General features: G+C 36.4%; 6 protein-coding genes across 7 annotated transcripts; 4 read left to right on the top strand and 2 right to left on the bottom strand.

The window, feature by feature from the left end:
- The first annotated feature begins 15,029 nt into the window (after positions 1–15,029).
- On the top strand, positions 15,030–20,900 carry LOC115982180 (CTD small phosphatase-like protein 2). The gene is made up of 8 exons (XM_031104711.1): positions 15,030–15,169; positions 15,262–15,331; positions 16,441–16,722; positions 18,136–18,272; positions 18,424–18,520; positions 18,698–19,243; positions 19,641–19,978; positions 20,263–20,900. The coding sequence occupies exons 3-8, from the start codon at positions 16,566–16,568 to the stop codon at positions 20,476–20,478; spliced, it is 1,491 nt and encodes a 496-aa protein (XP_030960571.1). The 5' UTR covers positions 15,030–15,169; positions 15,262–15,331; positions 16,441–16,565; the 3' UTR covers positions 20,479–20,900.
- A 1,401-nt stretch (positions 20,901–22,301) lies between these two features.
- LOC115982179 (meiosis-specific protein ASY1) lies at positions 22,302–27,772 on the top strand. 2 transcript variants are annotated; one of them, XR_004089529.1, is made up of 22 exons: positions 22,302–22,518; positions 22,647–22,703; positions 23,010–23,106; positions 23,193–23,261; positions 23,367–23,459; positions 23,702–23,828; positions 23,910–23,979; positions 24,114–24,155; positions 24,378–24,506; positions 24,600–24,713; positions 24,858–24,900; positions 24,984–25,028; positions 25,232–25,356; positions 25,521–25,533; positions 25,667–25,743; positions 25,832–25,933; positions 26,373–26,523; positions 26,620–26,696; positions 26,788–26,845; positions 26,951–27,117; positions 27,256–27,362; positions 27,463–27,772. XR_004089529.1 is itself a non-coding variant. In XM_031104710.1 (22 exons), the coding sequence occupies exons 1-22, from the start codon at positions 22,516–22,518 to the stop codon at positions 27,514–27,516; spliced, it is 1,851 nt and encodes a 616-aa protein (XP_030960570.1). In that variant the 5' UTR covers positions 22,305–22,515; the 3' UTR covers positions 27,517–27,772. The 2 variants fall into 2 exon arrangements, 1 of the variants encoding a protein (XP_030960570.1); XM_031104710.1 differs by having other exon boundaries at positions 22,305–22,518; positions 27,225–27,362.
- A 7,175-nt stretch (positions 27,773–34,947) lies between these two features.
- LOC115981048 lies at positions 34,948–36,047 on the top strand. Its single transcript, XM_031103238.1, has 3 exons — positions 34,948–35,091; positions 35,205–35,330; positions 35,448–36,047. The coding sequence occupies exons 1-3, from the start codon at positions 34,948–34,950 to the stop codon at positions 36,045–36,047; spliced, it is 870 nt and encodes a 289-aa protein (XP_030959098.1).
- A 13,368-nt stretch (positions 36,048–49,415) lies between these two features.
- Positions 49,416–50,477, bottom strand: LOC115981047. The gene is made up of 4 exons (XM_031103237.1): positions 50,380–50,477; positions 49,992–50,269; positions 49,769–49,887; positions 49,416–49,643 (listed from the first exon to the last, which is right to left on the bottom strand). Exons 1-4 carry the CDS (start codon positions 50,475–50,477, stop codon positions 49,416–49,418), a joined length of 723 nt encoding a protein of 240 aa, XP_030959097.1.
- A 51-nt stretch (positions 50,478–50,528) lies between these two features.
- Positions 50,529–51,392, bottom strand: LOC115981046. Its single transcript, XM_031103236.1, has one exon. The coding sequence runs from the start codon at positions 51,390–51,392 to the stop codon at positions 50,529–50,531; it is 864 nt and encodes a 287-aa protein (XP_030959096.1).
- Positions 51,393–57,840: 6,448 nt separating this feature from the next.
- Positions 57,841–59,525, top strand: LOC115982181 (REF/SRPP-like protein At1g67360). Its single transcript, XM_031104712.1, has 3 exons — positions 57,841–57,950; positions 58,119–58,358; positions 58,893–59,525. Exons 1-3 carry the CDS (start codon positions 57,933–57,935, stop codon positions 59,346–59,348), a joined length of 714 nt encoding a protein of 237 aa, XP_030960572.1. The 5' UTR covers positions 57,841–57,932; the 3' UTR covers positions 59,349–59,525.
- The last annotated feature ends 1,423 nt before the right edge of the window (positions 59,526–60,948 follow it).

Here is a 60,948-nt window from a genome sequence, read left to right as displayed (position 1 = left end):
AGTGCTTATTGCTTAAGCTTCTATAGTATTTTCATACAAATTAAGCAGCTTCTACTGGAATCCTTGTTGACATCATACCGCAATTAGAATGGAGCTGAAAGGTGCTTTGTTTTGTTTAATCTTTTAGTAGCAATCAATTCTTTATATCATCCAAAAAGAAACCGAAAGTCATGGTTGTCAAGGAATTAGATTGGAGTTCAAATGTTCTTTGTTTTGTTAATTCTTTCGGGAATAATCTTTTTTTACCAACTAACAAAGGCTATTGGTGTATAGTTTTTTGCTGCTAGATCCCATCAAGGGATGGACTTTATCCACTGACTCCACATTTAACAGGTGAGGACTGAGGAGGTATCACTTACATACATCAATAATTTTCCTTTTTGGAAAAAAAAAAAACAATAAATTAAGGAATCCAAACTTACAAAATCTATTCACTAATTGATAGTCAATGAGTTTTACATTTTTCACCTCCACCTAAACTAATAATTGATTACTCCATGAAAAATCAAAAGAGTTAATTTTGTATTGAAGACCATTTCGGTTTGGACAAAAGAATAAAATATTTCAATACCGGTGTACCCAGGGATAGACCTAAGTGGGGGCCCGGGCCCCCCTAGGTCCAAATTTATTTATTTATTTATTTTTTTATAGTTATTATATATTTTATTTTTGTAGTTGGGCCCCCTTCCAAAACCATAGGCCCCCTTTTTCCCAATTAGCCTAGCTAGTCTAACCCAAAAACTTAACAAAAACAAATAAAACATTCACAATAGTGATTGTATTTTAACAAAAAAATTATTTTACCACCAAAAAACCAAAAAATCATGTGTTATAGGAGAAGTTAAAGCTAAATTTTTTGCAACTACAATAAACAAGTATAAATACTAGTTAACTATAACAAGTTGTTAAAAATAAAATGCAATATTTTATTAAGATTATATCACTTCCTTCAATTAAAAAACTCAAATTTTCTCTCTTCTTTTATTATTTTAATAAGTTTTTTATATTATTTTAAATGAAGTGATAAAAAAAATATTTGATATTGGGTGTATTGTAAAGCGAGGTGGTAAAATAAATAAAATAGCTTTTTAAGGTACTAAAAGCTAAAATGTTTAGCACCACTACTATGAATGCTCTAACTTCAAAAAAAAAAAAAAAAAATCCTAGCCAGTCTAGTATTAAAAAAAAAAACATATTTTTTTGTTTTTGTTAGTAGATGATTACATTTTAATGTATTTAGAAATAACGATCTTGTGTAATTATAATTTTTTAACACTATATGAATGCCTTTGGAGTTTTTTTTTTTTTTTTTTTTTTTACTCTGGCCCCCCGCTAGCTTAAAATCCTAGATCCGTCCCTGTGTACCTTTTTGGGATTACCGTTCTTTATATATTCCTATGCATAAATATATGATTGTATTCATTTATTAATTTTTATGTTTATCAACAAAAAATTTAAAATCCACATATTTTATAAGCCTAAATATTAGTCTAAGAACATTAACCAACATATTAATTTAAATAACATGTTTTTTTTTAATCAACTTTGAAATTTTTTTAATTATAACAGCTGAAACAACCAAAATATGTTTGATATAGGTCAGTACAACCCAATATTTTTTCTGGTATATTTTAAAGAAGCACCAATATCAATTTAATGGTCAGTACAATATACTTCTTCAGTTCAATCGATAACAATATGGTACTGACAGCTTAGTGGAAAATGAATGATGATGAAGACTCTTTTTACCATTTGGACAAGTATTACTGTAGTAGTACTTTTATAATTGCATTTTTAGATAACTTCTGTCTATTTGCAAATTAAATCAGGGGATTACATCAAAATCGTTTTCCGAAATGATATGGTAAGAATAAAGTTAGCCTTTAGGAGCAAACAAAAGTAGCACCCGGTAATGATTTTTGCCAGCTAAGTCCCACTACTAACCCAGTGTTTTATGCTTTAATAAACATAACAAGAGGTGCTGTTTTTTATGTCATTATTACGGCTTGGAATTGAAAGTAAACTCCAAGTAAACCTGCCTTTATTTGTTCCTAATTCAACTTTTGCAATGATATTTCAAGCTATATATAGCCCCCATTAAAAACATGTAACCTCATGTCTTTTTCTTTTGCTTTTCTTTTCATAAAGTTGTCTATGCGATTGCTAATTCCTGTAACCAAAAGATGATCTATTTTTTTCTCGGCTAATCAAAGTGTTTCTTGAAGTTACTTTTCGTACAGATGACAAGAGAGGATTAAAAATCATTTGTTGTCACAACAGATCAACATAGACGCAACACATTTTTTTACTTTCTCTCTTTTATTTTTCAATGGGTACATTAAGAAGCCCCACAAGGACTTAATTACAAATCACTAGATTCTAAGTACAAGAAATTAAAAAAATATATACATATGACATGGTTGAGATATAAACTCTTTTGAACTAGCCTTGTTCCTTAAACTTGTATATAATGGTAAAGACATGTAACGCATGCCCCAAAAGTTTTGGCTTTTTTAGATCCAAATCTCTCAAACTTTTTTTTTTTGGGTGTTGTTCTTTCTTTCTTTCCTTTCAGCATCGAAGGCAAAGCATTTAGCCTTTAGTATTTGCACATAGACACACACTTCCAATAACATGTTAATGCTCCACAAATCTAAACCCTGATTGAGTTGGGACCCGCCAGCATCTCCCAAAGCTAGATGTCCTTTCAACGTGTCGCCATGTAGTTGTTGATAAAACAATCCACAAATGCGACGTAAAATGAGAATGTTGGCTTTCATTTATTGCTTTTTGTAAATTATTTTCTCTTTTTAAATGTTGTACTATCAACAGGACCGGCTCAATGAATTTGGGACCTAGGCGAAATCTTTAAATGGACATTTTATTATATTTAATTATAAATTTATATATATTTTTTAATTAAAATTTATTTTTCTTGCTTTTTGAGAGGCAAAATTACTAATTAAATTTTTACATTCAAATTCCGTTAACATTTTCTTTTCAATTGGTAATATGGCTAATCCACTTAATCTTTCTTGTGACATAGTTGATCTTAAATAGGATTTTATTAATTTTAATTTTGAAAAACTTATTTATGTGGAAGCAATTGTAACAGGTATAGTTAGTAATATTCTGAAAGCAATACATGCATTTGGAAAAGATTCTAGCCTCTTTATATAATTTAGTACATTAATTGGAGAGTTTTCATTTATTTGCAAAACTTCTTTTAAAACTTTTAGTTTTGAAAATAAATTTAAGCTATCAATATCGGAATAAGTTTCATGTGTGAACAAATATTCAAGATTAAGACAATTTTTTTTCAAACTATACAATTTTTTGATGAGATATTATATAATATATTATTACTATTTGGGGGCCTCTTTATTAGTGAGGGCTTTAGGCTACTGCCTAAGTGGTCTATAGTTTCAGCCGCCTTGACTATCAAATATCAAATATGTTATGTACTGGATTTTTTTTTTTTTGGGTTGCTTTTTTGTTAAAAGAATATGCTGGATTTCGAATGTTCAAAGTGTTAAACTCATTTTTTGGAGATCCAAATGCATGGGGAATATTGTATTCACAAATAACTCTGCGAAAAGAATTGCCCCCACCTGTTTACCTACTCGCAGCCCCTCACTGAGTGCTTGACCATGACCTAGCTCATGGGCTGCTCCGAGTCATCATTGATGGGTTTGGATTTTAAACAAATAAAAATTTTCATATTTGGGAATCAATTTTGAGGCTCATTCATTTAGGTTGGGCCAAGCTTCTCACAAGAAGACTAACCACCAACTTAACCTAACTCAATCCAGTTTGAAATATAACCTTGCTTGATTAAAAAAAAAAAAAAATCTTCACACACACATATATTCCAAGCCAATAATTTACCAAAGTGTAGAATTTGGTGGGCCCCCTGAGCTTATAATAATTTACTTTATTAAAATTGGTCAACTAACCTTTACGACTACTTTTTTATCAACCTTAACTTAAATTTTATTATAAAATGATAACAATATCGCTCGTGAAAGTTATTGAATATAAAATAGTTGAATTTGAGTGTCTCTCTTTTTGTGTAAGTGGTGTTAGACAGCTTGATAAAGTCTATACAATCTTCCATATATTTAGCCATATCACTTTTGTAAGATTTTGTAAATAAGATTTTGCTTTTTTGTTAAAAGAATATGCTGGATTTAGAATGTTCAAAGTGTTAAACTCATTTATTTGGAGATCCAAATGCACGGGGAATATTGTATGGCTCACAAATAACTTTGCAAAAAGAATTGCCCCCACCAGCTTACTCGCAGCCCTTCACTGAGTGCTTGACCATGACATGCTCATGGGCTGGTCCGAGTCATCTTTGAAGGGTTTGGAGTTTAAACAAATAAAAATTGTCATATTTGGGAATAAATTTTGAGGCTCATTCATTTAGGTTGGGCCAAGCTTCTCACAATGAGACTTCAACGGTTCAACCACCAGCTTAACCTAACTCAATCCAGTTCGAAATATAGTCTGGCTTGATGAAAAATCTCCACACACGTATATATTCATAGCCAAATAATTTACCAAAGTGTTAACTATTTGGATTGGTGGCCTTTTTTTTTCTTCCCAAAAGGTAAAGTGAGCGTGAGCTCACAACAATAAAGTTACTTTATTAAAGCTGATTAACTAGCTAATTGTTACTTTTTTTATTAACCTACCTTAAAATTTGTTATAAAATGATAACTATATCTTTAATGGAAGTCATTGAATATTAAATAGTAGTTTAATTATGCTTATGGTTTGAATTTGAGTCTCTCTTTTTATTTAAGTGGTATTAGACAGCTCAATAAAGCATATAGAATCTTCCATATATCTACATTACTTTTGTAATATTTTATAAACATGTTTTGAAGGATGTTGCTATTAGTCTTGTAAGTAGGAACAAAATTTTTCCATATATCTACCATATCACTTTTGTAAGATTTTGTAAATAAGTTTTGAAGGATGTACCTATTAGCCTTGTAAAAGTAGGAGCAAAATTATAGTTAAACCAAGGGGTCATGGTCCTTGGAATTTTAAACTTCATATATAATTGAAAATTGATATCTTAATTTGGAAGTAGACTCAGAGAACAATGCTAGCTCATAATTATAAAGCTATTTAGCCTATTTTATTAAAGTTGGCTAGTCAGCAATTTGTACTTCTTATTGTCAATTTTATCTTCAATTTCATAATAAAATGGTAAGGTTTCTTCCAAATCAATTTGAAAGAATCTTCTCCAATCCACTATGTGGCAAGTTGTGTATTATTTAAATAAATCACATAACTCATTTAAAAAGTCACATAACTAAAATTATATGTGTATGGTCTTTTTAACCTCCATGTGGTGGATTGAAGAAAGTTTACTCCAAATTGATTTGGATGTAAACTTTTTCTATCATACTTTTGTAGAGATCATCAAATGCAAAACAATTCAAGTCTGCATACAATTTGAGTTTGAGTGTCTATTTCTTTGTGTAAATGGTATCAAAGAGCAAGCGGGCCTATAAAGCCTTCCATGTATCTATCCATTTCATTTTTGTAAAAATTTGTAAATAAGTTTGGTAGAATCTAACAGCTATCTTTGCTAGTAGGAAAAAATCTACAAGTAGACAAAGGGGCCATGGTCCCCTAGAATTTTAAACTTTTTGATATATATCAAAAAGTAAGTTCAAATAACCCAGAGTTTAAAATGATCATAACCCAGATGTGTGGTCAGTGAATTAGTGGCAATCTCCCAAAATAAAAACGAAAGCAACAATGCTATTTTATGGACGACCACACACCCAAAAAAAAAAAAAAAAAACTCTTTTATATATTTTTTAAATACCTCAATTGAATTAATTATAATTTAATCTAAAAACTCCTATGTTATAATTCGTTAAAAATTGATTTAACGAATTTAATATCCACTATCTATTAACATCAATACAACAATTTCGAATCTTAAAAAAGACATGAAAACAATTCAAGTATGATAATACTACAACACCCAATGTTATTCGTTGAATAATGTATTTCTTGATGTATTTCATTTTTATATTACCAAAATAAATTAAAACATTTATATAGTCATATTTGAGAATTACACTAGAAAGAAACAAAACCTTGGATTTGCGAACCAATGACAGAGATTGAGTGAGCGTTTGGAAACTGAGTTTGCGTCCAGCGTTTCTGCGTTTCACGTTTTCCACTCTTTTTTTTTTTTTTTTTCCCTGCGCGTGAACAGTAACCTCACATGGTTCACTGTGTAGGAGACAAAAATCACTGTTCATACACTGTTTATTATTGTTCACAGCACTGTTTATGTACTAAAAAAATATTAAAAATGGGTCCCACAGTACTATTCACACATTTAAAAATTATTTTGTTACAGTGTTTTCAGTTTTCAGTTTTCAGTTTTAGTAACAATAAGTTCAATTCAAACGAATCCTGAGAGAGTATTTGAAAAAAGATATGGTCGCCTTCTAGGTCTTATCATAGGATGAGTTGAGTTGCCCCCACCTGCTTACCTACCCGCAGCCCCTCACCGATATTTGAGCGCTTTACCTAGAATTGCTCATGGGCTGGTCCAAGTCATCTTTGATGGGTTTGGATAAATAAAATAAAATTGTGATATATATAGTGAAATTGGGAATAAATTTTGAGGCTCATTCATTTAGGCTGGGCTCCTTACACAAGGATACTCCAGTCTGAAACATAGTTGGGCTTGATGAAAAACCTTTTGGGAAATATCAATACACCAAAAAATTTATTTAAAAAAAAAAAAAAAACCGAAAGAAAAAGATTCCTAACCAATAAAGCTATCAAAGTATCAATAATCAATTACTAGGACTGGTAGCACCTTTTTAAAAAAAAAATTACCAAAGAGGTTAAAGTGACTTAGTGGTCATATCAACTCGAAACAATAAAGTTACTTTATTAAAGTTTTTTTGTGTGTAGTTAAAATGGATAATCTGCATAAATTAACTAGACATAAAAGGTGAAGTACTGGTTGAAAGCCTTAAGGAATACAAACTAGAAGCATCAGAGTTTAAGATAATACATAATTCTTCCTAAATAGGATAATACATAAACTTTATTAAAGTTTATTTGGTAACACCTACTTTTCTTTATTAATTTATTGAATTTCATTATTAAAGGATAATTGTATCTTTGACGGAATCATTGAATGTAAAAATAATTCAAGCATGCTTATTGTTTACAATTGAGTATCTTCTTTTTTCTTTTCTTTTTTGTGTAAGTGGGTTTTAGGCATACCCATTAAACCTATGGAGCCTTGCATAATCCATATACCTAGCCATATCATTTTTGTAAGAATATGTAAACAAATATTAAAGGATCTAGCTTCTATCCTTCTAAGTAGGAACAAAATTATAGTTATACCAAAGGGTCATGCCCCTAGAATATATATATATATATATATATATATATATAAATTGTACCTAGGCCCCAAAATTAAAAATCGATATCTTAAATTGAAACTGTAGCCAAAGAACAATGTCAGCTCACAACAATAAAGCCATTTTATTAAAATTGGTTAATTAGAAATAAGTACTTTTTGTCAACTTTATCTTAAATTTCATTATAAAATTATACCTATACTTTTGGTGGAGATCATCGAATGTAAATTAATTCAAGTATGCATATAGTTTGAGTTTGATTTTGAGTGTCTACTTCTTTTGTGTAAGTGGTATGAAAGAGCGAGTGGAACCTATAGAGACTTCCATATATCTAACCACATTGTAAGAATTAATAAATAAGTTTAGAAGAATCTAGCTATTATCCTTGTGAGTAAGGATATAATTACAGATAAACCAATGGGGCCGTGGCTCCCTAAAATTTTAAACTTTTTTAGAATAACCATAATCCGGACATGTGGTTAGTGAGTCAGTGGGCTCTCTCAAAATAAAAACGAAAGCAACAATGTTTTTTTTTTTACTAACAAAACAAAACAAATCTCTTATATATATATATATATATATATATATACACATACCTCAATTGAATTTGATCTAAAAACTCTTATTTTCATAATTTTTTAAAATTCGAAAATCCATTTTACATTTGATTCACAACAATACAACGTTTTCAAGTAGTACGAAAGTCATGAAAACAATTCAAGCATGCAAACACAACAATCAATTTTATTCATCCATTAATGTATTTCTTGGTGTATTTAATTTTTTCCATACCTTTTATATATATATATATATATATAGAGTACGACACTGTGCTAATACACTCCAATACTACGGCGACCCATTTTTCACAGAATCCCAATTTCTCCATAATCCTCACCACATACTCCCATTCCACCCGATCATATGCCTTGCTCATATCCAGCTTCATGGCCATGAACCCCATCTTCTTAGATTTTTGAGCCTTCATGTGGTGTAAGGTCTCGAAAGCAACTAAGATATTATTTGTAATAGCTTTAGAAGACTGAAAAGCACTTTGAGATTCAGATATCACATAATGTAAAATTTTCCTAAGTCTATTTGCTAGAACTTTAGAAATAAGCTTGTAGAGAATATTACAAAGTGCAATAGGACGATAGTCTGAAACTCTCACCGGGCTCTTTACCTAAGGAATGAGAGTGATAAAAGTCCGGTTAATGGAGGGTGGGATTGAACCTGTGTTGAGACAGAACAGCACTGCCTCTGCCACTTCATCCCCAATAGTTGGCCAAAATTTCTGAAAAAACAATGGGGGCATTCCATCAGGCCCTGGTGCTTTCAAAGGGTCCATTTGACGTAAAGCCGTATCAACTTCATCCCTCCTAAAAGGTGCAATCAACTCCTGATTCATCTCATGTGTGACAGCCACGTTGGTAGCTTCAAGTGCTGCCTCAATTGAGTTTGGCGAGGAAGAGGTGAACAAAGATTGGTAGTGCTCCACCAATATGTTGGCAACCTCACTCTCATCCACAAACTTTTCGCCCACAGAGTTTTCCAATGCATTTATTTTGTTTCGTCGAAACCTGTGTGTAGCTCTGCTATGGAAGTATCGGGTGTTACTGTCCCCTGCATGCAGCCACAATGCCCGAGATCGTTGCTTCCACATTTTTTCCTCCTTAGATAATAAGTCATTGATCTCCCTTTTCAGCCTCAAAACCCAATTCATAGGCCCTCCTGTTGTGGCCGCATCTTCAGCCTTTCGCAAAAGAAGTTTCTTGCCTAAGGGAGATATCAAGCCTTCTAGAGGGATTAGACAGGGTGATCCGTTGTCACCCTACCTTTTTCTTTTATGCTCGGAAGGCCTAAATAGGATGTTACAGCAGGCAGCAGCTAATGATCAAATAAGGGGCTTTTCCTTTATGTAAACGGGGTCCAAGGATCTCTCACCTATTTTTTGCGGACGATAGCTTGCTATTTTGTAGAGCGTTCAGGTCTGATCTGCAGGTGATTCAGAACATTTTAGTGTTGTATGAACAAGCTTCGGGTCAAAAACTTAATCGGGAAAAGACCTCAATTTTTTTCAGCAAGGCTGTAAGCGAAGAGACAAAAGCTAATCTTTTGGCTTTCCTAGGGGTGCAAGAAGTTAAAGAATATGAGAAGTACCTTGGCTTACCAGCGGTTGTGGGGAAGAGAAAGAAAGCAAGCTTCAACTACATCAAGGAGAGGGTTTGGAGTAAACTTCAGGGGTGGAAGGAGAAGCTATTGTCCCAAGCAGGTAGGGAGATTTTACTTAAGGCCGTAGTACAAGCAATTCCCACTTTTGCTATGAGTTGCTTCAAGCTACCAGTGGGATTGTGTGATGAGATTGAGGCGTTGATTCGAAAATTTTACTGGGGGCAGAAGGGTGAACAAAGGAAAGTCCATTGGAAGAGATGGGATGTTCTGTGTAAACCCAAAGCAGAAGGTGGGATGGGCTTCAAGGAGTTGGCAAAATTCAATGATGCAATGCTAGCAAGGCAGGTATGGAGGCTTTTGAAGGACCAAAACTCTCTGTTTTACCGAGTTTTCAAAGTGAAATATTTTCCTAGAGGGTCAATTTTTGAAGCGTCGGCAACTACTGGGTCTTTTGCATGGCAGAGCATCTTAAAGGCTAGAAAGGTGGTTTCCTTGGGAATGAGGTGGAGGTTGGGGGATGGAAGGAGTATAAAAATTTATGATGATAGTTGGTTGCCAGGTAAGGAGTCAGCCAAGGTGTTATCTCCGCGTATATCTGCCTTAGAAGGAGCCACTGTGGACTGTTTGATTAGGCCTAACACAAGAGCATGGGACCACGGTTTACTTGACCAACATTTCCTTTGGTTTGAAGCACAAAGAATAAAAGCTATCCCTCTTTGTTGGTCAAGTCAGGTAGATAGTATAATCTGGCCACACTGTCGAAGTGGTGAGTACTCAGTTAAAACTGGGTACATATTGCTGTGTGAGGATGAAAGATGTTTGGATGCAGCGAGTTCAGACAATTCGAATCAAAAGACCTTCTGGAATCGTATATGGAAACTGCGGGTACCTAATAAAATCAAAACTTTTCTTTGGAGGGCTTGTTCTGAAGCACTACCTACCAAGGAGAATTTGAAGAAAAGGAAAATTATAGATAATGCAGAGTGCAACCTTTGCCAAGTGGAGCAGGAGTCAACCTTTCATGCCATTTGGGGATGTGACACGTTGCGGCATATTTGGGCACCTGTATTTAGCTGGATCAGTTCTGACTTTCCAAGAATTCGTGATGTCTGTGAGTTAATTCAGCTCGTGGGGCAGCAACCAAGAAGTTTGGAAGTATTTGCTACTGTGGCTTGGTTTATATGGCACCGTAGGAACAAGATTAGATTAAAGGAAGAGTGTTTGCCTACTGTGAAGGTATTCGATGCAGCCAGCAACTATCTTTCTGAGTATCAGAGGAAATTTCCGATGATCAAGCCAAAAACCATACCTGGAAGAACCATATGGAGACCTCCGATGGGGGAGATGTACAAGACAAACTTTGATGGGGCTGTCTTTGCTGAGTCTAGAGAGGCGGGAATTGGAGTTGTGATTCGGAATTCAAATGGCGAGGTGGTAGCAGCGCTGTCTGAAAAAATTCCCTACCCGGATTCTGTGGAGGTCTTGGAGGCCTTGGCTGCAAGAAGGGCAGCTTTATTTGCAGTGGAGGTGGGTATATTTCAATCTGTGTTTGGAGGTGACTCGGAGATGGTGTGCAACGCGTTGAAGGCAGCTGATGGTGGCCACCCATCTATTGGTCAGTTTGTTAAAGACTTTTTGTCTATTGTTAGTTCGCTTAGAACTTTCTCTTTTTCTCATACAAGGCGGCAGGGCAACAATGTAGCTCATGCCTTAGCTAAGAGAGCAAGAGGGTCATTACCTTTGTTAGTCTGGATGGAGCATGTTCCTCCGGATGTTTTTGAGTTTGTTGTTTCTGATTTTGTTTCAGTTTAATATAATTGTCTCGTTTTGATTCTAAAAAAAAAAAATATATATATATATATATATATAGACACACACATATATATAGCTTCATATTTGAGATTTACACTAGAAACAAACATTACCTTGAATTTGCAAAGTTGATGATGGAGTTTTGAGTATTGGGAAAAAATTATGGTCAACCCAATAAAGAGAGGTTCATGTCTACTCGATAGCAACCTCAATCTGTCAAACTACCTCGATAGAAACTATGATTTATCAAGATTGCAGGAACTTGATTTTTTTTAATAATAAGTTGTTAAAGTTGGTGAAACACATGTATTTCGAGCCCTACTTGTTAGAGTATAAAAGGAACATAATAAGTTGACCTAAATTAGTTTTTTTTTTTAGAAGAGAGAAAGTTGCATTTGTGCCCCTAGGTGTTTTGAAACAAAGTTTCTCTCTAATTCATCATTTTTGAGTACAAACCATTTTTCAATCCACTCAAAGTGATTAAACACTCCTCAAAGTAGGAAAGTCACTTTGCACAAAGAGGATGGGTTCGGTGCAACCTAACTTAATAGGATTTTTTTTAAGCACAAGTTAATAATGAAAATAAGGAAATTAAAGATACTTTACTCGTAATAAGAGTCACACAATTAAAATGCCGAAATTAAGAAAGCCTAAATTACAAGCCCGATTCATGCGAGCTAATGACACACTTACAAGTATGAAGTGATAACCTCCATAGGCTTGGAATGAGAGAATCAATATCTCTAATTTGATAGATGAGTGTGTGTGACTTGTGTGAGGAAGCATTTTCCTACTTATACATGGATTTTGGCAATTCCATGTGTTGCATTACAATTGCCTACCTTTCCATGATCCTTCCATTTTCCTACTTATACATGGATTATGAAATTTTCATGTGTCGTATTGCAATTGCCTACCTTTCCATGATTCATGTGCAAGGAAGCATTTTCCTATTTATACATTGATTTTGGCATTTCTATGTGTTGTATTGCAATTGCCTACCTTTCCATGATCCTTGGCTGAAAGTAACTGCTTCTATATAACTGTTGCTACTCACATGCTTTTCACATGCGAACTCTTTTTGGCATAAGTTAACAGCTATGAGTTAAGAGCTTCATTTTATTGTTGTTAACCCACCCTGAATATATTTATATACTCGTTAAAAGCCCACTTCCCCAACTCGTGTACACTGAACCCTTAAACCTTTTGCAAGACAAATACCTGTAGGAAGCTCAACTTAGTTTAATGGGCCGGTCTCAAAGCTATATAGAGTGATCTGAATCAGAATTCCTACAGAATGGTCCAGCTCGAACCCATGTCTAAACTTGGTGTGTGGGCTTTTAACCCAAACATGGAACACGTGGTAGACACATTGGATGGATTTTAGGCAACTCGAGTCCCACAACCACAACCCAAAAAAAACAAAAATAATTGAGCAAAGAATTTGACTCGAGGAGGCCCTGACGTCACAGGGAGAGATGAAATTTCAAAATTTCAAAAAGATTCTCCCCACGAGGCACGGCAGAAATGTTAGAAAATAATACAATTTTTTTACGATACCCTTTGAGTTGTAGATATTTATATATGCTACCATAGGACTCTCTGTTCTAACAAATTGCTCACAACTTTCGGTTTTTATTTCCGCTTGTAGAATTCCGCTCCCTTTTTTTGAATTTAGTGGTTTTACCGTTGTATACCGCGGGCACAAAGGAAAAATGCTAGAGATAACTATTTTACAATACTTTTTATAAATTGTTGTTGTGGTAAGTTATTATTAGTAAGTGAAAAAAATGGTGTTAATAGACTTAGATGAAAATTAGTAAAAATTGGTCACATCAACAATTTGTCAAAATGTTGTAAAATAATTTGTAGTTGTAGTATTAATACTGAAGTTATATGTCTTTTCTTTTTCCTCCCAAAAAATGTCATGATCTTTATCTATTGTTTGGAAAATGAGACTAATACAAAATTACAAATAGCCATACACAGCTTTATGTATATCCCAAAATGCTAGGGCAATTCAACATTAGAGATTGTCTTATGCTTTGGAGATAAAATTATAGTCTAAAAAAACCCTTAAATGGGAATCAAGTCACAAGATTAATCATCCTAATTCTATATCTTGTGACCAATATGAGAACAATATAACTGATGAGGATAAAAGGAGAGCCTAACCACACGGACATAAAACCGACGGTTTAATACATTTCCTTTGGGCGTAACAGACGGTGCTCATGCTGACGGTCATAGGGTCGGCTGACTCCATGGTTGACGGCTCTAAGGCTGACGGCATAACAAAGGTGAGGGAGGTAAATTGAAGCTGACGGACCGGGCACAAGTTTACTTCCTTCCCACGCTAGATAATATTCAAAGGATCCCCATAAGGAAAATATCCCGTAAAATACGCTCAAAAGGACTCCTATAAGGAAAGGACTTCTACTCCAAGGTAAAGAGATCAACCTTCTACTAGTATAAAAACCCAAGCACCCTCACAAACTAAGATACGCATAATTTACCCTCTCTAGCACTCTAGAGCAGTGAGAATAGTTCTAACTTGACCTTCGGAGGGTGTTTGGCTGGTACTACACCGGTACTCTCTGCTAGGTTATTCCTTTTCGTTGTGCAGGTGCCATTTGCAATCGTACGAGGAACGTGTGACTCACTAGTGGTACTATTTTCGGCATCATCAATAACTAACAGTAATATTGATAAATTTATCATGAGGTGCATTGTAACACACACATGCATAAAAAAAAAAGTTGAAACAAAGCAAGATTAAAGGTTCTTCATCTCCAAATATAAACTCAACTAGGTTGAATGTCTCCTTGATCTCTTACTTTATAGACTTTTCTTATTAAATTTCTCTCAATTTACATTTTTTGGCATCATTTCTTACTTTTTTTTGTCACTTGAATTTATAGAATTCTCAATTATCTTTTATTTATACTTTTTTATACTAATAATAATAAAAATATGTTAAAAATATTAAAATCTTCTTATTTTTTTTTTGGGGAAAGATTTTTTGTCACCACAATAAATAGACTCAATTTGTTTTTATTGAACCTGTTTGTTTGATAAGACACAAACACGTATCTTAAAATGATCATATCTTCGATCCTGTACATAGAATCATTGACCAGAGCTTAACTTATATTTTGCCTAGCTGAAGTCATTGTGGGGTTGACTGCAAGTCAACCTTTGTGTTGATTGACTTGAGATTCTATAAAATAGGCTTGACTAGTAAACACTTCTGCCGGCAATGGGGTTTACTTGCTAAACTTCGTAGAAAGAACGGTTCCCACTAAAATTTTCAAGAAATAGAGTTCCTTTTGAAAAATAAATTGAGGCAAACCCAGTCCTCCAACGGACAAAATAACCCTTCTTTCAAATGTAAAACAAAATAGACACTCTTTCTTTACTCTCACGTATACTAAAACCAGTAATACTCGCTATCTTTAATCCACATTCCACACCTTTGCCTAATCGTCTTGCTAAGTACAACACGTGGCCACTAGAAGAGCGAGTAAATATCTATGCGAGTACGTAATTGCTTACAGGCCCGTTAGTAAGAAACTTTTTCAAATCAAGGAAAACAAAATTCTTCTTAGAAAATAATTTCCCGTAATATATTATTTTATCCAGGAATCCTCTTTTTTTTTCAGACAAAAATAATTTTCGATCCCTCATAATTTTCCCTCTCATTTTCCCAACCTTTGGAGGGAAAAACCTCCGAACACTCCAAAGCGAAGTCCCTGCTCACACAGGTAAACAAAATCTAGGGTTTTAGTTCTTCAAGTTTCACTTCTCTCTCATTTCCTGTGAACTAATTTACCGTTCCATTTTGTTCTTATCACAGGAAAAAAAAAAAAAAAGTTACTGCGATCTCAGCTTTTTATGGTCTTCATTTCCATTTGATTCTGTATCAGGTACCAATTCTTGACTTTTAGTTGCTTTTATCTCTAGCTGTAGCTCTAGTTGTTGTTTTCTGGTCTCGATTTTGTGTTTCGTGAAGTTTTTTTACTTTTAGGGTTTTGCTCAGTTATGGTGCACAGCTTGGTTGTGATTTTATGATTCTTCATTGTATTGGTTTCTCGAATTTGATGCTGATGTGTTGTTTTGTAGTTTTGGGTTTCGTTAATTTGTTGGTGGGTTTTCTGTTTTGATTCTATCTGAGCTAGTGATTTTGAAAGTGTTGTAATTTTTAGGGTTTTGGGTTTAAGCTTTTAGTTTATGGTTACTGATTAATGATCATGTGACTATTAATTTTAAGCTTTGTTTTCATAAGAAGTTAATTTTAAAGCTCTAGGTTCTGTTTAATGGGTCTATATTATAAGCCTGGTAAAATTAGAGAGCTTTGTGTTTCTGAATTCATGAATGGATTTAACAAATTCTGGCCAAGCTGAATGGTTTCCTTGTTTCAGAATCGAGCGCATATTACTTGAAATTTAATCTGGTCTATATTTCATCATGTGCTTGTAAAGTTATAGAAGGGCTATCTCTATTCTTGTCAATTGTTTTTACCCAGTAAGGGATACTGCTGAAATCTATTTATCAAGAGGCCATATGTAGTATTGTCAAATGACTATGGAAAATCTGCTGTAGAGATCATAAAGATTCGAGCTTTAGCTAATGTCATGCTGCTAATGAAAATGAATTTATGAAATTATTTATTTATATATATATGTTTTAAAATTTTCTAAGCCATAGCTATTGGGATATTAATGTTCATTATACCATGGTGTTGATCACTCTTAGTCAATAAATTTTCATTTCTTTACAAGTGTGTACATAGCGTGCTATGTGCGGCACACACTAATCTTTATTGATAGTGAGAGGTGGTGGATCATATTTTTCCACCCTATCTTCGATCTGATGAATTTTTGCATGTATAGAATGTGGTTTTTGCCATTCAGCATGTCTGGAGAATCCCTAGAATTTTTCTTTAATTTTGTTATTGCAAACATTTGAACCATACTCTGTTTAATCTCACACATATTTGGTGGGTTTACTATCCTTGGCTGCTGTTGTCTGGCAGATGTTATCACAAAAAAAGAGGAGATTCTGTTGAGGAACTGTATTTTCAATTGTTCTGCACTTCTACTTAAGCCAAGTTGGTATCAATAACTTTCTCAAGATTGAGGAGTTGTTCCCAACATAGAAATGCAAACAAAGAAAAAAAATCCTGGAAGGAGTGCTGCTCGAGAGAATGTCAGTTCTAGGGTTACAAGAGCTCAGCAGAAGGTCTCTGAAAAAGTTCAAGCTGTAGAAGTAAAAGTTAAGGACTTGATTACATCTTCAGCTAGAAAGCAGAAACAAGGTAAGTTGTTATCTTCCTACTTGTTCATTATAACCTTGGGAAAAATTGTGCATGTTTGTACGTCTGGAAAAGCTTATTACAATAATAGTTTATGTAGCTTTCTTAAGTTTTTATAGTAGGAGGTCAAAAGTTTCACAAAATGGTTCATTATGAGCCGTCCTTCACTTCATACACTGAGTATTGAAATGCTCTAACTTATGCTGGTCCTACTGGAGCAGTATTCCAAGTATCATATCATGCATCAATACTGGTTTTCTTATATATATTCTTTTTTATTTTTTTCATGTCACGTATTGTTAGCTTAAGTTGAATTTTCTCAATTATATGAAAAAAAGAAGAAGTTGAATTTTCTCTTTGAAATTAATTGGTTTTTACTTTTAGTTTTATATATTAGTACCTAAAATGTTTGTGGGTATTCATGATCGCATGTGAATAGTGTTACAAGTTGGTTGTACATATTTATCCTATATTACATCAAAGTTCAAATCATAACAACTACCCACTCCTCCCTAGAAAAATAATGTGATGTTTGGTGTTATCAGTCTTTGTAATAACAAGAAACTGTGATAAACCACCTGCTTTTACATGTAAAAGTACAATTACATTTTTAGAATTTCACTGTCATTGGCAAAATATCCATTATATGACAAACTTTTGAAATGTCTATATTTATGTTGTTTTGTTTGCTTGTCTGTCGTATAAAGTATCCTGTTTGGACCATTCTTGTATCGTTTATCTAAGATAATAAAAGAAAAGGGCCCTTCTCAACTAGAACCTCCTACCCTTATAAGTTCTAGGGGGATGGTGAGATTGTGGGTTCAAGACCCATTGGGTGCGTGTGTAACTTACCATTAAAAAGAAAAGAAAAGAAAAGAGACGGGCAAAAAAAAATAAAAATGAAAAAAAAAAGGGAAAGACTACCATTTTTTAAAAGTTGTTATAGAACTATAATCCTAGGTTGGGCCTTCGTGTGTGGGCAAGTACCTTCCCCCGAAAGCAATAGGTCGCATTAAAGTTTGGAAACCAACCTCTCCAAAAATAATGGGTGTTAAATTTTTTGGTAACAAACTGTTTAATATAAAACATAGAATTTACACACAGTGAGACTTAGTAAAATTAAACATATTATTTATGTCCTGTAATATGTTCCATCAGGAGTTTGTAATTTGTACAGTAGTAACAACCACAATGCAATATATTAGTTGGTAAATACACTGTTCTGCACAATTAGGGAATGTTGATGATGTTTAGCTCTCTAATCAAGTTCAGTAGAACTGATTTAGATGACTATATCAGCATAAGTTTCAGATGATGGTATCTTTTATTTCAGTGCACCTTTTTCAAAAATTTTAAAAGAAAAAATCTTTCCCTTATGAAGTAAATGTAATTGTCATTTTCCCTCCATAACTTCAGCTGGAGCTCTTCCCAAGAAGAAGAGGGAGCCTGTTGTGGAAACAAATTTGAATGCTAAGTATGAGTTGTTGCATAATGAGGCTTCCGATGTTTGTTTGGGGCCTGATGTGATTAATGGTGCTTCTATGGAATGTAAGGTAATTATTCAGCCATACCATGTGTGTTTGCATGGGCATGTCTTGGTGTTTGATGGCATGCTCTCTTTTAAAAACATAATGGGATGATTAATGTGAGTGCTTCATGAAATATCTAAGATTCTCTTGCAACACTTCTTAAATCATACTGCAGAGTGGCAATGAGGAAACTGCTCATCGCATGATGGGAACCATATTTTCTCCATCGTTTCACATTTCTAAACATGCTGGAGGGGAAATCACCAATGGAGGTAGATTATTAGAATTGGTTCTTTAATTTTTTAAAATGTAATTGTGCTTCTTTGCTTCCCTTAAATAATTGCTAAGAGACTTGTCCAAAAATAATGCTACACAGATCTTAGTGTATATTCTTTCAGTTTGAGCTGTGTGTTCACTATACATTATTAACTTTTTTTCCCCCTTTCTAGTTGATTTTGTGAAATACTTTGGAAGTGGAGACCAGAAATATCATCAAGATCATGAAATGGAATACTCCCAGGATAATGTGTTGAATGTTCATATTGGTCAAGAAATTTCTGAACCCATTGTTGGGAAAGAGAAGAATTACACTGAGAATGCAGTAACTTCAGTAACATTCCCTGATGATATGGATATAGATACAAAAAATTTTAATTCACAGAGCTTTGATCAGACACATACTGTAGGTAGAAATGCCATTGATTCTTGTTGTAATGCGGATTTGGAGGGAGCAAATCTCTCATCTGAAGTTTCAGCTATATATCTTGCCATGAAAAATTCTAAGCTTGAATGCATTGATGAGCATGGTCAAGATTCTATGTCAGCTGATGTTTATGTGGAGGATGATCAATATGAGGAATTTGATGACTTTGATCCTTATTTTTTCATAAAAAACTTACCAGACTTGTCAGCAGTTGTCCCAACTTTTCGGCCCATGCTGCTACCGAAACAAACGCGGAGTTGCCCTCCTACTACACTTGTTTTGGACTTGGATGGTAAGAAAATTGAAATAGTTATATATAATATGTCACCTTCATTATTATTTTCACGTTGAGTCTTGTAGTGTGTATTTTTAGTTTTCATTATTTTTAGGTTTCTGCCATTCATCTCCCATTAAGTGATGGATGGAACATCAATAAGCAGCAACTGCTTTTAGTTTCCTGCAATATGATGCTTGATCAGGTTGATGTTTAGAACTGAACTACAGTAGCCAATCAGCCTTATTTTCCCAACCCACCTTGTTATTTTGGGGGCCAAAAGTCAACGTTTCTATATTATTTTTTAAAAAATATAGATATTTTACCCTGTTCTTGAACTGATTTTGCTTGTTGAGGGTATTGCTTGAACTTTGGAAATCTGAGCTTGTATGCTGAGAGTGGCCTTGATTTGCAGAAACTTTGGTGCACTCCACACTAGAACCTTGTGATGATGCAGACTTCACTTTTCCTGTAAATTTTAACCTCCAAGAGCATACAGTTTATGTTCGATGCCGTCCTCATCTCAGAGATTTCTTGGAGAGAGTTTCCAGCGTTTTTGAGATTATTATATTTACAGCTAGTCAAAGTATTTATGCAGAGCAGCTACTTAATGTACTTGATCCAAAGAGGAAGGTATTCCGTCATCGTGTTTACCGTGACTCCTGTGTTTATGTGGATGGGAATTACCTCAAAGATTTGACAATTCTTGGTCGTGATTTGTCACGTGTAATCATAATTGACAATTCTCCACAGGTACTGTCTTCGCTCTCTCTTCTGCATGAAATAAATGAACATGAAGAGTGCCTGCTTCAGCATAGCTGATAAACTTGAAACCTGTTACTTTCTATAGATAATACTCCAAGAAGTGAATATCATCAACTTATGATCCTCCCCCCCCCCCCCCCCCTTTTTTTTTGTTAATGAGAATTCAACACTGGGATAGTGCCAATTGTGCATCCTTGACATGGGATTTATTTTATGTAATATAAATAATTGGAAATCTTAATTTCTTAACAAGTATGTTGACTTTCTCTTAGGCATTTGGCTTCCAAGTTGACAATGGAATACCAATTGAAAGCTGGTTTGATGATCGTTCAGATAAGGAACTGCTTTTATTACTTCCTTTTTTGGAGAGTTTGGTAGGAGTCGAAGATGTTCGGCCACTGATAGCAAAGAAATTCAACCTTCGGGAGAAAATTGCAGCTGCAGCTTATCCTCTAAACTCAAATAGAGGAGACCCGTTTGAAAGATGAGCCTTCAAATGTGAATTTGAGCTCTAAATGTTTGTTGCCCTTTGTTCTGGCTTTTCTTCTGTATCATTTGTCCGTTCTGGAACACCATTGTATTTTATTAAGTTAGGTTGTGTTTCAAGAAGAAAGAGGGGGATATCATTTGAGGATACAATCAACAATTTATACAACAAAGATGGCATGCAGGCATGCTTAATGGATAAAATTAGTCTGGGAATAAGTAATCTTACTACTTACTAGACTCAAATATGTATTCCGTGGGCAGGTGATGATAGAACCGAAAACTTGGCTTTAGGAGGGGAAGAGGGAATGGAATTTTAATAATAGTGACACCAATTGTTGTATTATAAACTGCAAGCCCTCATGCAGTTTAATTAGAATTCTTATCATGATTTGATAATTGAGATAATCAAATTAGTATCTGATGCCAATTTATTTTAACTTAGATGATACGAGAGAAGCCATATTGTGCCTCTTTTTTTTGGATAATTGAGATAATATATTGGACAAAAGAAGGGACCGAGAGTCCCGGACCCATTTCTCACTTTTGGGTGGAAAAATCAGTCAAGAAGAGAAGAGATGGTTAAGGGTCCAATTACGAAAAGAAGTCCAATGGAGCTTGATAACATCAAAGTTATTTTTAATCCAGCTGAGGGGAGGTTTAGACCAAATAGTAGCTATGGCGGATTTGTAGGCTGACCGGGCAGAAAGGTGTTCTTGATAAGCTTTCCTAATACCATCAACTGCTTCTTCTTTTTTGGGCTGGGATGAAGTCTGCAAAAATAGTTTGAATTTGAATCTCCTAAATATTGTCTAATTAAATGGAGGCAAAAATAAAAATAAAAATAAAGAACTTGTTGCTGTGCTTAAGCTTATACGGTTATAAGTGAAATTGATTGCATATGTGTGTCAAGAGTCGAGAGTCGCGTGCTCGGCCCCTTAAATGAGTGCTTCTCAGTTCTCATCCATGCCCATTTAACTTGACTTGGAAATTGGGTGGGTGCATTTGGGCCATGTTGCATTAGACATTGCTCTCTCTCTCTCTCTCAATTTTAAAATTTAAGTCCAGCTGATTAAAAGGGTAACAAATTATATCCGTGTATTAGGAATAAATAAATCCTATAAACTCCTCGTAAAGATTGAGTGTGAATTTTGAAAATCTAACAGTTAGATGGCATGTTTTTATTATATATTTCGCGCTTAAAAAATTTCAAGAATATCAAAAATCAAATGCTATGTCATCAAATAAATGTTAATATTCTAAGTTTATGTGATCTAAAATTATATAAAAAATAAATTTATTGATTGAAAAGTAAATAACATTCTCTTTGAACAAAATTTGATATGAATGTCAAGAACACAAGGAATATAAAGTTCAACAGTTAGATTTTCAAAATTCATACAAAAAAAGAGATATAATAAGTTTGAAGAGTTTCCCACCAAACTAGTTTGAAGAGAAACTTTGTCTATTTATTACACACTTGGGTAAATGCACACAAATAGATAATAACACTGAAATCGTTTAACTCACATATCAAAAATTGAGACCGTGAGTTTGACTCACCACTTGTGTGATCTACAATCCACAAGTGTGTAATAGGTCTTTTTTCCAAATTTTATTTACTTTCACTAGTTCACAAACAAATCCAAATTTTATTTACTTTCACTGGTTCACAAACAAGAAACACCGAGTTCCCAATAGAAATTACTATTTCATTTTAAAGGAAAAAAATGGTTGAGAGAGAGAGAGAGAGAGAGAGAGAGAGAGAGAGAGAGAGAGAAGGGAAGCGTGTGAAGAGTCCTAACAAACTCTACGTACACGTGCCGTGCCAGCACGGAGTAGGGCCCACCACAACTCAACCTCCTTGTGGAAGTTACAACGGTCTATAAATTCCCCCAATTCCTCATTCACCTCCCGCCACATTTTCATTTGGTTACTCAGATTCAAATTTTCAAAGAAAACGCTCTCAGCTTTTTCTCTCTCAGTCTCAGTCTCTCTCGCTCCGATCTCAATTCTCTCTGAAAAAAAGCGTTGAAGCCATGGTGAGCCGAGAAAACTCTCTAAACTATTGCTTTCTTCTTCTTCTTCTTCTTCTTCTTTTTCTTCTCTCTAATCGTTCCAATAGATCATTCGCTTCAGAATCTCACTGTAACGTAATCGCTTTCCTCAGGTTGTAGCACAGAAAGTGAAGGAAGCTGAAATCACTGAGCAGGACTCGCTTCTTCTGGTAATCATCATCAGAACTCCGATTTTTCTATCTTTCAACTTCAATTACGGACAATCGCATTTGAATTTCTTTAGCAGAAATTTACATCTGAGCATATTTTCCTTGTTTATGTGATCAGATTCAATTTTCTTTTAGAAAATCCATAGAATTATTTTTCGTTACTTCATACTCTGTTTCGAGTACTCCATGTAAAATTTGGTTCAAACACATGGAAAAATTATTTTTCATTTCATTTTTTGCTAGATCATAGAGATTTAAGATCAAGGAATTTAATGGTTGTGTTATGCTAATTGAAATTTGAAACAGACGAGGAATCTGCTCCGAATTGCTATATTCAATATTAGTTACATCAGAGGCCTATTTCCTGAGAAGTACTTCAACGATAAGTCTGTTCCTGCTTTAGGTAAGCTCTTCTTAGTCTGATTCTCTCTCTCTCTAAATTCAAATATCTGTTAATGATTTTCAATGGAATTATGACGTCATTTTCAGAGATGAAGATCAAAAAGCTCATGCCAATGGATGCAGAATCTCGCAGACTCATTGATTGGATGGAAAAAGGTATGTCTACACAGATCCTCTTGTTCTGAAAGAGGATATATATATGTCTCTGTGTGTGTGTGCTTGGATTATATATTGGATTATTTATATATGCGGCTTTTGCAGGTGTATACGATGCATTGCAGAGGAAGTATCTGAAAACGCTTTTGTTCTGCATTTGTGAGGCAATTGACGGACCAATGCTTGAGGAATATGCATGTAAGCTTTCGATCATCTTCATCCGATTCGTCATACTTGACGCGTGTCAAATTCTGGTTGGCAGATGAGAGCTCTAGCACTCTTGCCTTAACACCAGATCATAACACAATATTGCATTTAGTGAGAGATTTCACTGATTTTGTAACTGGAAATAACTGAATTGTGCTCAAAACTAGTTAGTTATATAGGATAAAATTCAGAAGATTAATATATTATTATAATGAATGTATATGCTGCTGCAGTTTCTTTCAGTTACTCAAATTCCGATAGCCAGGAGGTTTCACTGGATATCAGTCGTACCGGTAACAAGAAAAAGGGTGGAACATTCAAGCATAACTCCTCGAATGAAATTACTCCGAACCAGATGAGGTAATTAATATATTGGACTAGAAAAAACAATTTCCATTCTCGTGTTTTTTGGCTTTGGTTTTTGAATTTACACATTTTTAGGAGTTCGGCTTGTAAGATGGTTCGGACATTGGTTCAGTTGATGAGAACTCTGGATAGGATGCCCGAAGAGGTAAATGAAATCGGTTACAAGACTAATTATTGTATGACAAAAAGTTTTGTGCATGTTGATTATGTGAGATTCTATGAGATTTTGACTATATTGGTGAAGTGATTGTATGGTGTTTGGTATTATTTTTGTTTCAGCGTACTATTCTGATGAAGCTGCTTTACTATGATGATGTGACGGTATGTTCTTTTCAATGTTTTCTTATAATTCAGTTTTAGATTAGGAAGCTAGTTATGCAGTTATGAGTGACATTTTATGAATATGGAAATTCCATACACTTGTAACTCTTGTGGTTTTCGAATGTGTTTGACTGGTTAAACATAATTGTGGCATTCGAGAATTTTGTATATTTTTGTAATGAATGGAAGATGCATGTACATTTTGGTCTTTTGGCCTTGCAGCCTGCGGATTATGAGCCTCCGTTCTTCAAAGGCTGCACAGAAGAAGAAGCTCGTAATCCATGGACCAAAAATCCTTTGAGAATGGAGGTTGGGAACGTGAACAGCAAGCATCTTGTATTGGCTCTCAAGGTAAGGGAATAAGATTGCAGGAACGACTTAATATTTGGGATCGATGGTTCATATATCAGAGCTAAATTTTGTCTTAAATGGTTTTGTGTACAGGTAAAGAGTGTGCTCGATCCTTGTGAGGATGAAAATGAAGATATTCAAGATGATGAAATGAGCTTAGGAGCTGATTCTGTGCAAAAGGACGACTCTTCTGATTCTGACAGTGAGGTGAACCAACAACATTGCTCCATTTTTTATGTTTTCATTTCCTTTTGAGGATACAACTAAGCTTGAATAGAGCTGACTTGATTTTCATGTACAGGTACAGCAATTAAGTTGAAAAATCTCTAATATTTTGTTTATTTCTTTCAGGTCAACCATTCGGAAGAAAATCAATATATAGTTGCACCAGTTGGTAATTACTTTGTCCCTATGTTCCAACTTGCAAATAGTTTGCATTGGAGTTGATACTGGAAATAACAATAGTATTCTTGACAGATAAACATCAGCAAGAGGAAGATAACAATGGCATGGTAGATGAAGGTAACATTACAAGTACACATTTCTATGTTGGTAGAGCTACTTTTATATGAAATGAGAGTGATAAATTCAAAGATAAACCTGAAGAATAGTAAAAGATTCATTAACATTGTTTCTTTGCACTTTTCTCTCTTATCTTCTGGCTGATAATTGTGGTTTCACGGACATATCATTGGGGTGTGGCTATTCCTGTTATATGTGTGCAGATGATACTCAAGACCCAGAGGAAGATGAACAACAATTGGCCCGTGTAAAGGAATGGATCAACGATCATCACATTGATACTGTTGACTTTACTGATATTCTCTCTAATTTCCCGGACATCTCAATGGTAAGGGCTTATGATTTTTGTACTCTTTTGGACAAACAGTTGAAAGAATGCATGTCAGTGCAATTAGCTACTTAGATTAAATTTCAATTCCTAATGCTTCCCTAGTTTATAATAGTACCCAATCAATGTAATATTCATGATAGTGTTTTGTGTTATTGTAACAGGTTTTGACCGAGGGTAATTGGACGCTTTAATCCATGTTAAAGCTTTTAAACAAGAATAAGCGCATTTAGTGTTGCATATTTTCGTTACTTAGCAATTTTTGTTACTGTTCTGAATCACTTCTGATTCCATCTAAACTGAATTTCAGAAATCATGGAAAAGCTTGTTAAGGAAGGTGTTCTTTCGAAAACTGGGAGGGACAGTTACACCATTAACAAGCAAAAGGTTGTTTTATCATTTTTCCCCATTTATTATATTGAAGGTTGTATCTGTATCTGGCCAGCTCATACTTATTTTCTTTTTGACAAACTAGAATTCTGACTATGAATTCACATCGGTGAAAGAAGAAATGGATGGTCAAACAACACCTTTTGGTGGCAAAGTTCCCCTGGTTGAAGATAGCATGTACATGAAGGTAAGATTTAATTTATTCTGTTTTCCTTGGTTTGTGGTCTATGGAGCTGATTTCTCATCTACAATGCGAACTAGCATGTGTTTCCCGCATCTACACTCTACATGAACTGTTGTATTTATATTTAGAGTGATTTCCTTAGGATCCGCAACATTCCCAACAGTATCCACAACTATGGTCCACAAGTGCCTGCATAGAGCTAAAATCAGCAGTTAGAATAAAGGCATATTGACTTTTTATGCCATATGGACACCAAATACATTCAGTTTTTGGTCATTGCGAGTTCTCTGATTGGTTTAAAGAACAAAATTGTCAATTCTGATTATCAAATAAGGATAATCTTTTCCTTATTCTTTAAGATTGTTGGGACCTTGTTAGATAAGAGGTGTCCAGTAATTTTGTTCTCTATGCCATTCCTCAACTTCTTTGTCTAATTTTTCAGGCTTTGTATCATGCTCTTCCAATGAATTATGTAACTGTGGCAAAGCTTCAAAGCAAGCTTGAAGGAGAAGCTAACCAAACAACTGTGCGCAAAATAATCAACAAAATGACTCTAGATGGTTTTCTTGAAGCAAAAGGCAGCAGAAGGCTAGGTTTGTGCAGCCCAATTGAAAAGTTTGTGCTTGGCTTAAATTTGCAGTATTAAATTGCAGTCAATTTACTTTTCTTTCATCTATTTTATAACGTAGGCAAGCGTGTGATCCATTCTGAAATGACTAAGAAAAAGCTACTAGAAGTCAAGAAAGCTTTGAACACTGATGCCATGGTAATATCCATAAACTTAGTTTTCTGTTCAAGGCTGCATCTTCTTCGAATGTAACAGTACTAATTCTTCTTTGACCCCTCAAATTGAACAGGATATCGATACTAATGAACCAAATAACAAATCCAGCTATGTCGAGCTCCAGAAAATGGGTACCTGATCAAAGTTTCTTTTTCTACTTAAAGTTCAGCTTCACGGATTTTACCATATATATTTATAATAGCACTTTTCACTACAACATGCTTTGTTTATTTCAGGGAGCAACTACAACGACATGTCCACTTGTGGTGCCCTACACTCGATTGGATCAGATCTCACACGCATGAAAGTGAGATCTGAAATAAATCAAAATGGCTCAATTAGGAGTGAGCAGACAATTTCCAAGACAAAGGAGCCTGGAAACACCCCCACAAGTAGGGTGGAGGTAATGTAGAAATGAAACATCTACTCTTTTCAATTAACATTAACATGTCTTGCAATTGGATTGGTCCACTGCCACTTGATAAGTAATTCACTATGTAAATTGAGCAGCCAGTAGCTTCAAGAGAAAGTTTTGTGCCAGGGTACGAGAATGGTAGAGCAAATGGAAACACAAATTACAATGGTGAGGTAGATGGAGTTATCTGCAGTAGGTCCAGTCAAGAAAGGCGATCAAGAAAAACAAGCACTGTATGCTTTTAATTCCGTCCAAGGAATCAGTTGGTGTTTTTTACTATTTTCATGCGGGACCAGTCTAATATATTGAATTGTGACCTTTTCTCTTTTGTAGGTTAGGGAGCCTATCCTTCAGTATGTGAAACGCCAGAGATCTCAGGCTGCTTGAAATGCTTTGGAGATGTGATGCTACTACATTGCATTTTCTCCATAGTTTCATGACTTTGTTTTCCACTTGTATGTGTGGAATTTAATGAAGTAACTTTTTGTGACCTTAGCTAGAATGTCACAATCATGACAATTTACATTTCTCCTTAAAAGTCCTTTGTGGTACTGAGAATGCTTTGGCGTATATACTTGCAATTTATCAGCTAGGCTACCATTGTAGGGTGGTCCACGAAAAAAAAAATGGACTTATTTCTTTCTTTTGCCTTAGCGTGATGATGGATGAGTTATATGAATTGGTCTATGCAATTATGCAATCTCCAGTACTGTGCTTTTTGGTATATTGGATCCTTTTAATCATATGGAAACAGCTGACAGGGCAGTGGTATTTCAGACAATTTGTGCTTTGATTAACTCTAGGTAGGAATATCCATGAGCCCATAATTCTTGCAGACAAGGTATACTTCAAGTCAAGAAGATAACATATTGCATAAAGTACAAGAAACATCAATGGAACTATGCATATGCTACTTGAAAAATAATGGGAAATGTCATAAATGGTGTTGGGAATCTTGGGATTGGTAGAAATTAGCTATGAAAATGGTTAAGAGTCTAATGCTAATGCTGTAAGCTATGCCGAACCATAGGTTAAAGTGGCGTGTCGTTGACCCAAAATGTGAACAACTAACGTTTGTTGAGAAGGGCAAGATTTTATTTTGAAGTTGTAGGTCATATGACTGATGTTTGAGAAGGGTAAGAATTTCTTTCGAGAATCTTTGGTAACTAATGCCAGATGGTGATCTTGGGAGACATGTTTGATTTAAAAATTTGTTGAGCCGCGAGGCATTTGTACAGGTGGAGATTATAGAAAAAAAGAAAACCCGTGCAATACGGGAAAAGTTTAATAAAAATTATATATTTTTCTATTTTTAATAATTATGACAATTATTAGTACTTTTAAAATTTTTGTCCAACCATTATAAATATGTGGTGAGCTTGTTTTCATTGATTTATGAGGTTTAAATAATAAGTTGTGTTAAAGTATTATTATGTCTTCCTCTATTAAAAGTTACTATGATTTTTAAATGAAATTAGGGTGTGCTTTTGTGTTAGAATTTTTTTCTCTTTCTCTTGTGTGTGTTTATTTCTAAAAAAAAAAAAGAGTAATTGTCCCACATTATTTAAGAAAGTATATTATATGTAGTATAACTTGTCTCATCCTCCTTTAAAAGTTACCATGACTTTTGAGTGGAGTTGTTATGTGTTTTTGTATTAGAACATTTTTCCCTCTCTTTTTTTATGTGTTTGTTTCTTTAAAAAAAAAAAAAAAAAGTATTGTTGTACCTAGAAAAAGTATAACTTTAAAAAGTTGTTGATAATTCAAATAAACTAAAAATATGGTAACAAACATGAAACATGTACTAAATTACTAATAAGTTAATTGAGGAAATTCAATTTTAATAATTACAAATGTTTTTATCCTCGTGTGCAGTTGGGACAAGGCCACATGGTTATCCAATTCAATTTTTTAATAAACTGGAATTAGGAAGTACAAAGTTATCAGATTTTTTTTTTTTTTGAAAAGGTTATTAGATTGTTACCTAAATGGCCTGATATAAATTAAATCACATAGCATTCACTTATTGAGTTATTACATGATTGACTTGGTGTTATGTTACCCCTTATCTATTAGCTTGTATATTAAATATAAATTAAATCACATAACATTCACTCATCGGTGTCATGTTACACCTTTTTTTTTTTGATAAAATGTTACACCTTATCTACAAGCTTTTGTACTAAAAAGCATATCATAGTAACCTTAGCATGAAAAATTTCTAAAGCTTAAAGCTTTAGAGAATTTTCATGTCAGCCAAAAAATAAAAACAGTAAGAACATCGTAAAATTATCATTTTCTTGCCGGCCAAAACAAGTGGCTCATGTAAAACAAATAATGATTGATATGTGATATGTGACAATGTGACATATGTCAATTGATTAAACAACAATCCTTTAGAAAAGCTAATCAACAAAAAAATAATTAAAAAAAGTTATTTAGAAAAGCATAGTCTAGTTATATAGTTTTCCGATATATATACTTTTAATTTCAGATTTAAATATATTTTTTACTGTTCCGTTTGGGTAATTTGCAAATTTTATATGTCAATCTAGTTCTAACTTTTTAAAATACATTTCAATTTAATCCTTGTTGCCATTTAACTTATGAAAAAAATTAAGGACTAAAATGAAACTACCCTCTGGAAGAACTAAAAACATTTTAAAACCATAGTTTTATTTTCAAAAACAGGCTACGGCCCCCTGATTAGCATTTACAATAGAATTATACCAATCGCGCTGGATAAGGTTATAAATTATCTAAATTATTATTATTATTATTTTTTTTTTTTCTTTGTTACCGGCGTACCGCCAAATAAAATCACATCCAGGAGATCTTATCTTATCTAGTTGACCAAATGCCAATGTTGTCCAATGCAGTCCCAGTATTATTTATTCTTTAATGTCTTGTCATAAGCCCTCTTTCTTTTTCTTTTTGTTTTGGAAACGTCTTGTCATAAACCTGCTTTTTAAATAAAAGAGTAGCAACAGATTGACCACTGGTGAATTATCCTAGATCTAAATAAAATCAATTACACGATTTAAGTCCAACGATATTATATTATTTTTCTAAATAAGACATTCAGATTTAATACTTCTTTTCTTAACTATCAAATTACCAAGAAAAGAGTTATACAATCCAAATGGGAAGCCGTGACCCTGAAATTTGAACTCGCAATCCGTTTGTAGGGTTATAAATAATCCAAAGTACATATGAAAAGTCTAAGGTCGAATAATATATATATATATATATAATAATAATAATAATAATAAATAAGTTAAATTCAAACTCAAATTTTGACTCAACTATTAAATAAGTTAAACTTAAATATAATAATGTGTTCATAAATGTTACATAAAAAAAAAAAAAAGGTGTTTGTAAATGAGTTTGTGGATATGAGTTACAATTTAATTATATATAATACTATATATTTATATTATACATGTATAAATATAAATATAAATATATATACACACACTTATTCATGTAGATGTGATATTTGATTGTATAAGTTTGTAAACAAGCTTATAACATACCAAATTATTATTTATAATTTATTGAAATATAAATAATTCTTTTTGTGTTAAAATTATAATATAATTTTTAATAATAAAAAGTTAGTGAATCTAAATTTTATTAGTTCTTATCAAAAAAAAAAAAAATTATTAGTTCATAAACAAAATCATTTTATATAATTAACTTAAATAATCAAATATCAACTATAATTTAATTATTAATTATTAGTATATATCTGTGAAGGAGTAAAATTTTTATTCATGGTGTTTACTAATACCATGTGTAAGGATCCGATTTGGCGCACCTAAGCCCAAAAGATAGATGGACTTAAGCCCAAAAAAACCCAAAACAATGAATTTGAAGAGAGTGGGTTGGAAAATTGGGTTGGAAAATTGGGTTTTAACAAGTTGGACAACCAGTATAATGGATTTAGAAGACAGGAAAATGAAGATAAACTGATCTAAGCTAAAGAAAATTGTCATCGGCACAGTACGAGGAGATCAATCCTTATATATATATATATATATATATATTTCTTTCAAGTGTGATTACAAAATCAGTTCTAGATGGCTACAGTGTTTCTCTTTTGATTTCTCCCCGCCTTCTCCATGGAGAGTCTCTTACATTATATAGTTCCCTTTGAACAATCTTGGCTCTACACTTGTTGATCATCTAAGCCACTACTTGAGTATTTGTTTCATCGGACACTCTCTCAGACCCTCTGTGAGTTGGGGTAGCCAAGACAGCACTGTTCAGGGGTCTTCTACACATTAATACAGCCAGAAAGTTAGCTGTAGAGCATTTAATGCGGTGGCAGCAGCCTTTCCTTAGATATTTCTGAGCTTCCATCCCTCTTGTACGTTGATAATGCACGTCCCTATTGGTGGAATTTCCTGGAAGGTCACCTTGAACGATAGGATATACATTTGATCTGTACTTTATTTATCTGAGGAGATACTCCTCCTTGGCCCATCTTCTCCGACCTTTCCATTTACAACCTACTAATGGGACTCTAAACTTAAAACCTTCACCACTGTTTACTCGTCCTCAAACCAACCACGTCCTCGGCCAGGGGCCAAGGCCCAATATACAATTTTGGGCCCTTATCCCTACACTATGATCGGGGAAAAAAAGTTGGTAAAGTAACTAGTGAACAAGCTTAACTTATTTGAAGAAAATGAACCAAACTTTATTTTGTAATCTACTTTATTAATGGGCTCAAGTTTGAATCGTGTTTGACATAAAATTAAATGAATAACATTGAAATTTTAAAACTCTAGCCAATTTGGCTTATTTATAGCCTGTTTACACTTTATAACCCTATTCGCTTGTATATTTTTTCTTCTTATTATTCTTCGCAAAAAATAATCTCCACACATCATTGATATACCTTTTAGAAAATCCTTTTGTTAACAAATGTTCTTAAGGCACAAGTTATATTTAATAAAATATAAAAAAAGATTTAAAAAAAAATATATTTTTAAAGGGCCAAATTGTGCACAAATCATATATTATATTATATACTTATATAGTATATAATAAAAGTTAAATCCTAAAATTCATGATCGCATTAAGTGGTTAAACACGTGTTACAATTTGCATAATGGAATTTTATCATAGGGCTCTCTTAAGATAGTTGTAGGGACTGGGTTCGAGCACTTCTTCTATTGGATGAGTAGACTCAAGCCCAACTAGCCCAATACAATAAATTTATAGAGAATGGGTTTAAGAACTAGGTTTTAGTGAGGATTACAACAACTAGACACGATTATGAATGGATTGAACAGCAAGAATATGGGTTGAAGTATTAAATTCTGTCCTCGGGCATTTTGTCCGAGGAACTTAGTATTCTTATTATTTCTTCAATGCTAGGTTACAAAGGTTTTTAAGATCATGTAGATTGCTCCAGTATCCTCCCCCTTCTCTTGAAGGATTTCTCACATTATATATTCCCCTCCAGTCGATTCTGGCCCTCATCTGTTGATCATGCAGGTTAGTACTTGCCTGTCCCATCAGCCACCTTCCCAAACCCTTAGTGAGTTACAACAACCAAGACCGCACTATTCAGGGGTCATTTCCTCATTAATGCGGCCAGAACGTTAGTTGTGGGCATTCAATGCGGAGGTGATAGTTTGTCCTTGAACTGTTCCTACAACATGCTCCCATAGCCGTCTTACAGTACTTGTCCTTTTTCTTAGGGACGCTTTGGGAGGCTGCCGTTGATGGCGGGTCGTTCTTCCCTACTAGGATCTGGGTTGGTCGAGGACAGAATTGTCCTTGGCGATGTTTCTGGGCCACTTGGGCTTTCTTTATTCGTCCTCGGCCGTTCCTTCCTCCTCGGCGTGGGCCTTGGGCTTAGTATGAGGTGGGCCAGGGTTGTCAAATTCTTTGACCCCACAATAGCCCCTCAAAATCCTGCTGTCCAACTCCTCAGACGGAGAGGGGGATTTTGGTGTCCTCGGGCCTTTATCATGGCTTGTCAAGTCTTGTCCTCCGTCAGTGCTAAAGCCTCTTCGCTTGTCTAAGGCTCGTCCCTAGTGTTTCGGTATACGGAGCGTGTCCTCATTAAATTTTGGCAACTCTGTGCTCCGCATGGTTATTTTTAATTGAAGGTATAAATACCCATTTGAACCAATTCGTCTCTTTACTTTTGCACTCAAGAGTTCTTGTGCACATATCCTGAGTTCAGTCAAATCTCCATCCAAACTCAAGTCTCTTTCCAACATAAAAAGCCTGTCCGAGGAGCTTTTCCTCATTTCTGTAAGTATTCTTCTCTCTCTAACTTGCATTTTCTCTCTTCTAAGTTTCTTTTCCTCTTACCCCTCTCCTTCTTTCGTCCTTCCTTGAGTCTTTTTAGCCGTTTTTAGGGATGGGTAAATTAAAAAAGTTGGTTGAGTCCGAAGAGGCGATGGAAAAATTCATCGCCAATTATAGGATACCCCCTAATGTAGGTTTAAGGTACTGTGAGGAAGGGGAGTGGCATTTTAGGAGGCAAGAGGGTGAAGTGATGATTCCCCTAATCACCTTTATAGAAGGTGGCGTGAGAATCCCTATGGGGCCAATGATGAGGGATTACCTTTGGCATTTCCGATTAGCTCTCACCCAGTGCGCTGCCAACGTGTTTAGGATCCTGGGTTGTGTGGACGCTTTAAATGAGAAAATGGGGTTGAGGTTAACCCATCACGATGTAAACTGGTGCTACAACCTTTAACACTTGAAGGGTAAATCCTACTATATGAAGACGAGGGACGATAAGGTTCGGCTTATTCAGTGCCTCCCCGAGACCAGCAAAGGGTTAAACAAGGACTTTCTCATTGTGTCTGGGAAGTGGCATGACGGCCTTCAATGCCTAACAGAGGAGGGGGAACCAGGTGGGGTATTGAGAGTAGGAGAGGGTTAATCTCTTGTGCCATCGTAATTTGCACTGTTCGGTTACTAATATGAACCTGTTTTCTTTTTAGAGATCCACACGCCTTTGAACGACACTTTCACCTCGTCAACTAGGGAGATTTGGAAACCATTCTCAAGGTGGCGGTTTTTGTAAATGAAGCTGACAACCAAGTCAGGGCCGTTCACAAGATCTTAGGGTATGATCCCATCCGGAAATCGTTCCCAACTCCGAAGCACGTGATTAGAGTTAACGATCCTCGGTTTCACAGAATCACCATAGTAGAGCACGGGTTTTTGCTTCCCGAAGGATCTCCTGTCCCAGAAGGCATCTTGTTGGCAGGCCCTTCTTCATCCCACTAAGCAGCGGAGGCCGAGGGTGATTTGGGTCCGTCCGAGGAAGAATTTGGTGTATTTGACCAAGTTAGTCTATCTGAGGATCCTTCTAGTGACTTGGGTGATCTCGATTTGACCGAAGTGGATCTCCTATTAGTAGGGACATCTTCTCAAGCTAAAATGGGCTTTAAGAGAAAACCTTTGACCAGCTTGTTAGACCTAATTGAGGGCCAACCGGGGAAGGACGCACCGGGGAAGTCACAACCCAAGCTTCCTACTCCTCCAGCCCAGCCTCAGCCTGTCCAGACCAAGTCGTCCTCCACCCAATTACAGCCATCATCTCCACGATCCAGGCTTCCTCCTCCCTCCTAATCGACTCTACCTTCTCGGCCCGAGCGCACCGACCCAAAAAGGAAGAAGGCTGCCAAAGGCAAGGAGCCCATGGATGGGGGGAAATCTCGCCCTTCTCGGGAGAAAGATGAAGCTCCCCGAGCTTCAAAGCAATTAAAGATTGGGCACCATGGCCAGGAAAAAGAGATCGACACTCAATCCGTGCCCTAGGCCTGGCTTCCTGCCCCAATGCTCCACGAGGAGCTATTGATGGACAATGCCTCCCTTAGGGACTTCCGAGGGAGTAAAGGTATTTATGTGGCCGACGTGTTAGAGAGGTCCCTGGTGCTCCCCACTGATATGGCTGAGTTGGGGAATCTGAGGAGGCAGGAGGTATTCCACAGCATTAAGAGATACTTGGGTATGGTAAGACTTCCAATACTTGTGACTCCGGTGATTTTTGTCCCTTGGTTTTTAACTTATAGTAGGCTTGTTTCAATTGGCAGGCCGTCCAGGCCACTTATAGGTTGGAAGAGGACGCTAAGGAGCAGAGCAAGTCCCTGGAGCTCGAGCGTGACAAGCGCTTGGATACTACGTGGACCCTCAAAAACTCTGAGGCTGATCTCTCGAAGGCAAGGGAGGAGCTGAAGGAGATGACTAGGGCCAGGGACAACGCCGAATCAGGCCTAGCCAGCGCTTAGAGACAGGCCGAAAGCCAGTCGAAGTGCCTACCTGAGATTGAAGATCAGCTAAAAATTGGTAAGGAGCAAATCGTTGATCTAAAGAAGAAGTTGGCTGAGGCGGAGGGAGCCAAGAATGTTGCAGAGTGGGCCAGGGATGAAGCCTTAAGGGCTAAGGCAGAGGCGGAGTTCGCCAGGACGGAGGCCGAGAGCTCCAAGGAGAAAGCCAAGGAGGAGGCTTATGACTTGGGAGTGGCTGAGACCCAGGCCACTCTCAAGGCTCAAGTGCTTGGAGTATGCAGGCTCTACTATTCCCAGGTTTGGAATGAAGTCCTTAAACAAGCTGGGGTTGAGGCTTCATCCGATTTGTGGAAGGTGGCGAATGTATACTATCCTCTGGCCATCCACGAAACCGCCGCTGCCAGCTCCGAGGCTGAGGTTGCTCTTGAAGAGGCTGAGGCTGCTCGGTCTGAAGCTGCTCTGGCTATAACCACTCATAATGAGCCAGTTGAGGAGGGTGAGCTTCCTGGGGCGACTGAGACACATGAAAATCTGGACCCTGAAGCGCCCCAGAAGACTGCAGAGTCTACGGCTGATGCCCAGGCCCTTCATGCCGAGGAGCCTGCTCTCTCGGACTGTTCCCCCGAGCGAGGGCTCCAAGGGTCTTGAGGTCACTTCTGCTCAACTCCCCAAGGAAGGGGTCAAGATAAAATTGAAGAAATAAGCAACCCGGCTAACCTTTGTATTAGTTTTTTTTTTTTTTTTTTTTTTTTTTTTAAGGACATTGGAATCATTGTAATTAAACTTTTAGATTAAAGGTATGAAATTCCTTCTTCCTCTTCTCTTTTTTACATTATGTGTTTATTGTTATTATTGCTATTATTATTACTGTGAAGCTTGTGTCTCATGAATTGGTTATCATAATGGGTAAGAATGGCTATGTACATATCATACTTGAAATTAAACCTTAAAATTCTAACTCACTAGCATTAAGGGGACGCTTAATTTGCATCTACCCATATTTTTAGGGGGCGGGGGCTGAGTGTATGATTCGAGGTACTGAGCGTGTGCTTAGGCCATATTCGCAACTTTTACGGATCTTGAAGTAGCTAGTTTCTCCATAGGTTTGAGTCCAAGGACCATGCAAGACCTTAATTCTGTCTAATACTTAGATTTTTCTTGAAGTAACTAGTTTCCCCATAGGTATGAATCCGAGGACCATGCAAAACCTTGGTTCTGTCTAGTACTTAGATCTTTCTTGAAGTAACTAGTTTCCCCATAGGTTTAAGTCCGAGGACCATGCAAGACCTTGGTTCTGTCTAGTACTTAGATTTTTTTTGAAGTAGCTAGTTTCTCTATAGGTTTGAGTCCGAGGACCATGCAAGACCTTGAATCTGTCTAGTACTTAGATTTTTCTTGAAGTAGCTAGTTTCTCTATAGATTTGAGTCTAAGGACCATGCAAAACCTTGATTTTGTCTAGTACTTAGATTTTTCTTGAAGTAGCTAGTTTCCCTATAGGTTTGAGTTTGAGGACCATGCAAGACCTTAGTTTTGTCTAGTACTAAGACGGTTGCCAAAATGCAAGACATATAATCATGATAGACTTAAAATTTGAACTAGATAAATACTTTTGTTAATAATAATACATTCTCAGGTTATTTATATTCCATGGACGAGGTACAACTTTTTCCTCTAAGTCTTCTAAGTAGTATGCACCTATTCCTGCTACTGAAGTAATTCGGTATGGTCATTTCCAATTGGGTCCCAGCTTTCCCCAAGATGGGTTCTTGGCAGCACTCACAACTTTCCTCAATACTAGGTCCCCTGGTGCTAGCGGTCTAAGCTTCACATTGGCATCATATCCCTGCTTGAGCTTCTGGTGGTAATAGGCCAATTGGATCATTGCCTTTTCTCTTCGTTCATCGATCAGATCTAGGTTCTTCCCCAGCAGTTCATCATTACTGTTCGGGGTGAAGGAGTTCGTCCTCAGCGTTGGGAAGTTTGCCTCTAGAGAGATAACAGCCTCAGCCCTATAGGTCACGGCAAAAGGTGTCTCCCCTGTTGACTGCCATGGTGTAGTCTGATAAGTCCATAAGACGTGCAGCAGCTCTTCTACCTATCTTCCCTTGGCGTCATCCAGTCTCTTCTTAAGCCCATTGACTATGACCTTGTTAACAGCCTCGGCCTGCCCATTTCCTTGAGGATAAGCTGGAGTTGAGTACCTGTTAATGATCCTCAGCTCGCAGCAGTATCTTCTGAAGGTCTTGCTGTCAAATTGGAGTCCATTATCTGAAATGAGGGTACGAGGGACCCCGAATCGTGTAACAATGTTTCTCCAGATGAATTTCTTAGCATCCACATCTCTGATATTTGCCAATGGCTCAACTTCGACCCATTTGATGAAGTAATCTGTGCTGACTAGCAGATATCTCTTATTTCCTACTGCCTTTGGGAAAGGGCTTACAATATCTAGACCCCACTAGGTGAACGGCCATGGACTGGACAAAAGGTTGAGGACCCTGCCTGGCTGATGAATATTTAGGGCAAACCTTTGGCACTGGTCACACTTCTTAACATATTCCAGGGTTTCCTTCTGCATCCCCGGCCACCAATATCCCTGGGTAATGGCTCGGTATGATAGAGATCTTCCTCCTGTTTGACTCCCACAAATCCCTTCATGCAGCTCTTCAAGCAGTAACTCTGATGCTTCTAGGTGAATACACAGTAAATATGGCCCAGAAAAGGAGCGCTTATACAATTTGTGATCCTCGGACAACCAAAACTGAGGGGCGTTTCTTCGTATTTTTCCAGCCTCTGATTTCTCCTCGGGCAGGACATCATCTTTGAGGAACCTCACTATAGGGTCCATCCAGCTAGGACCCACTCTAACCTCATGGATGTGGACCATGCATTTCGTAACCTCTTTTGCTCTATCCAGATGCTCGACAAGAATAATTCGGGGCAGACCCCTTGCCAAGTGTGGCCAATGAATCCGCATGAGTGTTTCCACTTCTAGAGACATGTGATAGGCTAAAAAGATCAAAGTCTGACTGCAAGCATTTGACCTGGCTTAAGTACTCTTGCATCCTCGCATCTCTAGCCTCCAGTTCTCCCTTTACCTGGCCCACTACTAATCTCGAGTCCGAGAACATCTCTACTGCTTTTCCTCCCATTCTCTGCACCATGGCCATTCCTTGTAACAAGGCCTCATACTCGACTTTGTTATTCGTGGCTGAGAACCCAAGTCTCAGGGATTTCTCTATGATAATCTTCTCCGGAGATATTAGGACTAGCCCCACTCTAGACCCCCTTTGATTTGCTGCGCCATCAACTTACACCTTCCAACATTGGGGTCTTAGCGTAGAGATTACTGCAACCTATTTTTCATCCATGTTCCGCTCCTTTGCTACTATTTCTGCTAGTGGTTCAGCAAATTCGGCTACCAAGTCAGCTAGGACCTGGCCCTTTATGGAGGTCCGAGGCATGTACTTGATGTCAAAAACTCCCAGAATTGTGCTCCATATGGCAATCCTTCTAGTGTAATCAGTGGTGTGAAGTACGGACTTCAAGGGTAGTTGGGTTAGAACAACCACTATGTGGGCTTGGAAATAATGGGGAAACTTTCGTGTAGCGTGGACCACAGCCAGTATGGCTTTCTCCATGGGTAAGTATCTGATCTCAGCTTCATGTAGCGACTTACTCACGTAATAAACTGGCTTTTAAAGGCCATTGTCGTCCTGTATTAGCACTAAGCTCACGGCATGGGGGGCCACAGCAATATATGCATATAGGACTTCATCGGCTTCAAGACTGGACATGATAGGTGGCCAGGATAAGTATTCCTTGAGTTGCTGGAAGGCCACAATACAGTCCTTGGACCACTCAAATCCTTTCCACTTGTTGATCAAGAGATAGAATGGTTTGCATCTATCCGTCGACCTAGAAATGAATTGATTTAGGGCTGCGATCATTCCAGTAAGCTTTTGGACCTCCTTGGTGTTTTGTGGTGGTTTTAGATCATTTATAGCCTTGATCTGGTCAGGGTTAACCTCAATTCCCCTATAAGTAACCATGTAGCCCAAAAACTTGCTTGATCCCACGCCAAATGAGCATTTGGAAGTATTTAGGCGCAACTTTACTCTTCACCACCATATTATCGACATAGATTTCGATGCTCTTGCCCAACTGCAGCTCGAACATTCTTGTCATCATCCTTTGATAAGTGGATCCTGCGTTCTTCAGACCGAACAACATTACCTTGTAATGATAGTTCCCAGTTGGTGTCACGAAGGCTGTCTTCTCCTGGTCCTCCAGGGCTAGTGGTATTTGATGATAGCCTTGAAAGGCTTCTAAGAAGCTCATCCAAGGATGGAATGCTGTTGCATCCACCAGCTGATCTATCCGAGGCATGGAGAACGGGTCTTTTGAGCATGCTTTATTTTGGTCTGTGAAGTCCACACAAACCCGCAATTTTTTGCTTTTTTCTTGACCACCACAGTGTTGGCCAACCACTCAGGGTAAAAAACCTCTTTGATAGCCCCTGCATGCTTAAACTTCGAGACTTCGTCCTTAATCGCATCGGCGTGCTCTCTTGATGGGCGACGGGGTGGCTGCTTCTTGGGAGTGATGGTCGGGTTGACATTGCGATGGTGACAGATGAAGGCTGGATCAATCCCGGGAGCATCGCAGGCATCCCATGCAAATACGTCAATATTTCTTTTGAGAAACTCAATCAACTCCTCCTTCTCCTGAAAAGGCAGCTGAGCCCCTGCCCGAAAGAACTTCTCCTGGTCACCACCAATAACCACCTCCTCCAGATCTTCGCACTTCGCCTCCTCGACAGTTGTATCAGGGGGCGAAACTGGGGTCCTTGATTGCTATAAATTCTTTTCAGCAGAGGCCGGTGACTCCGCATTGAGCCGATACGAGATGACAGCCACCACACACTGCCTTGTCGTGGATTGGCAACTGTGGATTTCGAGAACTTGGTTCCTTGACAGGAATTTCACCTTCTAATGCAATGAGGAAGTAACAGGCCCTAAGGTATGGAGCCAGGGCCTACCGACGATGGCTGTGTAGGGAGAGTAGGTGTCCACCATGATAAAGTTCACCTGCACTATCTCTGGGTCGGTCTAGATGGGCACCCTAATCATACCCTTTGGAATGACAAGCTTCCCATCGAAGCTCATCAGAGGAGAGTTATAGGGCATTAAATCTTCCGGTTTTAACCTCAGCCCCTTGTAGAGGTCGGGGTACATAACCTCAGCCCCATTGCCACCATCCACCATCACTCTTTTCACATCGTAGTCCCCGATTCTGAGAGTGACTAACAGCGCATCGTCATGGGGCTGGATGGTTCCGATCTTGTCCTCTTTTGAAAAACTCAAGATTGGATGAAAATTCATTCTGGCCTTCTTCGGCTCTGGTTGGGTTTTCTTAGCGGGCTGCCAAGCCAAAGATAACACTCGTGAAGGGTGCGTGCCTGTTCTTTCTGGCGCGGCTAAGATTACATTGATCGTCCCTATGGGTGGCCTTAGGGTAGTATCTCTCTGGGGTTCCTGATGGGTCTAGCCTTGGTGACTACTGGGATGATGCAGAAAGTGTTTTAGCTTTCCTTCTCGGATTAGCTTGTCTAGATAGTTCCAGAGGTTCCTGCAGTTCTCCATGGTATGCCCGTGGTCCTGGTGGTATTGGCAATAAAATTTTGATTGCACCTCGTGGACTCTCCCGCCATCTTATTCGGCCACTTAAAGTATGGCTCGTTCTTGATTTTTTCCAACACCCGATGTACTGGTTCTCGGAATACAGTATTGACAGTGTGTGTGTTGGTTACTCTAGATTGCCCTACGAAATCTCTCCTCGGATGGTTGCTATTATATTGCTCCAACCTGAAATCCCTCATCTCCTAAGGGATAACCTTCTCTTTTCCTCTACCTTGCAGCTGGTCTTCCTTCACTCGTTTATACTTATCGATCTGATCCATCAGGAGGTGCATACTGGTGGCGGGCTTACCAGTCAGAGACTTCCTCAAGCCGTGCTTAACTGGGAGACTATTTTTGAAGGTGCTGATTGCGACATCGTCAAAATTGTCGTCCATTTCATTATACGTCTCCCAATATCTGTCCGAGTAGGCCTTTAGAGTTTCTCTATCATGCATGGATAACGACAACAAAGCACTCAAAGGTCGAGGAGCTCTGCTGTTTGTAACAAAACCGGAGCCAAAAGCTTGGGTTGGCTGCCTATACGAATATATGGAATTCGTCTTTAAGCCATTGAACCACCTTATCGCCATTGGTCCCAAACTAGACGGGAAAACCTTGCACATCAGCGCCTCGTTTTTAGAATGGACAGCCATCCTTTGGTTGAACTGACTCACATGCTCCACGGGGTCTGTTTTGCCATTGTAAATGGTGAAGGTTGGTTGCTAGAATCCTCGAGGAAGTGTAGCCCCTTCTATGTGGTGCGTGAAATGTGACTTGGAGAGTTGATCCAATGCCCTACTCATGGCATCGTTTCCCAAGCTCCTAGGAGATGGGCTTTTACGCTTATGCCTCCGGTAGTGCTCTTCTTCGTGAGAAAATGTCTCACTTGGGTGAGTCCTCGATCTTTGCCTATAGTCATCATCACTTTCATCATCGGAGGGTATATCAGGCCTAGAATAAGATCGCCTTCGTTGTGCATGGCGCAGGTTTCTCTTCAAATCGTCTATCTCTCACTGCATGGCCTGCTTATTGTTCTGTTTCTGGGATACATGACTCCTAACTTCTTCTGTTTGCATGGCCAGGTTGTTATTTTGTCTCTGGAGTATGTGACTGCCCACACGAGAATAGCTTTTGCTAGTTTGAGTAGTGTGTACACTTCCCTCTCGAAACCTTCCATTTTCTTCATTTCGATCACATTCAGGGTTAGGAAAGTTACCTTGTTGTTGGGATCTAGCCGGTTTGGGCTGATGGGAGCTTGCTTGATGAGAGCCTGATCCTACCATACTTAAATGTTGCCCTTACTAACACACAAGTTCTTCCCACAGACGGCGCCAATTGTAGGGATTGGGTTCGAGCACTTCTTCTATTGGATGAGTAGACTCAAGTCCAACTAGCCCAATACAATAAATTTATAGAGAATGAGTTTAAGAACTAGGTTTTAGTGAGGATTACAAGAACTAGACACGATTATGAATGGATTGAACAACAAGAATATGGACTGAAGTATTAAATTCTGTCCTCGGGCATTTTGTCTGCGGAACTTAGTGTTCTTATTATTTCTTCAGTGCTAGGTTACAAAGGTTTTTAAGATCATGTAGATTGCTCCAGTATCCCCCCTTTCTCCTAAAGGATTTCTCACATTATATATCCCCATCCAGTCGATTCTGACCCTCCATCTGTTGATCATGCAGGTCAGTACTCGAGTACCTGTCCCATCAACCACCTTCCCAAACCCTCAGTAAGTTGCAGTAACCAAGACCGCACTGTTCAGGGGTCATTTCCTCATTAATGCGGCTAGAACGTTAGTTGTGGGCATTCAATGCGGAGGTGACAGTTTCTCCTTGAACTGTTCCTACACCATGCTCCCGTGGCTGTCCTATAGTACTTGTCCTTTTTCTTGGGGACGCTCTGGGAGGCTGCCGTTGATGGCGGGCCGTTCTTCCCTACTAGGATCTGGGTTGGCTGAGGACAGAATTGTCCTCGGCGATGTTTCTGGGCCACTTGGGCTTTCTTTATTTGTCCTCGGCCGTTCCTTCCTCCTCGATGTGGGCTTTAGGCTTAGTATGAGGTGGGCCGGGGTTGTCAAATTTTTTGACCCCACAATAGTATTTTTATATGAAACTCAATTAGCAAATATCAAGTGGCTTTATTTTTTTTAATATATATAAAAATACCATTTAGTATTTTACTATTTATAAAAAAAATTTAAAAAAATTTAAGGGAAAACTCTATTACTTAAGTTTTAAGAAATTTGAAATATTACTCTAACTAAAATTTTATTATCAAAAGGCTATGAGATTTAAAAAAAAATTATTATTCTCTAATTTGTATATTTAGAACACTTATCAAATCTAAAACTAGTAATATGATAATGTGATGTTTGAATTAATCTCGCTCAATTATGGATGAAATGATAATTTCTCTTCGAAATTTTTATCGATATGACATAAATTTCAATTAATAAAAAAGGAGACAAATAAGCTTATGTAATTTCATGATTTTCCTAATAGAACATTTCAATTTGTTTTTTTGAAAATTCCTATTCATTTAAATAAATCTAAAAGGAAAGTGAGATTTAAAAAGTAAGGGAAATTGGAAAAAAAAATAATACTACTATAATATATATATATATATTTATATCTAAACTTTTATCTCAAAGTTGTATTTGTTCAGGTAGAAAAAAGTAACAAAGTAATTGTAGTATTCGTACGGGTTAATAATTTTCAAATCTTGCCGTTTTTCGAGGCTTCTTTAATTCTAGTGCACAAGATTCAACAAAGAAGGACTATGGACCATGGCACCTTGCCCTTCAGTTGAAAGGTCCTCAGGCCTCACCCATTGTCTATTGGTAGCTCCAAAAAAAAAAAAAAAAAAAAAAAAAAAAAAAAAAAAAAAGAGGAAGTTTCCTCGTGAAGTCCGACCGACGTGTCATCAATCACCACGTGTCTTTCCTGAAGCCTCTACTTTACTCTAGTCTAGAATCTAGTCTATTGTTTTTGTTTGTTTTTGGGAGCTTCTGGATTTGTACTTCTTTAGAGCATTAGCATCAAGAAATGCTATCCTATATTTTTTTACCATCTCAAAAAGTAACTTTATTGCTTATACCATACCATTTTACAATTCCTCCCACATCAAAAAACTCTATTTTTATTAAAATATTATTATTTTATCTTTCTTTATTATTTCTTTTCCTAGGCTTTCCAACCGTTTTTTTTTTCTCAGGCTCCCTCAACCTCTAGCACAAACCACAAACCACAAACACAGACACAAACACAAACAAACACAAACCCACACCGATAAAAAAAAATCATCACCGGAGCCGATTTGAAACCCAAACACGACCAGAGCAAACCACGACCACAACCCAACCACGATTTGAAACCCACCGGAGCAAACCCATTCAAAAAAAGTCATCACCGGAGCCACCTCAGCCCACAACCCAACCACGACCCAACCACGACCAACGACCCACTTCAGCCGCCGATCCACGACCAACGACCCGCTTCATCCCAGCTCGCCGATCCACGACCCAACCACGCCGATCCACAACCCACAACCCACAACCACGCCAATCCACAACTCACAACCCACAACCACGCCGATCCACAACCACCACTGACCCATAACCACGCCGACCCACAACCCACAACCCACAACCCACAACGGACCCACAAAGGGATTTGGAGATGGGTCTGAGATGAGACGCCGTGTGAAGCTTCGGCAATGCAGAGGGTAAATCGGTAAAGGGATTTGGAGATGGGTCTGAGATGAGATGCCGTGTGAAGCTTCGGCAATGGAGAGGGTGAGGGTGAATCGATTGAGCTTCAGCAATGGAGGATGGTGTGTGATGTTGATGTTGATGTTGGGAGGAGTTTTGGTCTGAAGAGAGGATAGAGCAAATGGAGATACGGAGATACAGAGAACGAAGAGAGAGATGGGAATTGAAGTACCAGACGAGTAGAGAGGATGGAATAAAATATAATTTTTTTTTTTTAGAATTGTGCTACAGTACAATTCTAAAGTTAGAATTGTACTGTAGCACTATTGTAAAAATTTTTACAATAGTGTGATTTACAATCCTTTGATGCAGACACTTTTGACTCATGAAATGTTAAAAAGCCCTTACATATGGCATTAGCATTCTTCAATGCTAATGCTCTTAGCTAGGGCATTAAAGAGGATTCGGTGGTGTAAATGTCATATGTCGCCAATGTCGGTAATATTTAGTGCTAGTGTTTCAAAATCTTCTATTGTCTGTTCTTGTAAAGTTTTACAATTATAAATAAAATAGCTTGGAGCACCCACACTAGATGTGGGATATGTGCCAAATGCTAAATATTTGGCACATATTCCACACTAAACCCAATTTTAGCTCATTTAGTAGATGTGGTAAATTATTTTTTTTTGCAACATTGAACAGTACCGTGGCAAATTTGCCACGGTACGGAAGAGTTGTGGTATATTGTTTGTTGTTTGTTTATTGTGTTGATGAATAGTAAATATTATTTTAATGTGTAGTAAATATTATTTTAATGTATAGAATTGAATTATAAAACATCTGATAAATGAGATGTTGTAAAATGATGTGGTAAAATAATAAAGTAGACATTTGATGTGGTAAAATGACATAATTTTTGGGAGCTTCTGGATTTGGACTTCTTTAGCTAGGGCATTAAAGAGGATTAGGTGGTGTAAATGTCATATGTCGGTAATATTTAGTGCTAGAGTTTCAAAATCTCCCATTGTTTGGTCTTGTAAAGTTTTACAATTATAAATAAAATAGCTTGTAACTCCATACATCTTAATGTTTTTGTTTGTTTTTGGGAGCTTCTGGATTTGGACTTCTTTAGCTAGGGCATTAAAGAGGATTCGGTGGTGAAAATGTCATATGTCGGTAATATTTAGCGCTGGAGTTTCAAAATCTCCCGTTGTCTGGTCTTGTAAAGTTTTACAATTATAAATAAAATAGCTTGTAACTCTATACATATATATGAATATACATAAAAGATAGACATTAAGATGCATAATATAATTCTTACATATATAATTTAAATGTAATTGATAATCATTCTTATATATTTTTTCTAATTCTTTAAAAAGTCTTGTAAAAATGTTATTAGGTAAAAAATGTAAATTGTCATTTTTTAAAAGTATTTTTATGTTCATTAATTCTAAACTCTTTGGTTTTTGTATACAATAACTCACTTGAATAGATATTTACGATATGGTTCCACATTTGATTCCAAAATTAAGAAATAAAACTCTCTCTAAAAATAAATAATTTAGGACACAGATACAAAATTGGACTTCAAAGTTATTTGGGAAATTGAGGAGAGAAGCAAATTTCGGCAACCCCATTGCCGAAATTCTAACAAAAAAAAGGACGAGAGAGGAGAGAGAGAAATGATGTGATAGTGGAGTGAGAAAAGAATTGAATTTCGGTAATGAGGTTACCGAAATTCCTTCTGTCCGAATTCACCCGAAAGGAAAAAACTAATTGTGGCAACCAAGTTGCCGAAATTCATGGGGAGTGAGGAGAGAAAAAAAAGGATTGTGGCAACTAAGTTGCCGAAATTGTAAGGGAGAAAAATAGGAATGGTGGCAACCAAGTTGCCAAAATTGTAGGGGAGAAAAATAGAAATTGTGGCAACCAAGTTGTCAAAAATGAGAGGAAAAAAAAATTGTGACAACCAAATTGCCGAAAATGAGAGGGAAAAAAGAATGGTGACAACACAATCAAATAATAATAAATAAATACAAAGTAACAAGAAGTTGCCAAAAAAAAAAAAAAAGTTGTTAGCATTGAATTTTCCTTTACTTGAGTAGTACTGGACAAAAGCAGCAATATTGGAATATATATATATATTATGATTCTCAAAAAAAAAAAAAAAATTATTATAGTGAATTTTGTTGACCTTGCCAGCTTTTTTTAGAAATGCGGTGCAGGGGTCCACCAAATGAGAGTGTTGAAGAGTAAAGTACCGCTCTTTTTGTTTTGTTTTGCTTTGTTTGTTTGTTTGTTTTTTTTTTTTTTTATCAGCAACTTGGTTGCCACAAATTTTTTTTCATCTTTTTTTTTTTTGTTCCCTTGAATTTCGGCAACTTGGTTGCCACAATTAGTTTTTTCTTGAGCATTTCTTCTTTGGGCATTTCATGGACATCGATTTGGGTAATAAAAATCGGGTAGAAAGAATTTCGGTAATCTCATTACCGAAATTCAATTCTTTTCTCACTCCCCTATCACATCATTTCTCTCTCCTCTTTCATCATTTTTTTGTTAGAATTTTAGCAATGGGTTGCCGAATTTTGCTTTTCTCCTCAATTTTCCAAATAACTTTGAACAATACCCATATCACTAATAAACTCAATTTCCTGCAATATTCAGCCAAAAGACTTGTTATATGTCGGTAATATTTAGCATTAGAGTCCAAAAATCTCCCGTTATCCAGTCGTGTAAAGTTTTGCAATTATAAATAAACTAGCTTGTAACCTCATACATATGCATTGATATATTTAAAAGATACACATTAAGATGCATAATATAATTCTTACATATATAATTTAAATATTATTGATAATCATTCTTATATTTTTTAACTCTTTAAAAAGTCTTGTAAAGATGTTATTAGGTAGAAAATGTAAATTGTCTATTTTTTAAATATTTTTATGTTCATTAATTCTAAACTCTTTGGTTTTTGTACACAATAACTCACTTGAACGAATATTTACGATATGGTTCCACATTTGATTCCAAAATTAAGAAATAAAACTCTCTCTAAAAATAAATAATTTAGGACACATGACACAAAATTGAACTTCAATTGTAGAATCTAATTGGATTTTCTTTAAATTTTCCTATATATATATATATATAGATGACTTATAAATTCGAATTGTTTTTAGTTATACAAAAAAAAAAAGGCTCATAAATATAAAATCATTCAAACTCTCTCTCCCTCTAATTTTATATATAGTATATATAATTATGTTTTTTATAATTTATTTATATTGGATTCTTCGTTTTCTATACTAAATAACTCATTTGGTACAAAAATTAAAAATTTTCGGTTAGATGGGACATATGTGTGTGTGTGTGTGTGTGTGTGTGTGTGTGTGTGTGTGACTTATAAACTTGAATTGTTTTTAGTTCTATAAAAAAAAGGCTCATAAATATAAAATCATTCAAAAATTATGTTTTTTTATGATTTACTTATATTGGACTCATCATTTTTTACACTAAATTAACTCATTTGACATAAAAATTTAAAAAATTTAGATTAAATGAGACATATGTCGCAAAATTAAACTCTAATTGAAATCTAATTTTTACATTGAATTAACTCACTTGACACAAAAATTTAAAAAATTATATTAGATGAGACACGTGGCGCAAAATTAGACTCTAATTGAATTTCAATTTGAATTCTAATTGAATTTTCTCTCAACTTTACCTATTATCAAGGTTGTCAAAATCGGGATCCTACGTAGGATCGTGTGAGGTAGGTAAGATCGTGGATCGTAGGATCGAATCGTGGATCGTAAGATCCTACCTATTTTCAGATTTTAAGCAAAAATCCTATTGATAATGACTTTGTATGTTATATAATCACTTAAAATATGAATCCATCCATTAAAAAACAAAAATTGCATCATAAAATGTAATTTACACGCACTACATTGTTCTTATGTTATTCTAACGAAACAAAATATATTTAGCTTTTGACATAATATATCTAAAAAGTTCAATACATGTTTAATTAGCAACTAAGTACCAAAATATTATCTACACATATGGAAAATGTTTTCCAAATTCTAAGTTCCAAATCCAAAATAAGTTAGGCTAGTTAGCATATAAAAACTAGCTAATTACAAATTTACAATATGTAATTCAAAAAGAGAATTCTCAATCTAAGGTAAACTAGCTAACTACAAATATAAAATCCAAAAGAGAATTCTCATTCTAAAATTCTTCTAATCTAGTCACTATCATTGTCATATCTCATTTCATCATCTATATCCTTCCTAGTATCAACATCCATGGCGTAATCATCGAAATCCCTAACTCTCTCAAATCTAGGTGGGGGCTGATCACTATCATCATCATTAGAACCATCATCATTCTCATGAAATTCATCACTAACATCATGAACTAGCACACTTTTTCCTTTGGCAGCAACTCTTGAAACCTCATCATCACCTAACATTGATAACCAAAATATACAAATTTTTTTGATAAGTAAAGTATACAAATATAAATTAGTGATTAGTGGTCACACATTCAAACTATACATTGATAACTTGTATAAATATTAGCTATAAAGGAAGGCTTTAAAGTTATAAATTAATTCCTTCATTGTCTTCATCAAAATCTGCACTATCATCTTCTGAATCTACAGAATCTGCTGATAACCACTCATCATCAGAAGACAAATTCTCCAAACCAATTTCTTCTTTTGTACTCAATGGTTTAGCTCTTTTTTGTTTTATCTTCAAGTTGTACATAACGAAGACCAAGTCATTCATTTTTTTCTGGTGTAAGCGATTTCTCCTTTTTGAATGTACCTATAGTTGTAATAATTTTAATTGAGAATTCTCAAACATAGGGGAGGGGGGAAGAAACAAACTTTTACTAAGAAAGAAAATGGAAAACCATCTTGTCATAATATACCAAAGTCATTTGGTCTTACCATTTCAAATGCACTCCAATTTCTTTCACAACTAGATGAGATACATGTTAAGCTCAATATTCTTATAGCAAATTTTTTCAATTCAGGACAGTCATCTCCATATGAGTCCCACCACTCAGCTGATACATATATGAATTATAATATCTTAGTCTTAAGAATAAAATTTACAACTAATAAAGATGAATTTGAATGTAAAACAAAAAACAAAAAACAAAATTGTTACCTGGCTGTTTAGTATCTCTGGCTAGTATGGCAGCTTCAATACCAAAGAGTCCCTTTGCTTGTTTGAATTTTTCAAGTTGCATATCTATCTTTTTCCTATCACTAACTTCTGGAACCATTCGTTGAAGACACGTATATAGTCCTAATTTAATATCTGAACCCGGATCAAAAGAAGGATCATAATGAATAGAAGGGTTCAAATAGTATCCCGCAGCATGCAAAGGCCTATGAAGTTGCATTTCCCATCGATCATCAATAATATCCCATATCTCTTTGTAACTACAATTTAAAACAGTGGATATTATATTAAAAAAAAAGACTATATATTTAATAAGCTAATGAATTAAAAACAAATGTAAATTTAAGGAAGATATAAATAAAATGGTTACCTCTTTTGAACATTATTGAAATTTTTCTGTATTTCTTCTTTTGCTTTTTCCATTTCTTGATAAATGAATCCCATTGGAGGTGTATCAGAATCAACCATGTGAAGTACCTTTAAAAGGGGTATTGTAGCCTTCAAGCATTTGACAACAAGTCACCAAAAGCCATTGTTATCCATAACTATGGCATGAATTCTTTTCCCTTCTTTTGTTTTTGCAAATTTACTACACCTCCATTGTTCAGAAGAAAACATTGCCATCAATTCTCCTTTGAACTCATTAAGGCATGACAATGTCAAATATGATGTTGCAAATCTAGTGACAGCAGGTCTAATCAATTCCCTCCCTTTAGTGAAATCCCTCAACCAATTTAAAAGCATAGCTCTAGAATATAAGAACGTTGTAATCTTCTTCCCCTTTGCAATTGTGTACTTATGGTCCTTAATCTTTTTTTCAAAATCCTCAAGCATCAAATCCAAGCAATGGGCAACACATGGAGTCCAAAACAAGCACTTTCTCTTCTGCATCAACATCTCTCCAGCTAGTTTGTAGTTAGCAGCATTGTCAGTCACCAATTGCAAAACATTCTCCTCTCCAACCCTATCGACAACTTCATCTAACATTTGACAAATTTTTTCAGCTGTTTTAGATATGTTAGATGTGTCTATAGAGTATAGGAAAATGGTTCCTTTGGGACTAGTCACCAAAAAATTACAAATGGATCTCTTTTTCTTATCAGACCAGCCATCAGACATAATTGAACAACCTGTTTTTTTCCATTCAACCTTATATTCTTCAAGCATTTGTTGTGTAAAATCTACCTCTTTCTTCAAGCATGTCTCCCTAATCTCATGATAGGAAGGAGGCTTAAGGCCAATCCCAAATCTTGAAATCATATCAATCATTTGCAGAAACTCCGGATTTTTGACACAATTAAAAGGGATGGCACTAGTGTAGAAGAATCTAGCAATTTGTTGGATCACTAGATCACGTTCTCCTTTTTTAAACACACGATTCATTGTTACTTGCTTTTTTTTTTGTAACAAACTTATCCATGGAGCCTATGTGTTTGCCCCTCCCTTTTGATGAATGTAGTTGTTGTACTTCAACTAATTCATCATCACTGCCATCATCCTCTTCTTCTATAGTATACCACCTTTTCTTTTTTATAGATGCTTCAGATTGGGCATACAAAAGAGTCGCAAATTTTTCCCTCACATTTTCTGGCACACTAGGACAAGCTGAAAGATTTTTCCTAGTCCCAGCTAAATGATGCTTCAGCCTATATATACCCCCACTATGAATTTCTTTGCAATAATTACATTGAACTTGCCTTGAACCTACTTCAACACCATGTTCCCATCCCAGGTCAGACCTATTTCCTGGTGCATTTTTTCACTTAATTTTCTTTCTAGCCAAATTAGACATTGTATATTTGTACTAGAGCTGCAAAAAAAGACATCAAGATACAGAGCATGCTCAAAAAAATCACACAGTAAATTCATCAAACAGGTTATGTGCAATTCTAAACTACTAATTGTGTTTACTAATATTTCTCAAAGAATCAAATACTCAAGATCCTGTTTCATAATTTTTCAAATTTTACTTAATTTAGTTAACAAAATAGAAAAATAAAAACATAAACACAACACAACACAACAATCTGGAATCAAGCTATCAAAGTACAAATAAATGATAAACTACTAACTTAATAAGTACTAACTACCAAAAAAGATTACCAGAAAGCTTAAAGGCAGCAATGGCTCACGGCAACATCATTGAGAGGGCTGAGAGGTGCTGGGTTTTTGACAGAGGATTGAGGAGGCGCGGGACTGAGGTGTTGGTGCTGAATGTTTCTAAATACTTAAGAAAGCTTGGAAGCAGCGATGGCTCACAGTTGAGAGGGCTGAGAGGTGCTGGGTTTTTGACAGGGGACTGTGGAGGCGCGGGACAGAGCTGCTGCGTACTGGAGCTTTTGACAAAGGATTGAGGAGGTGCGGGACTGAGGTGCTAGTTTTTGAATGTTTCTAAATGTTTCAAATACTTAAGAAAGCTTGAAAGCAGCAATATTTCACCATTGAGAGGGCTGAGTGCTGGGTTTTTGACAGGGGACTGTGGAGGCGCGCGGGACAGAGCTGGTGCGTGCTACTGCTGACTGCTGAAGCTTTAAGTGTTTCTAAAATATTTAGGTTTTGTTTTTGAAAACTTAACTTAAGTAGTATAGGTTTTTTTGAGATTTTATTTTGAGAGAGGGGTAAATTTGGGACTTTAATTCATTGGGCTTGTGGGTATTGGACCTTTAGGTGGACCGGGCATTATTTTATTGGACTTACCCAAATGACCCAAATGAATCCCACTTAAAAAAAAAAAAAGAAAAAAAAGCCAAAAAAGCCTAATGGTAGGATCGGTAGAATCCCATACGATCCTATGATCCTATACAATCCTACACGATCCTAACATTTTTGCGATCCTGCTACGATTTTAATCTTTTTGGTGAGGTGGGATCGTAAAATCGTGCGATTTTACGATCCGGATCGCGATTTTGACAACCTTGCCTATTATTATATATATAGATATATAGATTTGCAATTATGCTACAGTGCCATTCTATTTTTATGATGGCACTATAATAACTTGTAAAACGTTTATATTGTATTTTATGGTGGTGGGGGGGTATTTTTAATTATTTTTATGAAAAGGAAGAGAGAGAAAGAGTTGGTGAAATTAATATTTTAATGAATAGATGAGATAAATAAAAGTTGGGATGTTGGGCGTATTACAAAATAGTATGATATAATTGATAAAATAGTTTTTAAGATATTAAAATAGAATAGTTCCAAGAAAGCGGATGTGAATGCTCTAATATAAGCTAAACAGAACTAATTTTTTTTGGGACAGTTATTTATTTATTTATTTTTATATATAGTAGGTATGGCATTTTTTTTTTTTTTGAGTAAAAGGTATGACATTTTAAACTTTCGATACTATGTAATTTTTTTTTTAATAATTGATGATTGTACATCTGCCATTTGTTGGCAAAAAAGAAAAGGGCCAATGGCAAAAAAAAACCCAACAATATAACAAAGAGTGATGAAAGAAGAATTAGCAAAACAAGAAAAAAACCATTAAGCTTGAATGGCAAGAATAACGGTCCACAGGCCTATAAAATAGTAGAAAAGGCTCCAAAGAAAACAAACGAGCCCAAGGGAGCCCATAGAAGGAAGTAATAAGCACATGAGAATTATAAGAAATAGAAAACAAGCAAAAATGGTTTGGAGGAGCTCAAAGTAAGGAATTAGTAAATGGGGTTGGTGCAAAGGCCAACAAACTCTGAAAGTAAAGGATATTGTAATTGAGCCAGGAAAGCTTGAATGATTTAGCAAAAGCCCATGGGAATGTAAGAATGGAATGGGGGAAGGATGCCCAAAGGAATGAAGAGGGCGAAGGAATGGGCCGAGGAAGCCTAAGATGGTATGAGAATTAACCCAGCAGAAATATTGGGCAATGCGAACTGAATAAAGGAAAAGTACATGGCAAACCCAATGGAGGCTCAGCAAATACAAGTCAAGTAATAACATGGCAAAAGTAATGGAATGGCGTGGCAGGAATACTAGTCAGCCCACAAACCAGCAATAAATAGAAACAGGGGCCGAATTGAAGAAGAAAGGGCTCGTGCCCAAGCAAGACCTAGCCTAGAGAGGAAATGAAATGCAAAGAATGAAGACCTAGACTCACCCATGCCACAAAGGGTTAAAAATAAGCAGTAGAAATGCGCAGCGAGACCAGACAAACCCATAGGCAATGGAAAACGCATGAACGGCAGACAAACCATGGACTCAGATAGGAGTGGAGCTCGCACAAGGCTCAAGCACCACCCACTTGTACCCAGCCAATACAGGCACAGTGGGTTATGTGCCAGAGGTAAGAGAGGGTATGGTTTGGTGGTGGAGAGAAGGGGGAAGTTTATTTTAGGATTTCTACTTAAACTCTTTTGGGGGAAATGTCTTGCTCTAATAACATACCACCCAAAAGAGGGAGAGATGAGCTAAATCACTAGGTGCATGTCGTAGGAGTTAGTGAAAGAGAGCACCCAACCTTTATTTGGATGGGAATGCTATGGAAAGCAAGAAAATAAAAAAAAAATTCCTTTTGTCTGGGAATAGAATGTGGCACAGTCAGCACAGGATAATGGTGGTGGCCGGGCAGCCAATAGACTAGTGGGTGGACAAGGAAGGACACCCACAATAGGCAAACAATAGTTAAGAGGTAAAATGGTAAATCTTATCATGGCAAGCAGTATATAAAAGCCTTGGCTGTGCATAGTTAACAACAACGGAGGAAGAACGAAAAAACAAGAAAGAATAGAAATGTAGAAAGAAATAAAAAGCTAAAAGGAAAAACAGAGAGGATAAGCAAAAGAAAGGAAGAAAACGAGGGAGTAGGAAAAAAAGTGAGAAAACAAAAAGTGTGATAAGGCATACACCAATAGGCTACTCCCTTCTCTCCCTCTCAACAACCTACCTTCTAGTCAGCCAAGAGATTTAAGAATAAGCCACTTAGGTCCATTTTTCCAAAATGGGCAATTTCTACAGTAGGATTACCCTGAGAGGTTGCCCACATTGAAGATTGGTTCTCTTCTTGGACTTAAATCTACCAAGGAGCTAAGTCTAGCAGACCAATTCCCTTTCCCTCTTTTATCATGATTTATAAGCATTAGTATTGCTCTTTTCATTATTGCTAACTTATTTCTGTCATACTCGTATTGTCACATTTTGTTCCTGTTGCAAAGATGTTTTAATACTATCTTAGTCTGGCAGTAAGCATTTTAGTTAGAGTATCTTTCTATCTTATTCTATTACGTGTCTCCTGCTATAACATTTTTTTGACACCATTTCCTATTGTGGGCACGTGACCAAGATCTCCACAACGGGATCCTTGCTTGTGCACAAGCTAGCTTGAGGTGAGTTTCAATCAAATCAGTCCTGACTCTCCTACCCCAAAACTATTGGGCCACAGTATGACAGGAAACAACTCAGTCCAAAATACAAAAAGGCCCACCACACCATTTACCACAATTTATTGAAATAAGCAAGTATAAGAAGTAAATATTCGCTTTTAGATGAATTTTTCATTTATTTTGTAGACAATTACTTTTATATTGATACATAATTTTCTTTTTATTATTACTTACAGCTGATTAGTCAAAATTGTGAGTTATTAGTACAAAAGTTGTGTCTTAAAACTTTTTCTTTTGTATTTTTATTTTAAAAGATATGTATTTTAATAATGCTAAAACTGCAACTAAAACCATAATTTATCCCTGATAGGGATATTTTAGCCATAAATTTAATACCCTCGAAGCTTTAGACAAAAAGGTCAACGGCACCCGCACATCCGTCAGCTTCACGGAAACTAATGGAAGACTTAGGCCGACGACACCAAACGTGACGACCCCATGATGAAACTTGACGGGCACCTCTGTAAGCCAACGGGAAACCATTGGACAAGCTAAGGGCCTGACGGAGAGGAGAGGTCGACAGATCCAGCGTGGCCTGTCTTGGTCCCCACGAATATCTATACATGGAAATACCTTACATGACACGCAAAATAAAACCCATTACTCACCCATATCTCTCTCATATGGAAAGGCACCCTAAAATCTTGGAAACCCTAGGTGCCAAGCCCTCCCAGCAAGGAAAGATCCCTACTTTGAAGGGATTTTGATTCACCATTCATTACTATATAAGTACCAGACCTCCACTTTTCACAAGTACACAGAAAATCCTTAAGCTCTCTCACTAAAGAGTTCATAGAGATTTCTTATTTGCTAACTTGACTTTTGGAGGGTTTTCGGCCGGTACCATACCGATACCTTCTGTTTAGTTCTATACCCATTGAAGTGACTTGGAGTCTACGACTCACTGACGATTTTCGCACATCATCAATCCCTATTTTTAACATTTAAGAAAAGTTATATCTATAAATTTTTCATAACAAATTTTTAAATTACGGGTTATTAGAACAAATATGTAAAAAATGTAATGAACTCGAATCAATTCTCTTAATTTGTTAGAGCACCCACAGTAGATGTGGCAAATGTGCCAAATGCTAAATATTTGGCACATTTGCCACACCAAACACAAAAAATACCTCCTATCAGATATGGTATATGTGCCAAAATTATACCATTTCTGTCCGTATCGTTGCAAATTTGCAACGATACGGATAGAAATGGTAAACCAAAATATTGTTTTTTATTCGATTTTCTCTCTCCTCTCACTCGCTTTTGGTCTTGATTTTTTCTCTCTTCTCACATCAGACCCAGCTCCTTCTCACATTAGACCCAGCTCCTCCCTCAACAGAGAAAGAACAAAATGACACACTCCACATCTTCAAACAATAAGCTCCAAGGCATGGTGGCCATTATCACAAGCTGAAATTGGTGGTTACTGGGTTCAAAGTGGTGGGTTGTTTCAGTGGTTGCTGGGTTCGGATTGGTGGTGGTCGTTTGGGTGTTGGCTAGGTTTCACGGTGGAGATCGGGTTTGGGTATAGGTCACGGTGGAGATTGTGTTTGAGATCGGTTTTGGGTTTTAGTTGTCTCTCCCTCTTCAGTCGTTTGGGTTTCAGTTGTCTCTCCCTCTTCAGTCGTTTGGGTTTCAGTTCCGGTGGTAGTTGGTGTTTCAGTGGTGGAGCCGTGGCTTGAATCAGTTGGGGCTTGGGTTGAATTGGTTGCGGGTGATGGGTATTTTGGCTTGGGCTGAATTGGTGTTGAGATTGGTTGGTGTTCATGGGTATTTTGGTGTAAGCGGCATGGGCGAGGCCACTCCGATCATCGCCATCGTCATCGTCGCTCTGATCTCGCCGATCTCTCTCTCTTTTTTGGTGGTTATTTGTTTTAATTTTTGGTGTTTTGGTGGTTGTTTGTTTTAATTTTTGGTGTAGGGGCTGATATTGGTTGTAGTATTTGTTTGAGTTTTTTTTTTTTGGTAGTAGTGGCTGATATTGGTGGTCGGTGGTTGATCTGTGGGGGGTGGCCGGTGGTTGTGAGCTGTGGCAGTTGATCTGCGGTGTGGGTTATTGTTGCTGTTGTTGATGATAATTGGGAAGAGGATAATATATTATTTTAATGTGTAGTAAATATTATTTTAATATATAGAATTGAATTATAAAACATCTGATAAATAGAATGTTGTAAAATAATGTGGTAAAATAATAAAGTAAACATTTAATGTGATAAAATGACATAATTTTTACAACATATACTACAGATGCTCTTACACTACTTCATTTTTAAGCAATGAAATCCAAACATAGGAACTGAAACACGTACAACTAGGCGCCACTAAAACCCATCAAATCAGATCAGATCAGATCTCATATCAACCGTTGGATTGATATCGCGAACGTTACAGAAGCTCGTAGCAGATAAAAGGCTAGTTCCATCGCCATTACTATAAATAAGACCTGCCACCCCTGTATTTCTTCCTACTTGTTATTTCTGTTACGACTTACGACTCCAACGCAAGAAGAACCTACCTTTTTCTGATCAAACTCTCAATGGCCACTGAAACCATGGTACGCGAAATTGCCAGCTTCTTCTGTATTTTATTTTATTTTTTTGATTCTTAGCTTCTTCTATACTTAAATTCATCTATATTTATGTAATATTCTTAGATTGAAATCTGAGACTATAATATTAATATAGCTGGTGTTGGTGTTGGTGTTTGTTGGTTATTGCTACAGCAAGAGATGGAGATTGAGAGAAAGAAGAGGAGGGAGCTGAAGCACCTAGGGTTCGCGAGGACGGTGGCGATTCACGCGCTCGTCTGCGTCTCCAGTATCTACGATTACGCCAAACAAAACTCGGGGCCTCTCAGATCCACCGTCTCCACCGTCGAATCTGCCGTCACCGCCGTCGTGGGCCCTGTCTACAGAAAAATCCAAGGCGTTCCTGATGATCTTCTTGTTTTCCTTGACGACAAGGTACTCTCACTAAATATTGAATTTTTATTATCTTTATTTTTTATTTTTGTTGTTGTTGATTGTGTTTGAAGTACGTTTGATTTGATTTGCTCTATTGTTAATAATTTTGAGCTGTAACAAGCTCGAGTCGAGCTGAGCTTGAGCCCAATTCAGGCTTGGTTTATTAATTTTCCGAATTAGATCAAGAATATTCGCGAGCTTTGTTGATTTGTTCTATTCACTGTTTTGTGGGTTGATTGTATACTATACTCTCTGCTAGATTGGGTCTGTGTTGTAAATTATTACCAAAATTTGTTTAGAAGCTCATAGATTTCTCCAAAACTTTTTGTGGGCTGAAACACTGATAAGCGTAGGAAGGACCTGAAGAAAAAATTGAAATCAACACGCAGCTGATCTGCTAATGATTAAAACCTACCCAGTCTAAACTAATAAGTTCTACGACTTATTGGTCCTAATTTGTGTTATACCTTAAGTGTGTAAAGTATTCATTTTGTTGTGTTTTGGCTGAAGTTATTAATTGTGTGATTACCACAGGTAGATGAAGCTACACACAAGTTTGATGAGCATGCTCCACCGTTGGCAAAGCAGGCTGTAAGAAAAACTAATAATTTGATTTACAAGGCATCTGAAAAGGCTCATAAGCTTGTAAATGAGGCTCAAACTGGGGGTCCTCGTGCTGCTGTGCATTATGCTGTTTCAGAGTATAAGCAGTTCCTTTTATCTCAAAGTGTGAAGATATGGGTTGGAATGAACCAGTGTTCACCATTCCACACGGTGGCAGAGAAGGCTGTGCCTGCGGCTGCTCACTTGATGGAGAAATACAACCATTTGGTGAAGGACTTGACCCAGAAGGGTTATCCTATCTTTGGCTATATGCCTTTAGTTCCTGTTGAGGAGATATCCGAGGCAGTTAAGGAGGGTGAGGCTGAAAAGAAAAGAGATACAGCTGCATCTGCTGAACACAAATCAGATTCGTCTGATTCGGATTAAGAGAGTTTCTATGTATTGTCTAAAGTGTAAAAATCTATTTGCTTCTCCTAGTATGTATTATGGGAACTTAAATAGGTTATGGGCGTGGGAAATGTGGGTGGGTTGTGACTGTAAATAACTTCTAGACGTTCAACTCCTTTTGAAGTATGAATGATGTGAATTACTTTGGAAGGCTGACATTCATTTGTGCTTTGGGGCAGACTCTGCTTCCCCTTTCTAAGATTCGCCAATTTTATTCAATATATGTAGCTTTTAGGTTTTCCCATGAGCAAAAACCTGATATCTTAACTTTTGTGGTCAAGTCACATTGTAATGATCAATAGTTGGGCATCTCTTTACAGAGAAATTATTTTATGATATGAGACGGTCAGATTTCTCTCTCACAACATATGCAATTCCCACGCACATATATATAGAGGTCTCATGTGATGTGAGAGAGATGTCTCAGGGAGACCGTATCACGAGATTTCTTTTTTTAAGAAATTAATATTCCTAAAAATTTTCCTATTGCGAGAGACTCAAGACCTAGGCCCAAAGTTTGGAGGCGTAGCTCTGCTCTTTTACAGGAATGATGTTAAAAAATATAGCTTATAATATCTCAAAAAATTACTTTATAATACACTTAATATGAAAGTTTTTATTTTTACATCCATCTCATTAGTTTCTCCAAAAAAAAAAAAACATTCATCTCATTAAAATAACATAAACAATCCCATTAAACAATAAACTGAGTGAGAAGAGAACATGTGATCTGAGTGAGTGAGAGAATGGGGAATAAAAAATAATAAAATTGAGTAGTAAGTTGCTAAAATTTTTTAACTTTAGCAACTTCAATAAAGGGTCATGTAGGTATCAAGAATTTTTGCCTGTTATTTGGCTTGATTGCCAAAACCAAACTAGTGGTACTCTTTATCATTGGTTCATGCCTTATAAGGTAGAATTCAAGCCAAGAACCAAACTAGTGGTACTCTTTCTCATTGATTCATGCCTTATAAGGTAGAAAGAAGGAAGTCATCTTTAATGTGGGATTAAGAATTCAAGCCAAGAACCAAACTTGTGGTACTCTTTCTCATTGGTTCATGCCTTATAAGGTAGAAGGAGAAAAGTCATCTTTTCAATGTGGGACAAAAGAATTTAAGGCAAGGCAAGACAATCAAGCCAAAAAGCCAAAGCCAAAAATTCTTGAGTACCTACAATAAAAGGATCCTTTTATTGTAGGTACCAAGAGTTTTTGCCTTTGGGTATTTAACCAAACTAGTGGTACTCTATCTCATTGGTTCATGCCTTATAAGGTAGAAAGAGGGAAGTTATCTTTCCAATGTGGGATTAAGAATTCAAGCCAAGGCAAAGGCAAGGCAATCAAGCCAAATAGCCAAAACCAAAGGCAAAAATTCTTGGTACCTATAGGTCATTTTTTATGTTAGATCTAAAATAGCTTTTTAGCAATTTTAGCAGCTCCATTGTGATTGCCTAAGACTATTACCTAAATCTCTCTCTCTCTCTCTCTCTCTCTCTCTCTCTCTCTCTCTCTCTCTCCCTTCAAAATTTTTTTTTTTCAAAATAAAAGGAATATTTATTTTTGTGGTCTTGTGATCTTGTC

This window comes from Quercus lobata, chromosome 3, assembly GCF_001633185.2.
Source record: "Quercus lobata isolate SW786 chromosome 3, ValleyOak3.0 Primary Assembly, whole genome shotgun sequence".
In the NCBI taxonomy this organism is placed as follows: Eukaryota; Viridiplantae; Streptophyta; class Magnoliopsida; order Fagales; family Fagaceae; genus Quercus; species Quercus lobata.
Note: the sequence above shows the minus strand (reverse complement) of the source record. Positions and strands in the feature narration are given on the sequence as shown.

Excerpts from the sequence above, each read along its gene's own strand:
- LOC115981048 (XM_031103238.1), top strand. The coding sequence starts at position 34,948 with ATGCTCCACGAGGAGCTATTGATGGACAATGCCTCCCTTAGGGACTTC. Across the intron at positions 35,092-35,204 it reads GGAATCTGAGGAGGCAGGAG|GCCGTCCAGGCCACTTATAG; the intron begins GTATTCCACAGC and ends TTCAATTGGCAG. Across the intron at positions 35,331-35,447 it reads CTGAGGCTGATCTCTCGAAG|CTAAAAATTGGTAAGGAGCA; the intron begins GCAAGGGAGGAG and ends ATTGAAGATCAG.
- LOC115982179 (XM_031104710.1), top strand. Across the intron at positions 22,704-23,009 it reads AGCAGGACTCGCTTCTTCTG|ACGAGGAATCTGCTCCGAAT; the intron begins GTAATCATCATC and ends AATTTGAAACAG. Across the intron at positions 23,460-23,701 it reads AATGCTTGAGGAATATGCAT|TTTCTTTCAGTTACTCAAAT; the intron begins GTAAGCTTTCGA and ends ATGCTGCTGCAG.
- LOC115981046 (XM_031103236.1), bottom strand. The coding sequence starts at position 51,392 with ATGAATCGTGTGTTTAAAAAAGGAGAACGTGATCTAGTGATCCAACAA.
- LOC115982180 (XM_031104711.1), top strand. The coding sequence starts at position 16,566 with ATGCAAACAAAGAAAAAAAATCCTGGAAGGAGTGCTGCTCGAGAGAAT. Across the intron at positions 16,723-18,135 it reads AGCTAGAAAGCAGAAACAAG|CTGGAGCTCTTCCCAAGAAG; the intron begins GTAAGTTGTTAT and ends CCATAACTTCAG. Across the intron at positions 18,273-18,423 it reads GTGCTTCTATGGAATGTAAG|AGTGGCAATGAGGAAACTGC; the intron begins GTAATTATTCAG and ends ATCATACTGCAG.
- LOC115982181 (XM_031104712.1), top strand. Across the intron at positions 58,359-58,892 it reads TTGTTTTCCTTGACGACAAG|GTAGATGAAGCTACACACAA; the intron begins GTACTCTCACTA and ends TGATTACCACAG.
- LOC115981047 (XM_031103237.1), bottom strand. The coding sequence starts at position 50,477 with ATGGTTGATTCTGATACACCTCCAATGGGATTCATTTATCAAGAAATG. Across the intron at positions 50,270-50,379 it reads TTCAATAATGTTCAAAAGAG|TTACAAAGAGATATGGGATA; the intron begins GTAACCATTTTA and ends TTTAAATTGTAG. Across the intron at positions 49,888-49,991 it reads CAGAGATACTAAACAGCCAG|CTGAGTGGTGGGACTCATAT; the intron begins GTAACAATTTTG and ends TATATGTATCAG.